The 72,089-nt window shown below is 36.5% G+C and overlaps 2 protein-coding genes and 1 pseudogene across 6 annotated transcripts; 1 reads left to right on the forward strand and 2 right to left on the reverse strand.

The window, feature by feature from the left end:
• Window positions 1-5,252: 5,252 nt before the first annotated feature.
• Window positions 5,253-6,448, reverse strand: LOC118348422 (annotated as a pseudogene).
• Window positions 6,449-12,559: 6,111 nt separating this feature from the next.
• On the forward strand, window positions 12,560-26,799 carry LOC109022272 (serine/threonine protein phosphatase 2A 59 kDa regulatory subunit B' gamma isoform-like). 5 transcript variants are annotated; one of them, XR_004801573.1, is made up of 6 exons: window positions 12,560-12,763; window positions 13,414-13,476; window positions 13,607-14,420; window positions 15,189-15,221; window positions 15,294-15,347; window positions 26,467-26,479. XR_004801573.1 is itself a non-coding variant. In XM_019005153.2 (6 exons), exons 3-6 carry the CDS (start codon window positions 13,683-13,685, stop codon window positions 26,495-26,497), a joined length of 843 nt encoding a protein of 280 aa, XP_018860698.1. In that variant the 5' UTR covers window positions 12,560-12,763; window positions 13,414-13,476; window positions 13,592-13,682; the 3' UTR covers window positions 26,498-26,799. The 5 variants fall into 5 exon arrangements, 3 of the variants coding, with proteins under 3 accessions (XP_018860698.1, XP_018860682.1, XP_035546262.1); XM_019005153.2 differs by having other exon boundaries at window positions 13,592-14,420; window positions 15,202-15,221; window positions 26,467-26,799; XM_019005137.2 differs by having other exon boundaries at window positions 15,202-15,221; window positions 26,467-26,799.
• Window positions 26,800-40,509: 13,710 nt separating this feature from the next.
• On the reverse strand, window positions 40,510-41,829 carry LOC109022262 (NDR1/HIN1-like protein 13). The gene has a single exon (XM_019005127.2). The coding sequence runs from the start codon at window positions 41,562-41,564 to the stop codon at window positions 40,737-40,739; it is 828 nt and encodes a 275-aa protein (XP_018860672.1). The 5' UTR covers window positions 41,565-41,829; the 3' UTR covers window positions 40,510-40,736.
• Window positions 41,830-72,089: the final 30,260 nt, after the last annotated feature.

Consider the following 72,089-nt stretch of genomic DNA (forward strand, 5'->3'; position numbering starts at 1 on the left):
TGGCAAAATTTCATCTTCTTCTCCACAAAGCCACAGATAGGGGTGTAAACTCAAACCAGAAAATCGGAAAATCGGACCGAACCGGATCGGTTTTACCGGTTTTGAACCGGTCCGGTCCGGAACCGGTTTTCAAAACGTAAAAACCAGCCGGTTCCGGTTTCAGAATATTTTGGACCGGACCGGTTGATTAAAAAAAATAAAAAATAATATTTTTATATATAAGTTTTATACAAAATATTTTATATATATTAAATATTAATATATATAAGGTTTATATATAATGTATAATTATAAATTTTTATGTGAAATTTTATATATAACATATATATTCATATATGAAATAATTTCTTATTATAATTTATAAATTATTACATAAAATGTTAATACTAAATCACTAAAAGTTTATAACTAATATTAATATATAACTTATAACTATACCAATAGTCTAATATTAATACTATTATATAGTCTAATATATTAATAAAAGTATAAAATAATTTTTTTTAAATCAAATTTTTTTTTTTTTTTTTTTTTTATAAACAAAAAAAAATCGAAAAACCGGACCGGACCAGAGTGGAAACCGGTAAAACTGGAAGTACCGGTTTAGGAGGGTAACCGGTGCGTAATCGGTTTTGAAAAATACAAAATCGGTACATACCGGTTCGGTCCTAGATTTTATCCAAAACCGGATCGGACCGGACCGGTTACACCCCTAGCCACAGACGACCACTCCCCCCTTCGTCTTCTCCACGAACCAACGAAGCCACAGCCACTCCCCAAGAGGCACTTCCACTGGTCGACTAAAGTTGGCAACGAAGTTTCAAGTATCAAATCTTCCTCAATTGCAATTTGTTTTTACTCTATGTGCCATGCCCATTGACGACTCCTCCGACGGGATGACCTCCACCACCATCAATGGAAAGCAACAAACTGGGTCTCTTTCCAAACAGATTCGAGTTTCTGCTACGATCTCTTTCCACCATCGACGTCGCAGTGCTCTTCTCCTCCACTTCCCATCGCCGGCATCTTCCACCATCGATAGAATAGGTAGGGAAAATAAAAAACTGAACAAAATCAAAATGGGTCTCTTTCCAAACAGATTCGAAGTAAAAATTCATCAAACTCGACTAAAAACTTCCAGAAATGCAAACCATGAAGAAGGAAATAAATATGTTACATTAGCAAAATCATAGGAACCACCTATAGATAAACATACCATCATCACCGAGCAACCAAATGCTACGAAATGAAATTAATTGTTGCTGAAATTGTCAATTCAATTTTCCAGTGAAAGCTGGAAACAAATACCTAGTTCTACAAGTTCTTCAGTTCAAAACAAATACCCAGAGAAAAAAAATTCTATCACTCACTCGAAATGACCTTTAGCTTCTTAGAGTCAAGAGTCACATGGGCTAAGAAACTGGCACAATTGCTTTTTCTTTAACAGGTGGGTGTGAAAAGTTTCTACTGCGTCTACTATGATGTTTTAATGGCTTCAAGAAATGAAATTAGGGCTCTGAGTTGCTTCAAATGGAGCTAGACGGTGAAGAAGATGAAGATGGAATGATTGGAGTAGGTCCCATGGCATTGTACGTGTACCAAAAGATAAAAGAGAGGGAAAGAGTGGTGGGTCCCTCCCTTTTTGGGTGGGTCTCTCTTTTTTTTTTTTTAATCCAAAAAATGAAATAAATAATAAAAAAACAACCAGTTGCATCGCGATTTCCATAGCCGGTTGTACCTAGCAGCATTGTTTCATAAAACACGACAAAAATAAAGATAGTATTTTCACAACAAAACACAACAAAAAATAAGATAGTATTTTCACACAAAACACAACAAAAACTACATTTTATCTTGAAACCCTTTTTTCCACAATTTGCACCCTTTTTTCCACCCGTTTTCGAGCTTCTACGTACCATAAAACCAATACTTGGGCTTCTTCTGCAACTTGAAGGCCGTTGCATTCTCTTGTCTGTTTTAATTTTGAGAAATTATATTTACAATTTTAAGTAGGGATTGTATGTACATGCCCTTTATTAAATAAAAAAAATATATCATTTTAAGATGAATATTTTTATAATTTTAAAAAATTTTAAAGATAAAATTACCTAGACTTGCATTGTAATATTTAAATGGAGACTGTACGTAATATTGCTCTTTTATAAATTTCCAAAAATAGTATTTATAAAAAGCAAAAAAGAGTTAAGACCAAGAAAATGACAAATTCAGTTTATATCCTGTACTGATAATATATACATGTTGTGAAGTAAATGAATAGGCAATATCAATTACAATGAATATATAACTTAATCTTCATTTATTTTTTTAACATGCCATGCCTAATAGAAGCTTAATTATGTTATAGTATACCAAAAAATAAAACACAGAGCAATATCTTAATTATTGTTGTAGCCACCATTGTCCCTTAAGTAGCACCTGTATTTGACAGATAATACTTTTCTTACAATTTTTTTTTTTTATTCCTAGTTATACCTACTGATGTGATATACTTTAATATCGATTAATATAATGAACGTTCGAAATCATTTAAAATGTGTCACATCAGTATGTATGACCAAAAATGTCAATCTGGGATAAGAACTAGAATTACTCTATTTGAGAGGATTGTAATCACCTTTATTGAACCACTGATACATCATCTAAGGTGGTATCACGTTAAGGGACTTTACAATGTATAACAACATGGCCTTCAAAGACAACACCATCCATAACAACATCAGCTTCAAAGACCTCATCAATGCATAGCAACATGGCCTCCAAAGACCACGCCATTTGTAGCAACTTCAAAGATCTCATCATTTGTACTAATATCATTTTCACAGACCTTACTATCAATGGGAAAACTTGATTCAGAGACCTCATCAACTACAAAAGCATCATCCTCAGCTACCCTATCAGTAACAGCATCAGAATAGATAAATTGGATATCACTTGTATTTTTGTCCATTATGTTTGGGGCATCAACCAAGACATGAACTCCACACTTCTTCACTCAGTAAATGCCCTTAAATCAAAGGAAAACTCGATTTTGTCTCCACTTATTAGCTCCATTATCTTGACAGAATTACAAAGGATCACATACTTGTTTCTTAAATAGACCATTGGAATAAAAACAAATTATCTGAATAGCTCACATGCAAGGGACTTGGTGCAGTTGAAAAAATCACCTGTTGGTAGCCTTTGGTTTTATTGTGAACTGCCATGTTGATTCGAGGCACTCGATACTGTTATCTTCTAACCACCACATATGGGACGGTTCTGTGCATATATAAATAGCAAAAATATATAATATACGAAAATCACCCTCTGAAAGCGAAGGTACATAATATGGAAGATCCCATTTCCTGATTGCTGAACCAATTTTGAATCTCACTAGTAGGGAACATAATCAAACGGTTACAAGGAGTATAGTTGGTCTGCATACACTGTATCAAACAAAAAAAGGGTTCAGAGAATTGTTGAGAGGGGAGAGAGAGAGAGAGAACCTCAAGAACACTCTCACTAAAATCAGATGATAGATTGTCGCACCCAACCAAGTTTAAACATTGAATATCAACCAGGTTGCAGCAGCCACCAAGGTAAAATACAGCTAACTCAGAAAATGAGGAAAATGAGAGTGTTTCTAATGATGAGCAGCCCCATGCAGATAATGTCTGTATATTTGCAGGGAGTCCCTAAATCGAGTAAAGAGACTTGTTCTGTTGTAAGAATAGAGATTGTAATTTAGAAAGGCCACTGATGCTTTTTGGTAGGATACGAAAATTGTTTTCTGATAAATTCAAGCCTTGGAGGGAAGAGAATCACCCAAGATCAAGGGGAATCTTATATTCCGACAAATTACAGTCCCTAAGAGCTAGTTTTCCAAAAGTGCCAAATCCAGAAACAGAAGCTCGTAACAAATTTATGGGATTCAAACTTCTTGGTGATAACCATGATGAGAAATGTGATAGCCAAGATCCTGAGAATTTTTCTTTGCATTCGGATAAGGATAAGCCTTCCAATTCATCAAAAAAATCAAGGACGATAGGAGTTGCTTAATGGTAGTTCCTTTTATAGAAAACTCTTTTAATGCAATCATATTCCACAAATTCTCTGGTAACTTTTCAAGCTGTAAGCAGCCATACAAGTTAAGAGTTTTAAGAGATTCTAATTTTGAAATGCTTTTTGGGAGATTCCTAAGGTTCTTGCATCCTTCCAAATTCAACAAAACAAGCCCTTCAAGATATCTTACAGAGTCATGAACCTCAATCAAGTTGATGCAACCTTCCAGAACTAGTATCTCTAGATGTGGGACTTGTGAGAAGCATGATGATTTGTAGAGATTTTTGGAATAGCTGAGGTTAAGGACTTTCAACTTGTTGAATACCTGGATTATGTATATAACAACTAAGATTTTTAGAATAACCAAGACTTTTGGTGTGTGTAAACAAAAAGATCTAGTGCTTCCGATTACTAACATCAAAAGAGGAATATAAGGTATAATAAAATTCGTTACCCTGTTCTCCTTCTAGACTTCTTCAAAATTACTATGCTGCAAGTTAAGCACAACAAGGTTCTCTAGATGAAAGTTTTGAGGTAGAATCTTCAATGGGCAATTATGCCAACATAGCCATCTTAGCTCTTTGGAAAGAAGCTCAAAGTGTCCTGTGAGATGCACATTATTGATCTAGAGCAACCTCAAATTCTTCATCTTTGCAAATGCATCAGTTTTCAGATGTATGTCGAGAAGTGAGGGTGGATTTAGCACGACACCCTCCACTACTTCAGATCCCTAGCAAAATAAGAAGTGGGATTAGCAACATATTCCTTCTCTTTCTAAGGCTAGAACATACTCGAATTGGAGTGGGCCTAAATATTTTGTTCATAACTTAACAGACAAAAACTTGAGAGATTTAGATATGAATAGAATTGCTTAAAACGTGATTGAATACTTCTTAATATTGTCAGATGAGCTTTCAATTAACTGATCTATAGAAGTTTTGGATTGACTTACATATGGTTAAAATATGTTCACACAATTATGCATGAAAGTCGACAAGATAGAACTCTTATGGAAGCCAAGAGATCATTTATATCATGTCTCTATATATATGTACACATGGTTATGCATAAATGTAAATGTCTTACCATATGTTCACTGTTTAGTACATTTAACACGTCCTCATGAAACCACAACCTACTACGTCTTCTTGGATCTTTAAATGAACTTTCTCAATTTCTCTTCCTATATCTCAAATCAAATCATGCATCCTCAGCTTATTATGGTAATCTATTATCATAACAGACCTCCAAGCAAGATTACTAATACCAATATCAGGAAAAAAACCACACCCACGGAGAATTTTGGCAACATATTTTGCGTCCATCCCTATAAAGAAGCATGCAATATCAAGGAATATGTCCATTGTTGTCTCATCTAATGAATCAAAACTTACTCGAAGTATTTTTTGAATGTGGTGGTCATACATTTTTTGTAATTTTTCCACTGTTCTTTTCCATTCGGTAATGCTTCTTCCCAAGAGAAAAGAACCAAAAACTTCAAGAGCTAATGGATGCCCTCGAGTAAACTTCACTACACTAATCGAAAGCTCATGGTAATCTTCCATTGGATGGGATATTCTTGACGGCATGCTAGCTAAAAAGTTCAAGAGAGTCTGTACAAGCCAATTTTTCCACTTTATATTTTTCATAGTTTCCTAATTGCTTTAGCAAATGTTCATCTTTAATCGTTGCAATGATTATACTTCCAGCACCAAGCTAGTCAGTGTTTCCAGCTAATGCATGTAGTTGATCCACATGATCCACGTCCTCAAGAGCAACAAGAACTTTTTTCCTAGCAAGGAGTTTCTCAATCCAATATATTCCTCTATCAACATTTTCAAATGACCAATCTCTGTTTTTCAAGATATCAATAAGAAGATATTTTTGTAACTTGACTAAACCATCAGACTGTCTTGAAGTTTCTTTAATGTCTCAAAGAAAACTGGGTTAATTACACTTTGACCCCTCCAACTATCACCAAATTCACAATGTGCCCCCGAAACTATTGATTGCATCAAAGTGGACCCTCTTACTTTTATAACGTCCCAATCCCCCCCTTCCGTCTACGATGAGAGTTAAATCAAACGGAAAACTCACCCACGTGCTTTTCACATGCTAATCCTTTAATGCAAAGACAAAATCACCCCTCACTCCATCGGTTTCCATTTCCCCAAACTGAACTTCATATTCAAAAATCCCCAAATCCATGGCCAAAACGACTCGTTTTATTAATGCCAAAAAATGGTTTTGTTTCAAAGTGAAGAACGTCTGTTTTGAAGCCATTAGGAGCGATAGAGAAATAAGTTGGGGTCAACTGCAAAGAAGGTGGGCAACGACGAACCCTAACAAAGCTGCCAACCACGGTGTGAGCTGCCGACCACGACATCGGTGTCCCCTTCGAGCTGTTAGTGACTCCATTGCAGAGGAGTTTTTTTGTAGAGCTCTCATTCAAATTGCTTTCTCCATCGCAGGTACCTCAGTGATTGTTAATATTGACAACAAATCTCCCGCCTTGATGTAGTTTAAGAATGCTATAAATGACTGTACGTTGTAAGGTGAAAAAATGATTCGAGTTTATTGTAGCACAAGAATGCTATAAATGATTGTACATTGTAACTCAACAATGTTCCAATTTAATTGCCATGATATTGATTCGATACCATGCTTAGATAATGTTCTAGTTTAGTTTGTTAAGATTCTTTTCTCCTTTTGTATAAAGCTGCAGTAGTCTGTAAAGAATAATATTGATTCAAGTCTATAGAGTAGAAATTTTTTGGCTCATCAACCTCTCTTTTAACTGTTTCATTTCTACACTCATAATCCTGACATATTTCAGCAGGTTGTGAAAGATGTCTACTGGTTCATCTAGTACAAGCTGGGGTGGTAAAGCACCACTAGATGACCCATTTTGCCGTTGCAATCTACGAGCACGTCTAAGAGTGTCAACTACTGATGATAATTACAAAAGGAAGTTCTGGAGATGCCCATATTGGACTCCTGGTTGTCAACATGGGAGTGGAGACAGGTTTTGTACATTTTTTTATTGGGTAGATGATGATCATTGCTCCACGTGCGGAGATGTGGTTGGCCAGCTACGAGATAGACTCCGGATACGGAGTCGTGAGTTCAAGATTGAGAAATCCGAATTGGAGGCTAACTTAGTGATGGAGAGGGAGCGTAGGGAGCATATCCAAGAGTTATGCAATAAGCTGAAGGAAAAATCTACGGAATTGGAGGCTAAGTTAGTGATGGAGAGGGAGCACATGAAACATATCCAACAGTTTTTGTATTAGGAGAAGGAAAAATCTAAATATTTGCACAAGAAATACAATAATTGCACATGGTGTGGTGTCATTGTAATTGTTCTAGTTGTTGCTGTTATCTACATGAAAATGTCTCATTATGCTGATAAAGGTCGTCGTTACTTGATGATAGCGTATGATTGGTTAATGTAATTTTTTGGATGCGTATTGACTGTGGTTGTTGTTTTGAATTTAATTGTTGTATTGAACATCACTTGTTGTATGTAATTTGGTTATGGAGTGAATTTTGTGACAACAACTTACTGTGTTGATAATGATTAATAATAATATCACCCTACATATCAAAATCCCTCAATTGGAACAGCAAGTCAATATTGCCAACAAATATTGTCACTCTAATAATGTCACCCTACTATAGACCATTACAACAAAAGTTTTCTAATAACAGTAATGTCATTAAGCCCTAACTACACCATTATAACAACAAGTCTCTGACAAGGGAGTTTGCACTGTTGGACTTGTTTGCCATGTTGCCTGTGAAAGCGACGAAGGTGGAGCGTTCCCAGTTTGCATAGATTGGGTTGTTGGCTGTGAAGGCTCTGACATTGGAGGTTGTGAAATGACCTAGTACCACATTTAAATGTAAATTAACATTCTCAACATTTTCAAGCAATATGTAAATGAATACCGTATAGTAAATAAGGAAGAAGTAGCCACTAACTTGTTCATCTGGAAATGAAGGAGCTTGAAATTCTGCTGCAGAAGTGGAGGAGGGTGTGCCTGCGTTCCCACGCGGACATTTTCTTTTGTTGTGACCAACTTGATTACATCTCGAACAGGTCATATGCACACCAGTTTTTCTCAACTTGTTTGCTCCTTGTCGATCGTCCTCATTTCTTCTTCGATGTTTCTTTGGCCTCCCGGGTTGTTTCCTAACCTCAGGAGCAGTAGGCTTCTCGTATGTGGTAGTGAGCCACTGATCCTCACTTGGCATAGGGTAAATTAAAGGCTCGTATGCTGCCCTCCACATCTCCACACTATAGTAATGATGCACATATCCCTTGGGATCTTGGTCAGAATACACAATACATGTGTATGCATGCGGGCATGGAATACCTGTGATGTCCCATCTCAAACATGAACAGGTCATCTTTTTCAAATCAACCACATATTGCCTACCAGCATTGTTAACTTCAAACTGACCACATCCTGCATACGTTGGAGTACAATAGATGGACAAATCATGCATAAGTTCAAGCTTTGCAACTATCCGAGGCGTGATTGTATTCTCCCATTTACTAATTGCTTCCCTTTTCAACTGATATCGTCCCATCAGTTTCTTCCATATGGTCTCCACCATAGTCACAATTGGCTTATCACGTGCTTGCAGAATATACGCGTTGAAACATTCACTAAGATTATTCACTACCAAGTCAGACTTTGAAAATGTGTTAGACCATGCTCTAGACCATTGTGATGGGTCTATAACCTTTAGGTAGTCATATGCAGGCTGACTAAGGGCTTTCAGTTCCTCCATAGCTCTCTCAAAGTCCCTCTTTGTGTATGCTGTAGCTGCCTGCCACAATTTCTCCTTTAAAGCCACACCCCTGTGGCCAGCATCTCGAAAATTGGCATATAAATGCCTGACACAAATACGGCTGTCATTGTAAGGCACCAACTCCTCCATTGCTGGTTTTAAACCCTACAAAAAATATTCAATGAGTGGCTCATTTAATAAGTTTTAGTTAATAGAATATATTGAAATATTTATAAAATTACCTTTTGTCTGTCACTGATAAATGTCCACCCACCTTCAGGTTGCTGTCCAAGATCGGATATAAGTGTTTCAATAAACCATCCCCAACTATCCTTTAACTCTGCCTCCACAATGGCCATTGCAATTGGGTACATGTTATCATTTGCATCCCTACCAACAGCACATAAGAGCTGCCCCTTAAATGGTCCTTTTAAGAAACAACCGTCCAAACCAATCAATGGTCTACAACCAGCCTTAAAACCCTCTCTACAGGCTGCCAATCCTACGTACATCCTTTGAAAAATAGGAGATAACTCAGGAGCTATTCGTTCCACCCTAACTAACAAACAACTACCTTGGTTCCTTTGTTTCAGGGTCTCACAATAGTCCCATACCTTGGCATACTGTTCTCTATGGCTGCCAAATATGGTAAACTGAGCCTTCGCTCGAGCACGATACAACTTCATTTTAGGAACTTCCACTCCCCACTTTCTCTTAATCTCATCAGCAAGTGCTTTGATAGGCACATTAGGTTGGCTTATAAACAGTGGCATCATCTTATCTGCAATCCAAGATGATGTGACAATGGGGTTCTTATAACTCCTACTACAATCATGTCTTGGGTTCATAGACTTTATCTGGAAAGTTTGTTGCCCTCTAATCCAAGACCCATAAACCCGGTAAGGACATTTAGGGGTATTGCAGACAACAGTAACCCTATCCCCATCATTCTTTGCAAATTTTATCGATTTACCTATATTTAGGTTCAACCTCCTTATTGTCTCTCTAAACTGTGCTGTAGATCCAAACTTCATTCCAACAGATATTTTTGGCTTCTCCAAGTCAACAGCTTGAAACTCGGGAAACTTAAAATCATGATATCCTTCGTCACCACTATGGACAGGAGATTGAAGGATGTCACTTGGTGTCATATCAGAACAATTACCTGCTAATTGTTAAAGCAAGCATTGTTTAGCAAGTTCTGAAAAATGAACACTAAAATAATAAACAAGAAAATAGAAGAGTATACCTATGTCATCCTCCTCTGGCCACCTTGGACCACTTTTGTCTTGATTCCTCCCTTCATCCTCCTCATCCTCAGCATCTGAGGAAGATTGTTGCTCTTTATCATCAACTGTCACTTGAGACTCAACACCTTTACTCCTTGGTTGTGCAGGCTTTGACCTCGATGTTCCCACTGTATTGACATCAATGTCATACAACTCATCCTCACTACTCAACACTTCTTTCCAAAATGGATCATTAAGTCCAAGGCGACGTGCTTCTGCTTCCTCCTCATCCTCACTCACATCCTCCTCGACATGATGATCATGCAAAGAAGACTGGTGCACTGAAGTTCGAGAATGAGACACAAGATACAAATGAGCCACTTGTTGATCCTGAAGCGCAGCCACCATAGACAGCACATCATGGTCAGATGTAAGCAATTTAAGACCATTGTGCATCCTCAAGCTAGGGTGTCTATAGTAGACTAGGTCACCTGGATGGTAACCATACTTGGCCATAATCGTCTGTATCTCAATCCATGATAGTTGATCCTCATCATATAGTTCATGGTACACATCAGTCTTACCCCCAACATATTCCCCATTCTACCGCCTATCAATTATCCCATCATGATGGACTTGAAATAACAAATTCCTCGTAGCCATCCTACAAAATATTGTCTATTAAATTAGTCATGGACCGTAGTCAATTATTAGACCAACCATAAAGTAAACAAAAATAAACTATTGGACCAAACGGATAAATTTGGTCATTTTCCTATGCAAGAGACCACCTCTGTGGTCCCTCTGTCACAACCCGACAATAAAGATAACAACAACACACTCATGTTATTGTGTTCTCAAACTGGGACAACTAATGCCACTCAACAATGCACTAGCGTCATATTAGGAAGCATACAACATTGGACCCACCTATGTGCAATATTGGAGGGGGACATAATAAAAAACAGTACACTTTGACATTCAAAATTACTCAGTTTTATACGAAAAATATACAAATTCAATGAAGACAAAGATGAAGTCATTTTGAGATGGACTCACATCTGCGACACCCACTGCGCGAAGAAGACAGATACCAACTCGATGAAGATGAACGAAAATATTTTATGAAGCCACTAAGATTGGTGCGAGGACGAACGAACACCAATGCGAACAACAATCGATCGATGGTCACTGGTTTCCGAGTTAGGGTTTTCGAATTTCGGATTTGGGGATTTTTGAATATGAAGTTCAGTTTGGGGAAATGGAAACCGATGGAGTGAGGGGTGATTTTGTCTTTGCATTGAAGGATTAGCATGTGAGAAGCACGTGGGTGAGTTTTCCGTTTGATTTAACTCTCATCGTAGATGGAAGGGGGGGATTGGGACGTTATAAAAGTAAGAGGGTCCACTTTGATGCAATCAATAGTTTCGGGGGCACATTGTGAATTTGGTGATAGTTGGAGGGGGCAAAGTGTAATTAACCCAAAAAAACTACTTCCTTCAAATCCATCACTTGGTTATAAACAGCTTTTGCTATGACTGTTTTACCTATTCCACTCATCCCATGGATGCTAACAATGCAAACATAATTTTTTTCCAGATGTAATAAGGCTTTCATCTACACAACACGAAAATCTATTTCTATCGACTGTTTGGCCACATTCAACTGATTAGGGTGTAATTGATGCAAAATTTCTTTGATGATCATATCGATGAACTTGGCTTCATACCTGCAGATTACAATTCAAATGGAAAATAAGATAGTAAGTCATTCTAAGCAATTAAGTAATCAAAGTTATTGAGAATATAAATTATATTTATTTATGTATAAGTTCTTGTCATACATCACACATGCAGACAGACCAAACTCATCACACTTGCTAAGATTTTGCAGCATGTAAAGTTTACAATTGGAGATACAGACATATAGATCGACGCCTATATCTGTGATTCAACAAACAAGTCTTACACAGTGAACATAAAGAAAATGGAGAATTAAAGGAAATAGAATCTTAGGGACTTGATGGGACATTCTTGTTTTTGTTTGCTTGCTCTTAAGATGAAGAACAATAAATTTCATTAAGATGGTAAAAAATAAAGGGAGTAGATATATGTCTTTGGTTGAATGGTCTCTCCACTCTGAAATTGTTGTGTCAAAAACAAGTCTTTTGAAGCACCATTTCAACATTCCTTTTAGCTCGTGCCCTCATAATTGATAAAAAAAAAGTGTGTGCATGTATATAAATGTGTATGTATGTATATATTTATGTATGTATATATATATATACGTGCACATACATACAATGTGCGCGCGCACATATCTTATTATATATATAAAAATACTATAAAACAAAATTTTTTTATTTTAACAGAATTTTGTTGTTCCCGTTAACTTTCCGTTAAATCCGTCTGGCCATCGAACTTCACTTGTGTCTGTTGCTGTGAAAGAAAATTTATGAGAAAGGAAAATAACGCTTCCAGCACCAATCCCTCCTCGTATTCATCGTTCTCGATTCGTCTTCCACATGAGAGTTTCCGTTATTTTTTTTTTTGAGAATGAGAGTTTCCGTTATTAAAGAGTTCACTTGCGACTCATTAATGGGGAAGGCAAGCTTGATCTTCCGGACAATCTCATCTCATCTAAACCTTCTGATCACTCCTGGACCTTCAAAGGTATTTCCCTGCTCTTCCACTCTACTCCGTTTTTCTTTTTCATTTGAATTTGTTCGAGATTTTCATTGGTTTCGATTGGTTTGTCTGATTCCGAAAATGCAAAATCTCGTGGCCGATGGTTCGCAAGATTTGGATTCGATGCGAGGTTGGGGGTTGTTGATCTGGAGCATCATAGTTTGTGGTGTACTACTTCATTTTCTTTTTTGAGCAATCAACCCCCGTCAATTAGGGTTTTCAACATAATCTGATGAGCTACACGAAGATATTGAGATTAGGGTTCGAGCTAGACGAAACCGCGGGTGGTGTTGGTGTCCCACCAGAGCTCGCCGTACCGACTGCGGTTGCCACGTGTGCACCTTGACGGCGAGACCAAGAAGGACGTGGGAGATGTTGGTGGTCCCGAATTTATGTTTAGAATTTCTCCAAAACTCTGGAGAAATAACAATTTTTTTGTGATGTATTTTAGAGCTCTGAGCGTTTTGGTTCAGTGCTCGGAGCATTCTATCTATTTTCGATTGAGCTCTGAGCTCTTACACACGTTTCAGGACAATAATTATAAGCTATTTCTTTCTCTATTGTTTGTTTCCAGTTGCACTTTGCAAATGGAAGCTTAACATAATAATTTTTTCATCTTGTTCATACTTTGCTAGGAGAAGCTTTTGAAGGGAATGAAGAGGACAAGGCACTTATGGGGCTGCTTGATGAGTCGAAAGGTATTATTGTTGAGTTGGATTTATTTCTTGCCAAAAGGATGAACTATTGAGTCCTATGCGCGTTACATGCCGTCATTTTGCCTCCTGTTTCTGCTCTGATGTAAAGAGTTGTTAGTTTTCATTATTGCAGATCAGGTGGCATCAGAAAGTAGCATACCTCTGTCACCCCAGTGGCTTTGAAGTATTATTTCAAAGGAATTACGAAGATGGTTGCTGCGAATTTGTTTCAAACATTTCCGTTTCCAAATCAGGATAGCAAGGTCCCAGAAATGTACGACCCAGAAGAGGAGGAACCGACCATGGAACCTGCTTGGCCTCATCTTCAGATTGTGTACGAGTTTTTATTGAGATTTGTGGCTTCACCGGAGACAGATGCCAAGCTTGCAAAAAGATATATTGATCATTCATTTGTGTTGAGATTGCTTGAGTTGTTTGATTTTGAGGATCAGAGAGAGAGGGATTACTTAAAAACAATTCTCCACCGCGTTTATGGTAAGTTCATGGTGCATCGGCCATTCATTAGGAAAGCTATCAATAATATCTTCTATCGGTTCATCTTTGAGACAGAGAAGCACAATGGGGTTGCTGAGTTGCTTGAAATATTGGGCAATATAATTAATGGGTTTGCTTTACCTTTGAAGGAGGAGCACAAGCTATTCCTTGTCCATGCTTTGATTCCCCTTCATAAGCCAAAGTGTGTATCTATGTACCACCAGCAACTGTCATATTGCATTACTCAATTTGTGGAAAAAGATGCCAAGTTGGCTGACACTATGATTCGAGGTCTTTTAAAGTATTGGCCCATAACTAATAGTTCAAAGGAGGTTATGTTCCTTGGTGAATTGGAGGAAGTTCTTGAAGTCACACAGGGAGCAGAGTTTCAACGCTGCATGGTCCCTCTATTCTGTCAAATTGGTCGCTGCCTCAACAGTTCACATTTTCAGGTACAGCTTGTGACTGTTATTTTGTATACTTCTCTCGCACACACATAATTGCTATTCTCATTTCTCACTGATAATTGGGTCCTCATTCTTCTTGGAAATTTAATTGTGTCACAATAAGATTGTGACTCTAAAATGTGGTTGTGAGGGTTATGGATTTTTTTATCTTTCACTATTTCACCTGGTGGGTTATTTGTATTAATGATATAGGCTTTGATGTTGATTATATGCTAAGCTGTTGAATTTGAAGATGGATAGTAAACAGGTTCTTTTGGCATATAATCTATGTTTATGAATTGTTAAAAGATCTTCATATGTTCTCTGTAGGAAAAGAACTAACTTGATCTTTTAATCTAGCATAACCCGATCTTTGTGAATGTCACAATTCGTTCTCTGATTTTCAGTACATAACCATATCTACATCTCACGGTATTCCTTAATGGAGTCCATCCTTCCCTCCAACCCATTTAACATTGTGACTTATGAGGGAAATTGTTTAGACTCATATTCTGTATTAATTCTTGAGAATAGTTTATCTGATTTCCACCAGGATGTCTCATAGCCTTTTTCCCCCAAAGCTGTGGTACTGGCTTTGTTGGAGAAATGACATTGAACTAAGTCCATTTCCAGATAATTTATCCTGAGAAGACATGTATCTAATATAGATCCATAGTTGATACTTTGCCAGAACCTCCTCCTCCCAACCGTCCTTTTTTTGAAATGTTTCCTTATGATGATATACCCAAATATGATTTGATTGAAATTCTCCAGTGGCTTTGATCAGGTGGCATCAGATCAGATCAGGTATTATTTCATGCTACTTTGAAGTTGCTTGTTAGTCGGTGTCATTACTAAGTTGTTGGTAATCTCTTTCAGTGTCTTTGGATTCCTACAATTGGTATTGGCGCTGGACCTTTTTGCAGCGGACAGGTTAGACCATCTATGGAGCTCTATAACTGATTAACTCTTTGCTGGTATTTATATTCTGGATATGTCTCTGTATGGGATTCATTTTGTTGTTGGATGGATAATAGGCTAATTGAGTAAGTTTGTTTTACAAGATGTAGTCTAAATATGGTCTTTTAGTATAGATATTGATATGTGTGTGTGTGTTTCTAGCTTGAATTTTCTGATTATTTCTGTTTAGAGTACAAAGCACTTGTGAGAAAGATATCAAATATGGTTTGGCTTGGCTTGAATAATGAAGAATAGAGAAGACTTTTTGTCCATCAACGCTTGTCGTTGGAGTTCTTGAGATAGCTCTAATTATCTCTACCTTATTTTTTCTTTTATATTTGCAATTATAGCTCATCAACTCAATATCTATTCCACCAATTCACCCAAACACCATCCCATACACATTCCTTGACCCAGGCTCATACCACACACCTTTCAGCGTCCTTTCTGTAGCTTTCATGGCATGAGCATGCAAATCGCATAGCATAATTAAAGCTTTTGTAGACTTTTCAAGTGGCTTACACGAAAGGACGGTAACATAGTATATATGTTGAAAATCATTTTGAGAAAAGCATAACATCTGAACGTCAAGGGTATGATCATCTAACTTTGATTCCCTAACCTCACTACTGAACACTTCTTAGTAACCTAAAACAAACATCAGTCATTGCTCTATTCTTGGGCATTTTTCTAATGTTTGGGTCCTATACATGCTTCTAAAGATAGTGTCAAATCTGATTTCCTATGTTAGACTTGTTTCTTTCTTTTTTTAATAAAAAAATTATTCTCTCATGATCACATTTAAATAATATGTCGACAATGCTACTCATACACTATGTGCTGTAATTCCAGCCTTGTGTTAACGGAGTTTATTTTGTTGCAAGTCCTAAGAGTGTATAACACTTGGATAATTTGAGTCGTTGGAAGGATGATTGTGTGTTCGGAACTATGGTCTTAAAGTCCTAAACAAGGGTTCCTTGAGAAGGTCCAAACAGCAACATCTTTGGATGGCTGTTGTACTGCAAACTTTTCTGCAGTGGCCAAAACTTGGCTATTCGATTGTTACATGCTCCAATTGAGACAGAGGAGTCACTTTCCTATAAATTTTTAAACCAATTTTCTATTTAAAGAATAAGAGAATAATGGAAAACTGGCAGAAATAGAGGTGCTTGTTTTGTCTGATCCACTAATAAAAGAAGTACGTAAATGGTGACACCGACTAGATTTATTGCTTTCATTTAAATTCATGAGAAAGTGAGGGTGGCACCATTTGAGATTAGAGGGAGAAAGTCGTGCATAAGAGGTTTTCAAATGCACCAATGTGAAAGAGTGATTTATCAACGTGGAAAAATAAAAAAAGTGGGAGAAAGGAATGCAAAAAATTATTTAAGTTGAAATTATGAGGAAACACGTGGTCGTTCAATAGAGAATTAAGGATATAATCCTAGATGGAGTTGAGTGGCAGAACTAGACCCTCTAGGATGGGTACGCGATGGAGGTCGACTCGAGCATGTTATAGCTTCTATTAATACTCTTTTCTTATAATATATTATGTGTAATTATTTATAAATTACATAAATATTACATCGTTATTTAATTAACCAAAACATTACGTCCTTATTAATAAAAAATTAGTTCTTAACAAAAAAAAATTAAATGTAGACTAAGCAAACGTGCATTGCATGTTGCTTTTACCTAGTATATATATATATATATGTATGCATAAATGAGAATATTTCAGAATTCTTGGATTATAAGGTATGTGTCCGTCCAAACAGCACATGCACGGATCGCATTGAGTAGTGAACTTCGATTTCCGTCCTGGACTTCACTTAAAGGGTTTTTTTGCAGCGATTGTTTTGGTTTCGGCAGCGAATTTGTGCGCAGGAAAAGGTTTTAATTTGTTGCGACGCTGTAATTTACGTCGGGATTCTTGTGGGGCGCCAAAACACGAAAATAAGTTTATTTCCCCCCAAGCTTTTTCCCCCCACTTGTTCTTCTCCACTTCGACGAAACCCAGAAATAGAAAACCACTTCACCAAATACAATCCCGGCGCTTCCACGACCTCCTGTTTATGCCGACGGTCACTCCTGTTTGCGACAGACGGAATGCCACTTGTAGGCCTCACAGCGTCAACTCCTCTGTTCACCTTCGGTGTCCCATTTTTCCAGACCCTTCTCCCCCTATACTTTGATGTTCCTCCATGGACAGCCCACCTGCAAATCCACGTTCCTCGTACCCCAGTTTGCCCACGGACTTCTGACTTTCCCGGCGGTATCGCTTCATTTTCGAGTCGTTTCCTGCCTCTAGAAAATCAGGGCATAGTGCCTCCATATTGGGCTTCATTTTGCGAACGATTTGTGCTGATTTGCAGGGTAATTTTGGGGTCTAATTTTTCTATCAGAGACACCTAGCTTCATGCATTTCTTGTAGTGCTTCAATCCCTTCATGTTTGTTTGTACAATAATTTTTTGTCACTGTCATTCTGATTCCCATGTTCTTCCTTGAGGTTTAATTTTTGTATATCTTCCTTTTGTGTACGTGGTGGTCTAAGCTGTGGATATTAGCATGAAAGGCATAATTCGTGGGTGATATTCTCGCAAAAACAGAGCCTTTTTCTGTTATCGTTTATGGCCCTTTTTGGTACCTTCTAATATGTAATTAAGTGATTTCTGTGAAGAATGTTGCTTTGTTTGAATGTGCATTTCTTAGAGTTTTTGTGGGAATTGTTTTGCTGATCATGAATTATTTGTACGGCTAGTTTTTCTTTTGTATCCATATAGAATAAATGCAATTTTTGATTGCACTTCGATTTTCTGTTTTTGATATATACAAATACTTAGATCCATCCCTCTCATTTCTGTATGATATATCCACACATTTATTTCTATCTGAGATAGAAATTTTTTTAATAAAAATATTATAAAAAGTGATTGAAAGAAAGATCAAATGAAGCATTTGTTTTTATTTCCATTTATATGTATGTTTTACCTCAAAATGGGTGTCCTATGTCTCTAATATCTATCTATGATCTCAGCTTTCTCCATCATGCGTACACCATACCAGACTCTACTTTGAATGAAATTTACAAGTGAAAATCATGCCCTTCATTTGGATGTGATCTTCACCCAAATGAATTTACATGTTCGATCGTTAATGCATAAACAATTGTTTTCTGAACAGTCCACTTTTCTATTACTGTCCTGATCCGTGATGGCATGTCATTTGGACTGTGTTTCATTTCTATATTTGTGAAATTCAAGATTTGCATCATAAAGTGCTAACGTTTCGAGTCTTTGTCCCGTTGAATGTCTAAATGCTCGTTTGGTGTGAGAGGTTTGTGCCCACTTTTTAAAAATATATATATATATATATATATTATATGCATAGGGCAAGATTTTGGCATTGAGTATGATTTTTCCTATCTAAGCAGAGTTGGCGTTGAGGCATGAACAGTGTAATTAAACATCATCAGTACGTATTAAGTATTGTAAATTAATCATGTTTAGTCATGATCCTAGTTGCAGAAAATATTAGGGATCAATGATCATTGTACTAGAGAATCTTATTAATCTTGATTTGAAGTATGTGTCTAATAAGTTTTGATTCTTGAATTAATATCTAAAGTATGTTAGATATAGTCTCACGTCGTCTTTTTGAAAATAAATGTAGCGAATTTGGGATTCACATGAAAATATCAAGAAAATGATGAGTCCTATATATATTTTTTTAAAGAGACTTCATAATGCTTGTATACATAGAGACTATATATAACATTACTCATATCTAAATAAATGAAGTATTTTCATACTTCCCTTAGGAGAAATATTACTTGCTAATTTGCTTCTCTTTAACTAGCATGTAACAATTATTGTTGTGTAGCAGTATCAAATTAAACAAAGTTAAGTATCATAAAATCTATTCATGATAAAGATTCTCTAAATTCTCGTTATATATAAGCTGTCTCATGTATTCAGCTTAATTTTCATCATTCGGTATACATATTGTAAAATTCTTTCCACCATTCTTTGACTAACCAAAGGAAGTGTTGTTGAAATTTATGTTATAATCCACAGAAGATTTTCGAGCTTATTGGCATTCTCAAGCTAATAACCACAATGAATTGATATGTAACACCCCATTCCCGTAGGCTAGGTGTGTCACGTATTTTTTTTCATGAAAAATAAACCCGGCAAGCGATTCTCTAATTTCACAATTGAAAAATAAACTGAAATGATTTATTATGAAATAAAAGGTCTAATAAAAATGTCTTCCCAAAAACATTAAAGAAATAACTGAATAAATTCGTCATAAGAGACACATTTTATTTTAAAAAGTCTGAACAAAACTAAAATGCTCCTTCTACTCCTGGCCTGCCTGCTCGTAATCATCATTTTCACCTGGGTAATTAAAAACATGAAAATAAACTAAAATGAGTCGATGACTCAGTAAGAAATCTATCATAACGAAAACATAAAATTTTCATAAGAACTTTTATGCTGAACTTAAAATTTATGACTGTTCATGCTAATGCTTATGCTATGTATGACTGAATTTTCTGAACTAACTGACTGATTTATCTTACTTATCTGACTGGCCAACACACTTAACCCTGTGTGCAAGGTTGTGCACCAGCTCCACATCCCGCTGCAGCAAGGGGAACTGCTGATAGTATTCTAGCATACTATGGTGGACCACGACTGAGTTCGTGGCTTGCACACCACCCTGAAACTGGACTGCATTGGTACCATGCATCTGAATGGCCATCTTATTAACTGATCTGAACTTATCTTACACTTGAAATTAAGATGGCTTACGTGTCTTATACACATGAGATGCATGACATATTACATACATAAATCATAATTTCTGAATTTAAGCATGATGCGGAATGACATGATTGTATGCTATGCTGGATGACATGCTTGCATATGACATGAGCGGTTCATAAATAATGGCTATCGAAGAACTGGCTTGAATAATACATACATATAAACTAACTGGGATGATCTTAATTTATGATCAAATTTACTTGCCTCGATGCGTTTCTTCTTGAATAATACTTCGTAACTTGAGACCTATATTCAATAAATAACTATCACTAAATTGTTTGGAACTAAAATAAATGCTAATATCTTACTTAACTAAATTCGGAATTCTAAAACATAGTCAAACCAATATTTGTTTAACACTAAAATCAATAATTCATAGTATTTAAATTACTTAAAATACTAATTTATAATTTAGTAGAAATACTTGAGCTATTTTTAAATAATTCACAAAAACTTAAATTCTTAAACTAAGTTTCATTTCTTAACGTAATTATTAAATCTTATAAGAAACTTAATAAATTCCATTAAATTCTTAACATAGAAATTTTATTAAGATCTTACTAAATTGACAAAAGAAATATTAACTCAAATATTAGACTTAAAATTATACTTTAAAACATCTTTCCAATTCTTTAAACATTTATTAAAAAGAACCTTTAACTAAATATATTTATTTAATAAACTCAACTAGTAATATTAAACTCAATATAAATCACTAAAACAATTATTGAAATAAAATGAGATCAAGTCTAAAATATAAGCTCAAATAAATATCACTATAATCTGTAAAAAGGGTTAAAAACTCTGGCCCATAAGTATAATACTATACTACATGAGCCCAAACAGGAAACTAAACCCAAATCCATCCCAACCTCATACGGCCTAAAGGACTAGGGCCCAAGGCCCATCAAAACCCACGGGTTCCCTCTAGAACCCGATATTACGGCTAACAACAGAAAAGAAAAAAAGAGTTTGAGAGAGGGAGAAGGGTCGCGATGGAGAAGCTCACCGAGAGGGCTGAGGGCGACGGTGGTGCTGGGTTGCAGGGAGTGACCGGCGACGCGACAAGGGGAGTCTCTATGGTGGTGCGGCACCGAGTGAGAGAGAGAGAGAGTTTAGAGAGAGGAACTACTAAACCAAAACCAAAAGAGAGAGAAAGAAAGCTGTGGCGGCTGAGGCCTTACCGGAGAAATGAGTGGCTCGGCGGGGGTTGAGGGTCGGCGGTTTCTGTGGCGTCGAGGAGAGGTTTGGCGCCTACTGAGATGGCTACCGAGGAGAAGGGCGATGGCACTGGTTCGGCAACAGGGGTTTATCGCAGCTCACAGGTTTGTCTTCTCATGTACGGGTAAGCACGTTTTATAATGGTAGATGATAGAGAATTAGAGAAACCCTAGAAGAGCATAGACGTGCACGTGCAAGAGAGTGGAGACGTGCAAGTATAGGAGATACTCGGCAACAGAGTAGGATTTTCCACTAGGATGCTAGCGAAAATCACTGAGAAGTATACGGGTTAGATGGTTTGCAGTTTTCAAACAGAGGCTAACAATGAGATGAGGTTCGGAGATTAGAATAAAAATTTAAACTCTAAATTTCAAAACAAAAATCGTAGCGAACGTAATCTGATACACTTTAGAAATTCTTATTAAAATAAAACTCTAACAAATCATAAATAGCAACTATAATAGAAAATATAGAGATAAATTAAATATAAATTCTGATAAAACTATACTCAAATAAATATAAATTCTAAAATAAAAAGTTTACTAGGAAAAATTACTAATATACCCTAAAACCAAAACTGGTATGTCACATATGACCCACTTTTAATTACCTAGTACATGGTTTTTGCACCATTGAACTTTTATAATTTTAACTCTTGGTGTTCAATAGTAACAATGATAACATCAGACATTATGGGTCACCTAAAACTCGTGTAACTTAGATTTGAATTTCAAATTTCCTAATCTAAATATAACCTGTGGGTTTCCAGTAATGTTTTCCAGTAGTGTGTGATAGAAAATTTCTTGGGTTACAATATAACATAACATCAGAAGAAAAAGAGAAAGAAAAAGAATGCATGCAATATAAGTTGTGCCAATTAATTAAAGAATGTTCCTTTCTCCATCTCATGACTGGTGTTTTATTAAAGGCGATCTTCCTAATATTGATAGTGATTGGCATAAAGTGGCCAATTAATTAGATGTGCATCTTGTTTAATGTGCTAAGTACTGAATTGTTTTGCATTTGTTTTCTATTATTTGTTTTTAGTCTTTTTGTGATATATATATATATATATTTCTTTTGATCATTGGAATGTGTGGGGTAATTTAAATGTGAATGTACAGTTTTTTATAGTTTCCTTTGTCCACACTCTTGTACCTCATTTGGTTCCAACATTGGCCTGGATATTTTGGCTATTTTGCATGTTCCTCACTAGATTTTCTATTTGCTGCACTATTTGGGTGAATTACTTGCTTCTTACAGTTATATATACATATATTATATATATGGGTCTCTAATGTGAAGTATAGCTTGGGTACAGTTCATCTCTATTTTAATTTATCTATTTTTCCTTCATTATGCTTGTTTTCTGTTTTCGAACTGTTGCATGCCAACAAAATCAGCTATCCACGTTTTCTTCACGAGTTCTTATATATATGTATTTTCATTTTTCAAATTTTATACATACAAAAAACAAAACAATAAAGTTAATTATTTAAACAAAACCGTGCTTTGTCCACCTACTTTGATGTGCTTTAGAAGTGGTTCCGTTCATAATGCTTAGGTTCTTTCTTGAACTTCACATATCAGTATTGTTGAGTACCAGCGTAATCCACCCAAACAGTAAGCAATAGAATTCATGTTGCAATCGAACCTGTTCTTGGTCATTTGGACTAGAGCTATGGGAATCTAAGTCAGTGTCATTTGCAAGTTCCACCCAAATGTGAATATTCATAACACCAATTTGAATAATACATAGTAAATTAATAATCTCAAAAGATTGTGAAAAAAATGCAATATCGCTTTAGTTTTGCTACTGGTACATTGAAAACATTGAACAAAAAATACATGTCTATATATACAATCTTCTTCCTTCTTTTATTTAAATCACAACCTAGAGTCCTTCTCCTCTCAGAGCCTGTCAATCTATGGTGCATCAAGTGCAGGGAGGGTTACTCTACAAAGCTTTTTGTTTGTAGACTAATTTCTAGCTGTGCAGTTGTGAAACCTACCCCTTTGTAATGAAGGAATTTTGCATGTATATCTGCAGTTTGTGGTCCACATGTAATGTCCGTGGCTCGAACATTACATGTGGACCCAGCGGCTGAACACAATACAATCATCACCTTTCACAAATAAAATGTCTCTTAGCTAATTACTTCCCACCCAGTTCAGAATTTATTGTAAAAAATAGATATTTTGCCAATACATCTTATAGTAATTAGTTGTTACTAAATTATAGATAATCTCAAGTTTCTAGTCTTAATTGTTTTTGGAGTGTACCTGTTCTGATAACACAGTTTTGGAAATTAATGTTTTGTGTTTCGGTAACATGAATTCCATCTGTATTGGGACTATTTCCTGGTGCAGTCACCAAGAGATTCAAAGCCTTGAATCTCCGTAGTTCTGAAGACATCCAAGAAACAATTTTAATTTTCTTGAAAAGTTGGCATATATGTGTGTGTGTGTGTGTGTGTGTGTCTTTTTGTGGGGCTAACACAAAAAGACTTCTTTAAGGAAAACACTAAATCTTGATGAAATTTTTAAAAAATTTGACTTCCCCAAGCATGACCCCAAAAATTTTTAAAGATTGATGATCATGTTTCCAGTTCTCATGAAGTGATAAAGAAGGGATCATGATAAACTGAAAAACTCAACATTTTTAAGTGCATGCTCACTAAATTAGTAATTAGCTAGCTAGGGCCTGCCTTTACATTAATCATGGAAGGGCAAATGCAACCTTCTTGTATATAGAAAAAGCCCCATTTACCCCACAACAGACTGCATGTACCTGCTCTGTGTAAAAAATACTAAGTCCATATTTTCTAAACATGTTCTCATATCCATTAAGCTGGCAACCCCATATTATTTTAATTTGTTGTAGAACAAATTAGGGGTAGATTAGCTAGCTAGACTTGCTTTTGATACTTGATCTCTTATATGCTCTGGGTTTGTATTAGTTTAGGGTCTTGTACCATAACTTATTTATATGTAATTTTCAGAATTTAAAGCTAGCAGAAATTACCAAAATACATTAAATATGTCTTGATTCTCCATCAATGAATATGTTAAACACATGCTAGCTCATCATGTTGTTGTTGTCTTTTTTGTTTGCTAGCTTTAGTTGCATTAACATTGCTGGTATATAAAGCAGTACTGATCAAATTAACTTGACTACATGTAATCATGTAGATCATGAATAATAGCTAGGGCGCCGTTTTCATCTAAATACTATTGATTGTTTTAGTACGTATATATATATATATATATATATATATATATATATATATATATATATATGGACCTAAAATGAAGACAAAGGATGATTTCCGTATTCATTATATATATATATATAGATAATTTCTGTGATTAATTCAGGACTATGATTGCATGCCAATCGAATATTTAATGTATGGCTTATATAATACATTAAATCATCGAAGTTTAGGTTGCCTTTTGTGTATGACATAATCATTGGAAATGTGTGGCTTCAACAAGTGTGTTAATGTGATATCAAACTCTAGTTTAGAATGATAACAGTTGCTTAATTCTCGGTTAGCTTCAAATAAGTAGAAGATTAGACTTCAAATTACTGTACCAATTCCACTAAAATATTTGATGGAAGGCAGTGACCAAGGTACATAAAGATGCATTAAACTATGTGAATTATTGGGCATCGACCAAATCTTGATAAAGTTTGTAAAAGTCAGAGAGCAAAAATAAGACAATTAAAAATCTCTTGACTTTATAGTAATCAAACCCTCATTCAAATGGTTTTGGGCACATCCAAAAACTAACAGCTCCCCTTGACCAAACTTTCCTTTTTGTCTTTCGAATGCATTCCACTTGCCCATTACATGTTTATCTATTAGAACTTACCTATTTGTTTTTTCTTCCTTAATGGCCCTAGTTAGTAAAAGCAGTAGCGTTATTAATATTAATATTATTAATCTTATTATGATTATTATTATTATAATTATTATCATCATCATTAGTGAATTTATTATTTTCTGATAAATGGTGTTTTACACTTTATTTATACCGACCAATCTATTGAACAATTACGGACGGTCATTTCGCTGAACATGCATTGGGATTTTGTAATGTTTTACTAGCTAGATCCTGAAGTGATTTCAGAGAAGATTATTGTGTAGGTCAGAGTTCAACATGGCCTCCATTCACCCTTCACCCAAAAAAATTAGGAAAAGAAAAAGGAAAAACAAGAACAAAATACTTACGGAGGTATGGAGATCTCTGGATATTCTAAAAACTGATGCATGCATTTATATTTACCCCAACCAAGCCAACTGATACTTCATAACATCACTATCGGTCAAACTTGTTTCTTGGGTTTTGCTAATTTAACCTTATAGGTGGCTAGCTCCAGAATGCATGGTAGCTAGCCCAGAATGAATGCACATTTAACCAGCTTATAGGTAGGTCTATAATATAACCTTCCATGTCCCTAGTGTATGCTATAGTGTTTTCAGATTCCCTTCCAAGAGCTGGTTGCCCTGCGATGATCTTAATGAAAATTCATCAAGTTCTCAATGAATAATCCCCAGAATTCATTAGTGACATTATGAATAAATCATCTTGGAAAGTTTTAGTTCCCAGCGATTTTGATCATAAGTAGAGATGCTCTATACATGCGAATAATACCCATGCAAGTTTCTTTTGCATAAAGATGAGAGAATATAACTTGGTATCTGTTAAAATGTAATTGAATTTTATAAGCCAATTCAATTACATTAATAAAATTCAATTACATTATATGTGCTTATTATTAATCCTAAGCTACTTAGTACTGATATTTGCATTTATTTTTTCTACTATCCATAGCTTTAAAAACATTGAAGTAGCATATGGCTTGCTTGTAATATTATATCACAAGTTTGGTTTGGGCTGAGATTCTGGAAGATTAATATAAAGAAAGGTTTTAAATAATATGGATACATAAAATTTCTGCATGTGTTCGTGTGCAACTTATGAAAAACAATCTATTGGAGATTTCCAACTTGGATTTTTCTTTGCCCAGTGAATGTAGAAGACAGTGTATATATACTTGATAACCTTGTTCCGGATAGCTGGATCTTTGCCGCTCAATCACCAGGTTATCGCAAATCAACGATGTGCGAAGTTGCGGAGGAACTCCACCCACCAATGTTTCATGGCAATTTTAACTGCTCCCATTTGTATTGTGGATGCTTCTACTTTATGCTTGTAAGAGACATTAGCTGCTCCCATTTTGTAGTACTTCACTGCCTTCCATTAATGCACCATATGCTAGTGTATAGTAACCTTAAAGGGGCTGATGTACTTGAATGGATGATTGAATTTATATATATGCTATCATGGTTACAAGTATTGGATTAAAGTTAATTTGGTTTATCCTACGATGTATGGTAGTACTATTTGGTAATATTATAAGTGAGTTGGATTAGGAAATTAGGTACCCAAGAAAATGGTGCATTCTGCATACTGGCTCGGATGCAGGAATAATAGGCTTTTCCTGGCGATTTTAACCGCTGGGAAAAATATTAAATATGAAATGTATTTTTTGCGGCGAGCACAAATTGCTGGCAATAATCTATTGCAGCGAATATAATTCGCCACAAATTTATGATCAAAGGGCATTGGATTATTCTTGGTGAATTAAAAACGCCGCTTAAAGTAGTTGCGGTGAACAAAATTCGGTGCAAATATTCTATTGTAGCGAATATAATTCGCTGCAAATTTATGAACAAAGGGCATTGGATTATTCTTGGTGAATTAAAAACGTTGCTTAAAGTTGTTGCGGCGAACAAAATTCGGTGCAAATATTCTATTGCAGCGAATTTTGTTCGCCACAAAAGTATGAACAAATTAGGGGATTTCATTATTCTCGGCGAATTGAACTCGCCGCTTAAATTAGTTGCGGCGATTTCAATTTGTCGAGAATAATCTTAAATACGATGATTTTTGAACACACTGGAAATAATAAACGCTATTTGCGGTGATATTTTGTGTATTTGTTACGATTTAAAACGTTGTAAATACTTTTTTCCAACGATTTAATTGTTGAATTCGAAAGTTATTTGCGGCGTAGTTTCACATTATGAGCAGCGAAAAAAATCGTTTCAAATAATCAATTTTCCTGACGATTTTTTCAACTCGCTGGTTTAAGTTTTAAGTGAGTAGACAATTGCAACGAACGTGCAGTGCAGTAGAAATCGCCGAGAATGAGCTTTTGCAGTGAATTTTGGGGTTATTTGTTTTAGCACAGGGAAAGACCTTGTTTCTTGTAGTGGCATCACTGGCATGCACGGAACGTTTAAAAAACTATAGTTAGAGATACGGATGCCACATTAATCACTATATTTTGGCAAGTGTTAAACTGATGGGAAGACGAATGATAAACAGATTCTTTGAAAAATACGTTTAGTATTTCATCAATATAAATTGAATAATTAAAATTTTTGAACTTTTTAAAATAAATGATCATTTAAACTGATAAAAATAGATAAATTTTTAATTAAAAATTGCTAAATCTACAAAAAGTCTTACAAAAGTTAATTCATAAATTAGCTTGAATTAATGTGGTAAGTCAAATCTTTTTTATAACAAAAAAATTTTTACAATCAATTTTTTTAAATCCTATTTCTAAACCAAGTATTTCTCTTTATTTAATTATTTAATTTACATTCTACCTGTCCACAACCAAAACATAGGGCTAATATTTGGCTTTGGTACAACACAAGCTATCCACACTCTCCTCATTGAATAACTTTCACAAGCTCTTCAAGGCACCACTTGGAAGAAGTATGGCTTTGAGAAAAAAACCATTGATTTGCGAATCGAATTGAGTTAGTTTGGTAGAGATGTTTTCCTGTCTTTATAGCATATCATCATCTTGAAAGGGGAGAATTCTGACTCACATCAAGGAAAAATAGAGGGAATCGATGAAGGTCTCGGAGTATCTTCATCTCTAAACCTCAAGAAAATGTCGTAATTCGAGTAATGTTAAGGGCAAATTTCAAATGCACTAGTCTTGTGCAAGCCTTTTATAAAATGAAATAGATTCCACCAAGAATGGTGAAATATATTTTTTTACAAACGACATGCATAAAATTTATACATTTGATATTTGTATATATCATTATTCTATTAAAATAGAAATAGACATTTGATATTTGTATATATCATTATTCTATTAAAATAGAAAAGACTCAACTGAAAAGGAGACAAACCTTGCAAGCTAATAGATCAAGCAAACTGAGGAGGGAAATAGTTAATAAACATCTAGCAAGGCAAGAATATTTCAAGACAAATTACAGCAAATAATGTTGGATTACATATCCAAAATAGTTCATTTTGATGAAAATGATGTAAATTTTGAAGCGGGTGTATGTGGCTAGCTTATAAAAACAAGGTCGTCGACTTCTGGCTCCAGCATCCACTTCAAGCTCCATCTCGTAGTGGTAGTTTGCCCTCTTGTTGGGCCATAGGTTTAGCAGAAGCTACAAATGAGTAAAGAAACCAAAGCCAGAGAGGTTCTTAGAACTACAGGAGGGAGGGAGAGAGAGAGAGAGAGAGAGAGAGAGAGAGAGAGAGAGAGAGAGAGGTTTTTCTCTTATTATTTTTTTTTTTTTTAATGGGCAAGATAAACATTATATTGAAACTGAAATATAATACAAACCCAGAGAGAGGGGGACTCCAACAAATACCCCAAACAAGATAATACATAGCAATAAAATAAAAACAAAGTGAGATATGGATACAAGAAGCTGATCCATGTTTTCTGGCTTGGTGCCAAGAAATAGTAACCACTCGGTGATTTTTTGTCATTGGATTGTTGTTGAGTGGTAAAATCTCGATTGAGGTAAATGCTATAGAACACCAAACCAAAGTTGTCGGGGACGAGAACAAAGACTGCGAAGGAGCTAGGCAACAACGTGGTTCACGCCTACAGTGGTGGCACGTGAGGGACACGAGTTAGTTAAAAAATTGATTTGATCGAATGGGAAGGTGGAGTGTGAATTGGAAACCTCTTAGGATGACACGTGTTGTAGTGTTGCAATTATTATATCAATCATGTCATTTGTGAATTTACTTTTGTGATATCTATTTGTGGATAAATCATGTCTATATTTTTTTATTGGCACCATATGTGTGAAAAAAACATCTCGACTAATCCCAAGGATGCATAGGTTTTTGGCAAGGAGTTTCCTGCAAGTACACTTTAAGATAATTCAAAGAGAAAAATCCCTTAATATGTTGTTCCAGTGGATCATTTTCCTTTACATTTACTGATATGATATACTTCAATACCAACGATGTGTTTGATATGTAAACAACAAGACTGGCAAATTATACTTTACAAATAGATTTTTCTTTCCATAGCTGTTAGTGCTTATTTCTATTGAGTTTTTAGTATCCTTAAAACAAATGGAGCCATCCCATTTATCAAATTCACTACAAGAAAAACAGTCTTTCTCAGTGCTAAAAAATACCAAAAATAACCCTTAAAATTGCTGGATTTGATATTTCTCGATGATTTTTACTGCCCCAAATGTTTGTTGTAATTGTCTGCTCAATTATAAGTTAAACCAGCGAATTGCAAAAACCGCCGCAAATATTAACTCAAACGCCGCAAATGCCCATTCGATTTGCCCATTGAATCGTTGGGAAAACATATTTGCGGCGAATTTTGGGTGTCGCAAATATTAAATAAATCGCTACAAATGAAACAATCTATTCCAACGGTCTAAGTAAATCGCTGGTAAAACTTTTTTCTGATGCTTTCTTATCGTCAAAAACTATCAAAATCGACTCAAAAAATAAGTATTTCTGACGATTTAAATTTATTGTCGGCAGAATATATTCCTAGCATGCAAAAATCGCTGGAATTAAGTATTTGTAGCGACATTGTGTTGCCGCAAATGCTTTAAATTTATTTCCGGTGAGTATAAAGGGTTTTCACAACATTAAAAAAAAAAAAAAAAAAACACGCCAACAAAATTTTACCTTACAAATTAGTTTATAGTTCTTTTGACATTCTCAAAAAAGATCTCTACTCCTAATATGACCATATAATGATCTCCTTAACTAAAATGAAAGGACTATAGTATATGCTTAAGAATAAAAAAACTAAAATAAAAAAATCCAGATAAACCAAGCTTGAGAATGAAAATCGAATAAAATGTCACAAAAGTAAGCCTCCAAGTGAGCTTATTGCATATATACCCACTTATTGCATACCCATTTAAAGTCCCACATTTCCAACTTATTACATCCAATCCATGGCTCTGCACATCCCTTGCATCTTCTCAATACAACTCCATTTAATATCTAATTCTCAAAGTAAGCCTCCAAGTGAGCTTTCATGCTTCACTTTATAGTTCATTACAAAGATCCAAGAACTTCATCATTTCATCCAAACGCCCATTTTAAATTTAACATCAATCCAAGCTACACAATTTAATTCAAATTCAATGTAAAAAGCCCTTCCTCCATTCCTACACAAAAGCTAGCCCAAAAATACTACACAGTACATATTCATTCAAGACCTTCCATTGAACAAACATAACTTATTAACTTCAAACTAACTTTAATTACTAAATATCACATATATACATTACATGGAAACAGTTTCCAAACGAGATAATCTGTCCAACTACTATGCTTCATTATCTCATAAAACATCAATCCATAAGCCATAAAACTAAACACATTCTGTCCGACACGTGCAATACATACCTACTACACCACCTCCTTTAATACTCATTCACATTCAACAACTAATTGATTCCATTCCTTGTAATAAAAATAAAGAAAAAGGGAAGGAAGTGGTACCATGAGGGAGAAGGCTAGAGGATGGTCTGTCCAAGCCAAAACCAAGAAAGGGAAAATGATAGAACTTGAGCTGGTGGCGTCTTGGAGGAATTCCTAGCTGAATCTCATGTGTGTTGCTGCTATGACCTAGAGCTTAAAAGAGAGAAATCAGCTTATATTAAAGGAGAAAGAGATGACTCGATTACTGAAGTATCAGGACATAAATTTCGTACTCATCCACCACTCTGCTCATGCAAGAGCTCTCCTGTATATTACACAGGATCCAACAATGAGCTTCGTAACAATTTACCAGCAGATCCATAATGAGCTAAGCACATGCAGTTTATCAAAGGGATTTATAATATATATACCTAGGAGGCCCAATATAGGTGAACCAAACCCAAAAAATGTAAATCTTTGTCCTAGTAATAGGAAAAATACTTCCATTAAAATGTTCTACAAGCTCACGAAGGTCATCTCTCTGACTAGCAACCTTCCTTCCTGTCAAATTCCTCAAATGAAGAACAAGATCAAGTGAATAACACAACCTCATCTACCTTTTTTCTTTTTTTTGATAGGTAAAGAAGAAAAGGGCAAAAAAAAAAAAAAAAAGAGATTATTAGAAATATTATTTACATAAATATGTCATCAAGGAGAAGCAAATGATTTAAACCTTGGTGATGCTTTAAATTAGTGGAGCTGGTAGAATCAGAAAAAGTCGTTCTAAAATTATGATATCACCAAATATTTCTGGCTTGAAGGCATCTTCCCCTTCATTTTTTATTTCAACATACACAAAGGTGTAACTGCAAGAAACAAATTGACACACTAAGAAACTTGATAAACTAATGTAGTCTCAACAAATATACTAGGGGTGAACACCAAATCAAAATGCATAGTAATTCTAGGCAATATCTTCTTTTTATAAGTAATTCTATTCAATATCTTCAATACATGATATGAGAGAAAATTGTAATGCTTGTATGGAAATAAACATCATAGATATATTTTCCATTTTGACTTTAAAGGCTCTTTTGCCTTCTTATTGAGACTTTAAGCATCCTCAAAAGCAAATGATTAAAAATCGCAGCGTATAGAAAACTTAATAATTAATATGCAAGATGGGAGAGGTCAACTTATCAAAAGAAATACGATGGGACTTCGAGAAAGTGTATGTATATATATATATATATATATATATATACTTTTGTTTGATAAGAAAAGAATAATAATATTTCATTAAGTGGCAAGGAACTAAGAATCATGTTTGTTCACAGATATGAATTGATAGAACTCATACAAAATTTGAGAATAATGTTTAACCAAAAGAAACTAAACTTAAGCATTTATGCATCGATCAGACTCAATTTGTTTTAAAGTTGAAGAATCCCAACCTCCAAAATTGCTACAGTTACTCACCCTTCAATGGCGGCACATATTCCCATATCTGAGGTTTAGCATCCTTATCCTTGCATATCTGGATGCAAAAGTAACATGGTTGCAATAGCCAATCACATTACAAAATAATCACCCTTAAAAAAATCATCGTTACAGGATTCTTACTTGGAGAACTACAACGTCATCTGTTGCTAAAAGGGTAATCAAACCATAGTCAGAATGAGCTCCAGCTCCATATATTCCCTTTGAGGGATCAGAAACTTGACCTAAAAAAACCCTTCCATAGATTAGCAACTGCACAACAAGGCCGGGTTCAACATTTTCTTCAAGAACAGAACTTAGATTCAACCTTCGTAGTGTAATAAGCGCAAGGTTGCAATTGGCTCGCCAAGCATTTGTGGCCTGTCAAAGAAATCAACCTCCAGATCAAGTGTAAGAGCTATTATCCTGGCAACTGCTCTTGAAACCTTTCTGAATGAACATAAGGAATCAATTCAAAAGGCAAGAATGAAATAGATAGTTCATAACTCATACTATCTGAATCCTTGAACGCCAGCCATTCTAGAGAAAACTGATCCACCCTAAATTAAACAGTTAAGAATGGGTTCACAGTGTTTAAAACCCACATATGTGTGGTTAACAAAATCACATAAACACACAATAATTTAGGATTGCTAGGCACACACTGTCATCCACACAATGCCTATAGCAATTGGTAATTAAAAGTCAGACCCTCATCTTCATGTTCAAAACAAAAGCTATTTACATTTTGGATAGTTATAAAACCCTGAATGCTGTAATTTGGGCCCACCATAATTTGTGTAGCAACATGCTCACTAACAAAAGGTTACTCTCATCCCCATTAGACATTACTCTTATCTTCAGTTCCATTAGCATTAAACTAAATAGACTCAAAAAAACCCCATTTCAAGTCTTTTTAATCAAGAGCCTCTGTATTAGCATAAAGTTCAACCAAATGCACTCCAACAATGTACACCTATCTTCAAAACTTATTGCGAGGTCGTACATCACAATCTGAAAAATCCCCCAAGGCATTCACAAACTGAAAATAGCACAAAACGTAGGAAAAATCCCCAAAACCCACAGACTGTACAAATGAAATTCATTTCACAAAAATTTCATGGGAGTGGAAATTAACTTGAAGTGAATGTGGGCGTGTTCGTGAGAAGCAGAGAAGAAGAAGGGCCTTATGTTATGTGGGATTTGGGTTGAAGCTTTGTGGAATCTGCAGTGAGGCATCGAAGGAATAGCTGTTCATGAGTAACAGCTTTAACGGTTAGTCAATACGGTGCGTTGAGTATTAAATAAAACGTTGCGTTAAAAGGGGTTTGAGTTTTAATGAAACGATTCGTTTGGACTTGTGATAGCTTATAGAAATAAGTTTAGACGGCGTCGTTTTGTTTTTCTTCTTTAATTGGGAAGCTTTTCCCGAGTTGTCTGTTAGTTCTGTTATAGCTTTCTATAAAAGGGGGGGGGGATTGTGTAATCGGGTAGATAATTTTTCTTCTATAAACAGTCATTGTAAGGAGCTTGGAGATTGCTCGAAAATCTCTCTCATTCAGTTCTATAACAGTGTGATTCATTCTTCCATTACGAGAGTTCAATTACTTGAGTTGTGGCATTCTATTGTTCTGAGTAATTGTATGAAACTAGATAACAGGTTTGTGAATGCGAAGGAGGAAGAGGAAGGCACATAACAATTGGTATCAGCAGTAGGCGATCCTTACATCAGAGGTTTCTATGGCAGAAGGAACGCGTGGTGCATTGAAAGGTTAGCAGGAGGCATCTCAGAAACAACATGAAGCAGTCCAATTATAGCTTCAACATCATCAACACTCTATCACAGGGATAACAGAAAGGTTAGATCAACTTTCTAATATGTTGAGATCTGTTGTGGAAACTGTGAATGACATATCTCATTATGATAGGGAGGTATCTCGAGATAGAGATCTGCCTCCTAGGAATCATGAGGGAAGATGTGGTTTTCAGAAAGGAATTAGGTTGGATTTTCCTCATTTTAATGGTCTTGATCCTGCGGGATGGATCTTTAAAACTAATCAATACTTTGATTGCTTTCAAGTACATTTTCATCAGAAGTTAATGGTGGCATCACATCATATGGAAGGTGAGGCATTGGTATGGTACCATAATGCCTTGGATTCGGGTCAATTTAACTCTTGGGAGACCTTGGTGGTGGCTATGCAAACTAGGTTTGGACCATCAGCATTTGATGATCCAATGGAGGCCTTAATGCGACTAAAACAGACTAGTTCTGTTGGTCTGTATACCACACAATTTGAGGCACTATCTAACAGGTTAAAAGGCTTATCTGATAGACATAAAATGAGCTGTTATATTAGTGGCTTGAAAGATGACATTAGAATCCTTGTTAAAATATTTAATCCAATGAATTTAGGAGCTGCCCTTGGCTTGGCCAAGTTACAAGAAGAGTATGTGTTGTCTTCAAGGAGACCTTGGAGACCAAATCCTCATTTTGCTGAGAAATGGCCAGTTAATCAGAATGCACTTAAAGATATTGGTGAGGAAGGCAGCAAGAATGCCCTTCCCTGGAAGAAAGTGAATGCTTCTCACATGGATGAGAAGAGAGGGAAGGGTTTATGGTTTCATTGTGAAGAAAAATGGAATCCGAATCATGTTTGTAAAAAGACTAAGGTTTACTTCATTCAAGCTGATGTTGATGACTTAAACCAGTCTGATAGTGAAGGGCCTTTGTGTATAGAAGATGTAGAACCTGATCCTATAGCTGCTGATACCTTAGAAGTGTCTGTTAATGCTATTTCTAGTTCTATTGGTGCTAATGCTATGAGATTACATGGATGTGTAGGTTCTTGTGTTGTTGAAATTTTAGTAGACTCGGGGAGCACACATAATTTTGTGGATCCTTTAGTGATCCAGGGTGCTAAAGTGAGGGTACGCCATGCCTCTAGTTTGCAAGTCAGAGTGGCCAATGGTGAAAAATGTTTGAGTCAAGGTTGTGGAATGGAGACATTTAAGATTCAAGAGTCAAGATTTTCTATGCCTTTCCATGTTCTGGCATTGGGAGGATGTGATGTTGTCCTCGGGGTTCAATGGTTGAAGACCTTGGGTTCTATTACTTAGAATTTTGTTGATATGTCAATGCAATTTGAGTGGGATGGTCAATTGGTACACTTACAAGGGTTAAATTGTGCCAGGATACATATGATGTTTGGTATGTCAGGATTTAAGTCCCATTTTGTGAATAAACAAGGCTGATTGTTACAGCTGATGCCTGTTGAGCAGCACAATGAGGAAGTTTGTGTAGAAGGACCCATGGCTGACTTACTCAAGGACTTCACTGATGTTTTTGCTGAACCTGTTGGTTTGCCTCCAAGAAGAGCTTTTGATCATCCAATCATCCTCAAGGAGGGTGCTTCTCCTATTTCAGTTCGACCATACAGGTATCCTCATTATCAAAAATCTGAGATTGAAAAAATTGTCAATGATTTGCTGCATTCAGGTGTGGTCAGGCCTAGCCAAAGTCTATTTTCTTCTCCTGTACTATTGGTCAAGAAAGCTGATGGAACTTGGCGTATGTGCATCGACTATAGGGCCCTAAACCAGGAAACTATCAAAGATAAGTTCCCAATTCCTGTTATAGATGAATTGCTGGATGAATTGTTTGGGGCTAGATTTTTTTCCAAGTTGGATTTAAGAGCTGGATACCACCAGATTCGAGTGAGGGAAGGAGATATTCCAAAAACAGCTTTTAGAACTCATGAGGGCCATTATGAGTTCTTAGTGATGCCCTTTGGTCTCACTAATGCCCCTGCTACATTCCAAGGTTTAATGAACCATATTTTCAAGCCTTTCTTGAGAAGGCTTGTCTTGGTTTTTTTTTTATGATATTCTCATATATAGTAAGGATATGGCTGAGCATTTATTGCATGTGAAGACTGTTTTAAGTACATTAAGACAACATACTCTTTATGCCAAGATGTCTAAGTGCAAGTTTGGTGTACAAGAGGTTGAGTATTTGGGCCATATAATATCTGGGAATGGGGTATAAACAGATCCAGCAAAGACTGCAGCTATGGTGAATTGGCCTGTTCCTACAACCTTGAAGTCTTTGAGAGGTTTTTTAGGATTAACAGGCTACTATAGGAAATTTATAAGAGCCTATGGGTCTATAGCAGCTCCCTTAACAGATTTGTTGAAGAAAAATTCTTTTTGTTGGAGTGATAAGGCTGTTGTTGCTTTCGAATTGTTGAAAACAGCTATTAGCAACCCTCCTGTGTTGAGGTTGCCTAATTTCACAAAGGTTTTCACCATTGAGTGTGATGCTTCTGATATGGGTCTTGGGGCAGTCTTGATGCAAGAGTCTCAACCCATAGCTTTTTATAGCAAAGCTTTGAAAGGGAAAGCCTTGTTATTATCAACATATGAGAAAGAACTGTTGGCTTTAGTCTTGGTTGTTCAGAGATGGAGACCCTATCTGTTGGGCCATCCCTTTAAGATCAAGATTGACCAACAAGCTCTAAAGTTTTTGGTTGAACAAAAAATTGGTACTGAGGCACAACATAAATGGGTTTCCAAACTCATTGGTTATGATTTCACATTGGATTATAAGAAGGGCAAGGAAAATTTGGTTGCTGATGCCCTTTCAAGGAAAGATGAGCAGGAACAAGCTGTGATGGCTATGATTTCTTTTCCCACTCCTTTGTGGATTGAAGAACTCAAGCAGAGTTATTCTTCATGTCCTGATTATATTGGTTTGGTTCCTAAATTGCAGCAAGGTCAACAAGGGCCAAAACATTTTTCTGTTCAACAAGGATTGCTACTCAGAAAAGGGAAATTGGTGGTTGTTCCCTCTTCATCTATTTTGCCCAAGATATTGCAATATATTCATGACAACTCACAAGCTGGTCATGTGGGTTATCACAAGACTCTTCAAAGGGCACGAAGGGATTTTTGGTGGCTAGGCATGAGGAAGGATGTGAGGAAATTAGTCAAGGAATGTGAAATCTGTCAAGTCAATAAAATTGAGAATGTGAAGTATCCTGGGTTGTTACAACCTTTACCTGTTCCTGACTCTCCATGGCTTGATATCTCCATGGATTTCATTGAGGGTTTACCCCTTTCTAATGGCCTTTCTGTAGTGCTGTCTGTAGTGGACAGGTTGACTAAATTTGGTCATTTCTTTCCTCTCTCCCATCCTTACACAGCTGTTAAAGTAGCTCATGCTTTTTTTGATAGGGTTTTTAAGTTACATGGTCTACCTAGATCTATAGTTTCTGACCGAGATGCTGTTTTTACAAGCTCTTTTTGGAAGCAATTGTTTCACTTGCAAGGTGTTTCCTTGGACTTTACCTCTTCATACCATCCTCAATCTGATGGGCAAACAGAAGCATTAAATAAATGCTTGGAAGGTTATTTGAGATGTTACTGTAGTCAACAACCAAGAGTGTGGTCTTCATGGTTAGTTATGGTTGAGTGGTGTTATAACACTACTCTACACTCTTCTATTCAAATGACTCCTTTCGAGGCTCTTTATGGTTATGGTCCACCTAAACTTCTTTCTTATGTGCCTGGAATTTCTTCCAATCATGCTGTTAATCAGTAGTTGAGAACAAGGGATGAACTGCTCAGTTTATTGAAGGATAATATGGCAAAGGCCCAACACAGGATGAAGTTTTTTGCTGATAAAGGGAGAACATAAAGATCTTTTCAGGTTGGTGATTGGTTTTTCTTAAGACTGCAGCCTTATAGACAAAAGACTGGAGGTATGCGTCACAACATGAAATTAGCTCCAAGGTTTTATGGGCCATTTCAAATTCTGCAAAAGGTGGGATCAGTAGCTTATAAACTTGATTTACCATCATCTTCAAAAATCCACCCTGTTTTCCATGTTTCTTGTTTAAAAAAGAAAGTGGGACAACATGTCATTCCTTTGCCAACCTTGCCTCCAACTGATTTTAGTGGTCTTTTGCAACCTGAGCCAAGAGAGATCCTTGACCGCAGACTACAGCAGAAGGGTAACAAAGTTGTGACTGAAGTGTTGGTGAGTTGGGTGGGGGCTGCTCCTGAGGACTCTTCTTGGGAATGTTTGTGGAAATTGAGACAACTGTATCCACATTTGGTGGGTACGGTTTTATAAATGTTATGTGGGATTTGGATTGAAGGCCTTGTGGGCAAGTCCTTTGAGAGGGGGAGAATGTTATGTGGGATTTGGGTTGAAGCTTTGTGGAATTTGTAGTGAGGCATCGAAGGAATAGCTGTTCAGGAGTAATGGCTAGTCAATACGGTGCGTTGAGTATTAAATAAAACGTTGCGTTACAAAGGGGTTTGAGTTTTAATGAAACGATTCGTTTGGACTTGTGATAGCTTATAGAAATAAGCTTAGATGGCGTCGTTTTGTTTTTCTTCTTTAATTGGGAAGTTTTTCCCGAGTTGTCTGTTAATTCCGTTATAGCTTTCTATAAAAGGGGGGGGGGGATTGTGTAATTGGGTAGATCATTTTTCTTCTATAAACAGTCATTGTAAGGAGCTTGGAGATTGCTCGAAAATCTCTCTCATTCAGTTCTATAACAGTGTGATTCATTCTTCCATTACGAGAGTTCAATTACTTGAGTTGTGGCATTCTATTGTTTTGAGTAATTGTATGAAACTAGATAACAAGTTCATGAATGCGAAGGAGGAAGAGGAAGGCACATAACACCTTACCACCGATCGGCAACTCAGAACTCCAAGAACTCCCACAAACGCGCGCAGTACCAAACCCACAAGAAATCTACAGTGGAGAGAGAGACATGGTCTATTGTGAAGGCCCTGGGGTTCGAAGTCAGAGGGTAGAACGAGAGAGAGAGAGAGATGGAGAGAACATACCCAGAAGGACGATGAGCACCGTGCGAGAGAGGAAGAGGGATTGGGGAGAGACAGGGCAGAACTGAGGGAAATAAACAAGGGGAAAACGCGCGGGATAATATCATTTTATTCATTTATTCCGGCACTTTCATATTGCCGCAAAATCTCAAAACATCAGTCCATTTCGACAGCTTATTTGCGGCGACTATAAATCGCCGGTAATAGTCAACATAAATTAAACAAAAGTAGAATGACTGTCTTTTACTTTTTAGTTAAAAAATGGTTGCAAAAGAGCACTTTCACATTTCCGGCGAACAACGAACCGTCGCAACATGTTTTTTTTATATTGCGGCAAATTTTTTCGTCACAAAAAGTAAAAATCGCTATAAAAATTGCTTTATTATTTGCAGCGAATTTGTCAGTCACAAAAAGTAGAAAAAATCACTGTAAAAGACCATTTTCCAACTTGATGTGAAGAGACCATGACGATGTAAAAAATCACTACAAATAAAGACTTTTTGCGACAATTTTATTTCTAACAGACAAAAATTGCTGCAAAAGGCCTTATTTCTTGTAGTGTAATTGCTATAGTCTTATAAAATAAAATGCTCAATTTTATCACCAACTATGAATGAATAATTTATAAGCATGGAATTATGATTTATACCTTCTATCTATTAATCTCATTAATATCCATAAATCATAAATTATATAACTTGTAAACTAAGTTAAAGCAATGCCCAATGTTAATATAATTTTTCAAAATAAAAAATATTATGTAAAATAAAACAATATTTCAAAATTTCACTCTGGTTGAATTATTATGACATTAATCTTGAATTAACCTTAAAAATATTTCATAATATAATTATTCTATTATCAAGCCAGTGAGTAGAGCACACTATCCACATCACTTAAATGATAATATTTTATTTATAAGATTTAAATTTTAAAATTTATCCTTTAAATCATATTATATAACGTCAGTCAGTCATATGTGGTATAAGAGAATTAGAATTTCATTAATCTTCAGAATATGCCAATACAACTTCAAAATTGGAAAAGAAATTCTATTTATATTGATGAACAATTATGTATAAACAGCTAAAAAACAATTACAAACCTTAGAAAGAAAATAAAAATTTAAGCAATGCATGTGTGTACCAGGCCACAACCTAACTGTGGACCAAATCAACAAAAACACTATATTGAACGCGTCTCTCCGTCCTTTTTCTACCAAAGATCCACACCATAGTCACATTCATTGGAAATGATCTTCGCGTTCGCCGTTAGCTTATCCACCGTTAAGTCACAGTCCACCTTAACGGTAATCGTCCACGTCTTAACGGACCCCACCTTGATCTTAACGGGCGCTCTTATTTTCAACTCTAACGGTATGTTACCTCGCGTCTGCGCCTCCACCAACGAGCTCTTCACCCTGCTCGATAACTCGATCCGGGTCCCTTTTAGCGCCGTCCGGAAGACCGTCACGTTGTTCGACGGCTGGTAAAATGCCGGCAATGCGCCGTTGCAAAGTTTAACGTCCGTATAGTAGATCTCGACGGAGCTGTCCTTCTGGTAGTGGATTCCGATCTTGTCGTTGGGGTTATCGGCTCTGACGGTGACATCGAGCTCAGGCGAGACCGTGAGGATCGAAGAAGACGATGTCGCCGTCGTCAGGTTGAGGCCCCTGATGGCGATTGCGTTGACCGAGTAGTTCGGCGATTCGGGCTTGACGACGAGGTAGAAGATGCCTGCGGCGACGGCGACGAGGACCAGGACGATAGCAGTGAGTGCGAGGAACCAGCAAAGGCAGAGGCAGCAGGGTGGACGGCGGTTTCCGCTGCCAGCGAGGTTCTTGTAGCGGCGAGCGTTCTCGGGTGGAGGGACACGGTAGACCTGGTCCTTGGGGACGTGGATCACATAGGTTCCGGGCTGAGGCACTGGTTTCTCGGAATACGTAGGGGCGGGTTTGAGCGCAGTCTCAGAGCTGTCGGAGAAGGTTTCGTCTGGTGCAGGTGCCGGTGGGGGCGAGTCATGCGGGTGGACTCGTTTGGCCATTTGGTGAGTTGGGAAGATTGTGGAACTCGATGGGAGTGGATATTGAACAGATTGGTATGCACCTGATCTGTATCCGAAGTTGATTCCCCTGTTTCTTCTTCGTAGCTTGGAATGGTGCTGCGCGAGAGAGAATGTGGGCTGTGGCAGCTGAGAGTTGATAGAGGAGGAAGGGGGAGTGGGTATTATTTAGAACTTAGAAGTTAAAGGGTTCTTTCTTCATTAGAAGGAGGGTGGGCGAGGGGCGTGTGGACTGAGTAAAGAAGAAAGTATGTTGGGTATACAGTTCATGCTGAGATGTCGAATTAAATAAGAATAATGCTACTCTCACCACTCCCGGTCCCGCTCCCGGTCCCGCTATATTTTTTTTTATTTTTTTAATATATTTTTTTTTACTTAATGATTAAGTAAGTGTTTTTTAATGATATTATAATTTTTTTATTTTTTTAAAAAATATTTTATAGTGTTAAAAAAAATACATGTATAAAAAAGTAAAATAAAAAAATACTACATTTTACACTGAGCGAGACTGAGAGCGGGAGAGGGAGCGGGGGCTGTAGCACGGTTCATTAAATAAAGGGTGCAAGCAGTGATACCTTTTATATATACCGCGTGCATATCCTTTTATCTCGAAGTTGGCACGCGGTTTTTAAAATAAAAATAATATTAAAAAATATATTTTAATAATATTTTAATTTTAACTCATCTTATCTTATCTCTAAAAATAAACGAGTAGTTTTAGATCGCTCATTTTATCTTATTTACGTAGAATCACTACTTGGTATTACGTGATTTAGAGGAATACTATTTCATCATCTATTTTTTCATCGTTCTATTATATGGCATTAGATGATTTGATACTATTTATTATATTTCACTTCTGAACATTTCATCTTATGCCACATATAGGATGATGATGAGAAAATAGATGATGAATATATTTTTTTTAAAACTTTAGATTCCTTTTATATGTTCTATGTTTGTATTTTTAATAAACCACGTATCATGTCAATGAAACAACAGAATCGCTACAAGCAAGTTACTTTGCGCAGGATGTTGGGGAGGATGCTATGTCAGCTTCTTTTTTTTTTTTTTTTTTTTTTTTTTTTTTTTTTTAAAAAATAAAATTTGAAAAAAGCATAACAAATACATGAAAAAGAAACACACGAGGGAAAGAAGCAATTCTCATTCTCCATCCCACGCTAGCACGTTCAACGCCAACATTTCATTGTCGCACCTCATAGGTCATCGTCGGCGTTATCTCTGGCCGTTTTGAACACTTCATCTCTACTAGTTTTCATCATCATCTGTGGTAAGTGGGTTCATTTCCCCCATATTTATAAAAGTCTATTTTCATAAATTTGTTGTTTAATCTTTAGAATGTTGATAAATTTATGGAATGTTGGGGAGATTTTTTTTTTGAAATAGAAAACACTGTTGGAGGGCTCCTCTTGTTGGGGAGAAATTTTTTTGAAATAGAAGTTTCCTTGCCATTTTGAAATAGAAAACACTGTTAGTTGCCCAAAGTAGTATGCCATTGTCCTGGTGCTTTTCATTTGCATCTATGTTGCGGGATTTGCATGGTCTTGGGTCCCCTTGGCTGGTTGGTGCCTAGTGAAATTTTTCCTCTTGAAATTCGATTTGCTGCTCAGAGTGTGCAAACCCAATATCATGTTATAAAATGATTTTTAATGTTATAAAATGATTTTTAATGTCATAAAATTATTTTTAAAATGATTTTTAATATTATAAAATGATAACCATTCTCTAGATAAATGGAGAAAGGGAAGGAGCACGCATCTCCTATAACACCTCCTACTACAGATCCATCAACAATTCCTACAACCCAAGTATTTATCAAGTTCATTTGATTGTTCGAATAATGTCTATATTGATATTACTACATCTTTGTTTCATAATAATTATTGGTTTCCATGTTAGGTGCTACCAATACCATTTATGATGGTTTCTCAAACTATATGCATGACTGCCATCCACCAATGCCACATCCGTGGTTACCACCATTTGTCCCTCGTCCTGATGCCAATCTATTTACATGGACTACTCAGGTGATAAGTTTGTTCCTTAAGTTGTTCCCTTAATTTTCACAATTTTTCTAATCGATTTAAAACATGGATTTGTTTTGTGGGTTTAAACTACAGAAAAATCTAATACCCCAATTTCACCCATCAGTTAACCCGTCAATTGGTTTACACTTCGTAAGTTCAAGCAATGTTGAAGAGAAACTGAGTGCCACATCTGACTCTAGGGAGGTTGAAAGTTTGTCTACGTCCACTGTTCCTGATACTGTTGAATCCAAACATAAAGATGAGTCTGGAACACAGAATATAGTGCATACTAAGGTGAGCGATATCATTGAGGAGCCAAAGTTGGGGATGATGTTTAAATCCGAAGAAAAATTACTTTTGTATTATAAGAAATATGGGAAACAATGGAGTTTCGGGGTAAGTACTCTGAGTAGTAAGAGGTTCAAGGATGAGACTCTCAGATATATCACACTTGATTGTGCTCGTGGAGGGAAGGCACATAATCGGACGTCAAATGTTGCCAGGCCACGTCCAACATAAAAAACAGAATGTAAGGCAAAGATAAATGTTTCGTTTGTTGATAGGATGTTGAAAGTGTTGAGTGTAAACAATGAGTACAACCATGACCTAAGTCCATAGAAATCAAGGTTCTTTTGCTGCAATAGAGAAGTGAGCGAGTCTGTAAAGAGAGTTTTAGATACAAATTATCCGGCGAAGATCTGAATGAATAATAGTTTTGCCTCTCTTGTGCAAGGTGCGGGTGGGTATGAACATTTTTCATTCTTAGAAAAAGACTGTCGTAATTATATTGACAAGACACGTCACATTTGAGTTGGGAAATGTGGCGTTGGAGCCCTCCGTGAGTATTTTGCTAGGATGCAATACAAACATGATGCATTTTTGCTCTAATGGCTTTGGATGATGATGGCATGTTGATAAATGTTTTTTGGGTAGACGCACGAAATAGGGCAGCCTACAAATATTTTGGCGATGTCGTTACATTCGACACCACATATTTAACAAACAGGTATGTGATGTCTTTTGCACTGTTTGTGGGTGTAAACCATCATGGCCAATAAATCTTTTTGGGGGCATGATTGATTTCTAGTGAGGATATTGAAACGTTTACATGGTTGTTTGAGATTTGGTTGAATTGTATGGATGGTAATGTCTCGAAGGCTATTATCATGGATCAAGATAGAGCAATAAAAAATGCCATTGCTGCTGTCTTTCAAAATAGCCGACATAGATTTTGCTTATGACATATACTAAAAAAAGTACCTTAGAAGTTGGGTTCCCATAGTGCATATAAAACATGGTTGAAAAGTCAATTGCTCAAGTGTGTGTATGACTCACAGACCATTGAGGAGTTTGAGAAATGTTGGGACATGTTACTTACGATTTACAACTTGCAGGAGAATGTCTGGTTGTAATCTTTATACACTGAGCGTACCAATTGGGCACCGGTATTTCTTAAATTTTTTTTTTTGGGCTGAAATGAGTACAACCCATGAAGCAAGAGCAGGAATGCTTTCTAAGATGGATATGTTTGTGCTAGGACAAACTTAAAAGAGTTTGTTGATCAGTTCAATAATGCATTGAGGAAGAAGATTGAGAATGAGAATGGGGCAGACTTCCAGTCATTCAACTCCAGAATCCCAGTTGTAACTGTTTCTCCATTTGAGAAGATATTTCAGGAGTTGTACACAAAATCTAAATTTAGAGAAGTTCAATAAGAAGTAGTGGGGATTGTTGGTTGTCTTCCAATTCTATAACAAAAGAATGGTGTAATTGCAACGTACCATGTAGAAGATGAAATCCATGTTGATGGTTTCATCAAAGAGGTTACCCATTCTGTGTACTTTAATGAGGCTAAGTGTGAGGTGAAGTGTTCATGCAAATTGTTTGAGATGAGAGGTATATTGTGTAGACATGTATTTGCCACTCTGAAGGTTAATCGAGTTCGTACGCTGCCTGAGAAGTACATACTGGATCGATGAAGAAAGGACATAAAAGAAAGTACACCCTAATAAGTAGTAGTTATGACATAGCTGATGCGGGGCCAGACGTGAATAGATATTCATGTATAATGAAGATATGTGGTGACGTTGCAAGTAATGCAGCTTCATGTGATGAAGATGCTCAGGATATGATTGACAAGTTGCATGCAATGAACGAGGTCTATCTCAGAAACAAGTCGCCAATCCAAATTTGTTCCAACGTTGCAATTCTAACAATAGATACAACTACATGTACGAGTTCGAAAAAAGTACTTAGTCCCCTTGTTGTGTGAGGCAAAGGCAGACTAGCATCTCTAAGGAGAGCTTCCATAATGGAGAATATGTGCAAACCCAAGACGAGAAAGGCTACGCAAAAGGAAAAAGGTAGACAGGTAATTAATCCTTAACTGTTTTTGCTATACTGCCTTACGTTGTTTTTTAAATGTAATATGGTTTTATTTTTTATTTGTCGCCACATGGAGGAGATATTGAAGTTGTTGACACAGGTAGGAATTTGTTTGGTGAAACATTGGTTGGGACTTAAGAGAGTGTTCCTATTCAGGTTTACAAACTCTTCATATTTAAATTATATTATATTTTATTTGTATTTAAAAAAATATTCTGTGTACTCAAGTTACTTTCATCTATTTTTTTGTTATTTAGCCGTGTGGAAACATTCCCGAGATTTTTTACTCTAGTGGAATCCAGTTTGGCAAACTAGTGGTTGTGACTCAAGAAAATGTACTTAATGATTCCGTTTTGTGTCGTCTCTAGATGTATCTTGGAGTGGATGGAACATAGCTGGATAATAAGGATGGAACATAGCCAGTTGTTGGAGATTTTACTTTGTGATTTCGAGATGTATTAAGTATATTTTGAAGATGTATTGTGATTGTAAACAATATGTAAACTCGTTTGCAATATATAGCTGATGGTAGTAATCACACATCCTGTTGTCTTTTATATTATAGTAGTGTATTTTGGGGAAGCTAAACTAAATGTAATAGAAGGAAGATTATGACTCTTCAATTTGTACAATATGCCCAAATCAAGTATTAATTTGTGGGTAGTTCGATGAGGAAAGTACTCCATTTTTCCCACTTAATGCATTTAAATCAACCTGTATCCAGTGACACAACAACATTCCAAATAGTTTCATAATACATAACGTTCCAAATAGTTTTATAATACACAACATTCCAAACAGTTCCATAATACACAACATTCTAAATAGTTCCATAATACACAACATTCTAAATATGACTCTGCAGTTTAATGACTTCTGACTTCACTGGCTTTTAACTCCACTTTAATGGCTTCTACAAGCATCTCATTCCTTGAAGCCTCAACTTGTATCATGGCTTCTGTTAACTGACTATACAAGCCCTCTTCCGCAACCTTTGGCTCGGAAATTGAAGACATCATTCTTTTAGCAGAATTATTTTCTGAACTAGTGCTTGTAATTGTTGGAGAAAATTAATTCTGGAGATTGCGAGGTGATGGATGGATTGCATTATTCCTACTGCAGTGAAATGACTTAGAGTAGAACCATGAAATTTCTACAGAACCATGAAAAGGTGACATGAAGGCATTCTAAAACTGAAAACAATGAATAATCAAGAAAAAGTCTGATTAAATAATCAAGATAAGTACAACCATCAATTTGGAAAAAGCAATAGCAGGTAGCAAATATCAATCCGCGAACTTGGGAGACAACGTGTTGCCTGGAAGAGTCAAGAACACACAGAGAAAATACTTAAACAAGAAGTTGCAGGTGCTCATGTATCAATCAATGTAATTGGCCTATTTGATGTGGAGTAAATCTTTTTATAAAACCATCTTCAGCTGTTAAATAATCAAGCATTAAATGTTGCCAGTAGCCCATCATTACGTTCTTCACCATCTAAGCAAATCGCTACCCAAAATTAAAAAAAAAGAAAAGAATTCTTAGCTAAAGCAGAGAACATTCATGGGAAAAAATATTGACAAAGAACAATCTAGATTTTGAATTTATAGCACTAAAGCCAATAAAAAAATGTGCACAATTGCCTAGTTCCTCGTTGGTTCTTTGTCCAGTGTTGTAAGACCCATTGAAAATACTAGAATTAAAAAGTCATGGTGCCGGAGCATCAGACCAGTAACCGACACAAAACTACATATCAGGTATCACCAAATAGAAAACATCAAGGCCTGATTAGCAATAATAAAAGGAAAAAAAATGCCCCAAATATAGAAAAAAGCTAGCTCCTACGTATAATCGTTCAACCAAAGCAACTTTTCCAAAAGCATTAACCAAAAAGAAATGTGAAACATTAAATTCAAAGCTACCTTCACTTTGAGAAGCACGAGCAGCTTCAAATCCCTTTTTTGTAGACACTCGAATATCATCTTGTTAGAATCCTTAGAATCTCGGGTCGCGACATGGATGAGGGAGATGGAGGGGCTTAGGGTTAAGAAACTGGGAAGGGAAAAATCAGAGAGATGGAGAAGGGAGACGGAGGGGGAGCAGGTTTCAAAATTGGGAAGGAAAAAAAATTCTAAAATGCACCGTACTAGTTTTCACGTAGACTCCGCGTTTGTTCATGCGCATCCCTTGCACAACTCTCTTACATAGAGAGTTTTCCATGAAACAAAGTGAACTGTATAATTGGAGATAGTACCATTTCTCATAAAATTATGATAGATTATTAAACAATACAACTAATATAAAATTAGATCTGACTTTGTAATTTCACTCGTATATATTGTACGAGTCTAATTATACAACAACCTTTATTGTATCTCTCCGGCCATCAAGTGACGTGGCATGTGCACCTCATTTCCATGTCATTTTTTTTAACATGAAATTGTTTGCTAAACAGGGTATTTATCTATTTCTATTTCGGACAGTAAACTCATTCCATCCTTCGGAGTTTATCTTTGCTCTCAACCAAGGCCATCGTCGTCCCTAGTCAGAGATCCGTCATCCACAGCTTTACAACGCGGTCCCTTTTTCTCGATCTGAACATATCCATGACTATGCTTCTTAATTACCTGCAATTCTATTGTGGAACCTCAGTTTGTTGTGAATAAGTGTTAGATTTTGGTCTGCCTCTGCGAATAATTTTTTAGAGCTTGCCCGAATCCATGTTCAAGCGAGTTCAATCACTTAAACATAATTAATTTTATCTTGGTTTGTTTGTGATTTTCTTAGAACATGCCTGACGGAAAACAAAAGCAATAGAAATAGGAATAGTGAATGTAGAAAGGAGAGAGAGGGGGCAGTGGAAGTTGTTAAGATATAAAATAAATAATAAAATTTCTCATTTCTCATCAGTTTAAGCTTTTAGGATAAGAGTGATTTCATATGATATTAGAGCAGAGGTTTTAAGTTTAAACTCTAACTCTTCACTTTATCTTATTTAATTAAATATTTCAGTGTTGGGTTACCCATTGAGAGAGAGTCTGATCCACACGTGAGAAAGAGTGTTAATATATAAAATAAATAATAAAATTTATATTTTTTCATCAGTTTAATAGTTTGGGATAAGGGATGATTTCAAAGAAGTGGCAAGTAAAAGGAAAAAAATAAAAAAGGTGTTACAGTCACAAATCGATCCAACAAGAGTAAATATATAAATTGGCATGAGCATATTTTATAATAAAAATAATTTTATAATCTAATGTCCTATATTAAGTTACGCTGGTTTGTTGATTTATTCTGTACAATATCGGCTAATGCATTTCTCAAAAAAATAAAAAAATAAAGAAAAGCATTTGCTGACAGCAGTAGAAACTAAAATGGGCATATTCCTTATTTGCCGCAAATGCTTTCAATAAAAGAATCGGAAACCATCTTGTTGTATTTTTTCTCCAAGAAAAAGTCAAGGTCGGAGGTTTGTTCTTGCACAGCCTGGGGTTTTACACAAAACAAAAAGAACAAAACAGAAGCTGAAACAATTTGCTTTTTAATTAATTAGATCTATAGTGCTCGCAGACGCTCAACATCAACTACAATTATTTTTTTAAACCAAACTATAAAAAGAAATTAAAGACAAATAATATCTGCCAACTTTTTCCAGTCCGTAAGAAGAAACAAAATGGGTACATTTTTCTATTTGCTGCAAATGCTTTCATCCGGCCAACCATTTTCATGTATTTCATATTTATATCCAAGAAAAAGTCAACCTTTAATTTTTTTTATTATCAAAAGCCAGGAGGGGATCATGCTTGAGAAATCTGTTTGTTCTTGATGTTGCAGTGACTGACCCTGCACTGTTTCTTATGACAATGCCAATACCAATAAGACCTCTCTCCTTGTCTGTAGCAATATCCCAATTGACCTTCATGATGTGTGCAGGTGGAGGTACCCATTCTTGTTACTGTCTACTCCTTTCATTCCCTTCTGGTCATTCTTGTTTTTTCCGTCATGTAACTCCTTCAACACTGCTTGAGATTGCAAAAATACTTCATTAGGATGATGAAAATTTGTTTAAAAAATGAACTTATTCTTTCTCTGCCAAATCCTTTTTGCCACTAGTGAAATTTACTCCACGATGTCAATCTCAAATTCAGAGCAAAAAGCCTCAAACAGTTCTAGAAAATTAGTCTTCCACATAGCACATTTCTGAATTTGTTTAGAGTAAAGGCACCAGACATCTTTTGCTGCTGGGCATAACCATAAAGCATGAACAACTAACTCTTCAACAAAACATATGGGACATTTAGGATTATCAACAATCCTTCTTTTAAAAGGATTTAGCTTAGTGGGCAAGCCCTCTAAACATGCTCTCCACACAAAGATTCTATCTGCATGAGGTATATTTAATTTCCATAGCACAGACCAGAGTTTTTTCCTGTCATTAGAAACTGACGGTTGACCTTTGGACACAATCTTGAGTTCTTTTTAAAAATAGTAAGCACTTCTAACATTAAACTGACCATTTGTTGTCCCATTTGAGATCATCTTATATGGATTATTTGTGCAACTAATAGGGATTTTTAAAATGCTCTCAGCATCCCCTATTGAAAATAACCTTGCAATTAGACCATTCCTCCACTGGTTTGTCTCTGGATCAATCAGTTCTTGAACAATAGCCTGGTCCTCACCAACATTGGCAGTACCTTGTGCTTTCATAGTGCTAGACCCTGGGATCCACTTGTCATACCATAATTTTATATCTCGACCATTTCCAACCCTCCAATAGGTGCCCTTCTCTATCAGTCCTCTAGCAGCCATGATACTTCTCCAAATGTAGGAAGGCTTGCTTCCCAATTTGGTTTGAAAAAATTGGACTTTGGAAAAGTACTTCTATTTCAACACTTGAGAGGCTAGGGAGTTAGGATCTTGCAGTAATCTCCACCCTTGCTTGGCAAGCATTGCCAAGTTAAAATCCTTCAATTCTCTGAAGCCCAAGCCACCAACAGCCTTAGATCTGCCCATATTTTCCCATGGAATCTAGTGAATTTTTCTCACCTGCTCCTGTTGATGGGAACCAAAGTGGGCTTAGTCTTAAAGATCCTTTGCAAGTTTCAGATGGGCCAATCACAAGATCAAGAGCCAAGAAGATCAAGGATACAATGCAAGAATTGGTACAATCCACTTGGGATGAAACTTGCAAGGGCCCAACATTCAAGATGGGCTTGAAAGAAGGAGAACCAATTTTGATCCACTTCATACAAGCTGTGGAAGACATTACTTAGAGTTATTGTTTGAGCCTATTGTTATGGAAGGCTTTCAATTTGTTAAATGATTTATTTTATTAGTTTAGAATAAGTGGGCTTGAGGATGCTTAGCCTACATATGCCTTATTTTTTATGAACTAGGGTTTTTGGGAATGTCTTGTATTTTGGCCAAAGGCATATTTGGAAAGTTACTTTTTAGGAACTAGGGTTTCATGAATTTACTGTAGCATTACTGTAGTCGCGACTACTGTAGACGGGCACTGTTCATCCAGGGTCATTTTGGGTAAAAGGGGTTTTATTTTGTCTAGGGTTTTGATTAGGTTTGGGATTAAATACTCTTTGTAGCCTCATTTGAAGGGTTAGATAATATTGAATTTTATTTGAGTTGAGTTTACTCCTCTTGTTCTTGATTGAACTCTTGAACTTATTAAATGTAAATCACAACCTTTGTCGGTTCCTCCTCGTAATCTGGGTTCTTGAGACGGGTTCTTCAACGGGTTTAGATTTTAATATAATCTAGGTTCTTGAAACGAGTTCTCTTCGGGTCTAAATTCTTCATCAATTGACTTGATTTTGGCTTTCTTGGGTTGTTTTCAAATTGATTGTTGGTTCAAGGGATTTCATTCCCACGGGTTCATATCACCTATTGCCCCCACAAAAAATGTTGCATCACTTTGTTAATCTCCTTCAATAATGAATAAGAAAGCTTAAACACTGACATACTGTAAGTGGGTAGTGCCTGTACAACAGCTTTTAAGAGAATTTCCTTAGCTGCTTGAGAAAGAGATTTGACTTTAAAATTAGTAATCCTTTGTTTGACTTTGTCCAATATACTACCAAAAGCCTTTGCACGAGCTCTTCCATCCATGGCAGGGAGACCCAAGTATCATTCATGAGACAGACTTGATCTCATTCTGTTCTGGCAATCTCCAACACCATATCTTGAGTGTCTTTGGGTGTATTTCTGCTGAACTGTATTGATGTCTTCTCCTTATTGAGTCTTTGACTTGAGGCTTGTTCATATGTATTCAATAAATAAATTAGCCTGCTCCATTGAAGAGAGTTGGTTCTGCAAAAAAGCAAACTATCATCTGCAAAAATGAGGTAATTAATGTGTAGTTTGCCTCTATTTAAAGGGACTCCATTAATAGCTCCTGAGTGTTCAACATGATTCAACAGTGAGGATACAACTTCAGCACAAATGAGGAAAAGGTAAGGTGATAATGGGTCACCTTGCCTAATAATCCCTCTAGTTGGTTTGAAATATGGTTGAGGGATACAATTAATCAAGATAGAGTAAGAGACAAATTCCACCCCCTTCATGACCAACTCGATCCACTGCTAAGCAAAACCCATTTTCCTCATGACAGCTCTAAAAAAAGCCCATTCAACACGATCATATGCTTTACTCATGTCAAGCTTCAAGGCCATGTAACCAGTTTTGCCATATAACTTGTTGTTCATAGTATGTAAGGCCTCATAGGCAACAATTATGTTGTCAGAAATAAGTCTACTAGGCACAAAAACAGAGATTGAGTTGGGGAGATAACATCAGGGAGGATTCTCTTCAGTCTATTAGCAACTGTTTTTGATATTATTTTATAGAGGACATTACAAAGACTAATAGGCCTGAAGGCAGGGGGAAACCATCGGGACCAGGTGAACTCAAGGAGTTCATGTGAAACACAGCCTCCTTTACTTCCTCAAATGTAAATTTTCTAGTCAGCATGCCATTCATTTCTTTAGTAACCACAACTTTCATGTTTTTTAGACACTCATCAATCCCACTTGCACCATCTGTAGAGAAAAGCTCAGAAAAGGATTTTTGAAATTGAGCACCAATGGCAACAGAACTTGTCAAAGTCTCCTTGACATCATTAAGGATTTTTTGTATGGAGTTTGTTTTTCTTCTTAGGTTTGCACACTGATGAAGGTATTTAGTGTTCTTGTTGCCTTCCTGAAGCCATCTTTGTCTTGCTCTTTGCTTCCACTTCAAATTTTCCTCTTCAGGAAGCCCCTCCACCTTTTTGCTAAGGCTTTTGATTCTGTCACCCCCCTCACCATTTCCTGAAGTCTCGATAGCTGAGACAACTTTGAGTTGATGACTCTCTTAGTATTCCCAAAATTTGCCTTACTCCAAGCCTTCAGTTTATCTTGACATCTTTGTAACCCTTCTGTTGCCAATGCTAACTTATGAGGGGCCAACATTGGTTTTCACCATTCCTCCTTAACTAATTGTAAGCAGTCCTCTCTAAGTACCAACCTTGCTTTATACCGGAAATGTTTCTCACTTCTATGCATATAAGGCATCTGCTTGGCCATATAAATCACAATGGGCCTATGATCTGAGCTTTGAGCTATCTCGTGAGACACTGAGTGTGAAGGGAATAATTATTGCCACCTATCATTTCCAAAGCCTCTGTCTAGTCTTTCTTTAGTGAACTATTGTCCCTCTCTATTGTTTCTCCAGGTGAATTTGTCTCCCATGTCACCTAAGTCACTTAACTCACAATCCTCCACTGCAAGTCTGAATGCCTCCATTTGAGAGTGAGGCCTCATGGCAGCCCCATACTTCTCTTCTTGCAATAACACCTCATTAAAATCTCCCACACATAGCCGAGCCAAACCAATAGGGGGTTGCGCAGCTCTCAGTAACTGCCAACTCTCGTTTCTCCTTGCTGTTTGAAAATGTCCATAAAAACCAGTTAAGATCCAATCCTCACCTGCTAGAGAATCAATAATCCTTAAGGAAATATGGTGCCTAGTGTAAGATTCAAGAGCAACCTCATATTCACTTTCTCCAATGAAAAGCAACACCTCCACTGAGGCCTTTGCTTTCAATCACAAAGCTACAGTCAAAACCAATTCTGCTCCTTACCGCTTCCACCTTCTCTCTATTTCATTTAGTCTCTATTAAGAAAATAAAACTTAGGCTCTTATTTTTCACCAAATGGTGAAGTTCTCTAACTATCTAGGGGTTCCCAATCCTCTGGCAGTTCCAACTTAGACAATTCATTGCTGTTGGTGGAGCTGCCAAGCAGCCGCCACATTTCTTGTTTGTGGTAAACTCTCTCCAGCTAAGCTTACATTTTTAGCCTTTTTAGAAATGCCATTAGACTCATCCTCAATGTCAATGAAATTACTACTCCTTTTAAGATGACCTACACTTGCTGACCTTATCGGATGATCAACAGATTGGAAAAACTTGTCACGGGCCCTCCTTTTCCAACTAGCAGTTTTTTTAGTATCAACTAGAACCTAAAGTTGGTCTTTAATAGAATGATCTAAAGAACTCACTTGCTCAGAGATGGACCATTCCTTATTGTGAGTGAGAGAAATATCGATAGCTTCCTGAAAATCTTGCTTAGTTTTAATTTCCATCAATTCTGCTTCCCCTGATATAGCTCCTCCAAATTTGGTCATAGTTGCCTTTTCTGCAGTGCTATCCTATAAGGAAAATTGCATATCCTCAGCTTCTGACTTGGCCTCCTCAATTCCCGCTTGTTTTTTATTCAAATCTTCAGCTGAGATAGGAAAATGTCCATAATTACCTTGATCCTTTTTTTGATTGGCATTCTCCATAATAGTGGCCTGAATAGACTCCTGCAAATTAGAGCCCTCACTAGCACTTTCCTTTTCAATCTCCTTGCCTGAAAATTCCTTTTGTTGGTGGTGGTGAGGCTACTGACTCTGACTGCCACCATACTTTTGATGAGGATCACCACCTGACTTTGGAGGATTGGCACGTAGCCATGGACCATACTGAGTGTTTCCCTCTACAGAAGCCTGCTGTCTCAGGTTAGCCATAGAGCAGCCTTGTTTCCCATGTTTGATTACTCCACAATGGAAGCAAAATAATGGCAGTCTCTCATATTTGAAGGGAAACCATATTTGTCTACCATCAACTGATAAAGGAAGGTTTATATCCATTGCCACCTTAATTCACATAAACTGGCCCATCCCAAACCACTGTTATCTACCTCTACATTCAGAACCTCCCCCAATCCTTGACCAATCTAACTTCCCACCTCTTTTGTCATGCTAGCAAGGGGCATGTTGTGAATCTGGACCCAAAAAACCTTTGTTGAGAATGGAATCTCCTTAGGGGGAGTGGTCCCATCAAATTCTTGCATACAAACTAACATCTTGTCTAAAGACTACGGTCTATCCAACATCACTTTTATCTTGTCCCTTTCAACCTGGAATTCCAAGTGCATTTGATTTTCTCCCACTTCCTTGAACCTTATCCTCCGTTCTGGTTTCCAAACTGCAGACATAGTTGTTTTGAAAACCTCCATGTTCACAATCTTTTCAGCAATCACTTGGGCAAGAAGACAAGATAGCACTGCAAACATAGTTGCCTTTTCTGTAGTGCTATCAGATAAGGAAAATTGCACATCCTCAGCTTCTGACTTGGCCTCCTCAATTCCTGCTTGTATTTTATTCAAATCTTCAGCTGAGATAGGAAACTGTCCATAATTACCTTGATCCTTTTGTTGATTGGCATTCTCCATAATAGTGGCATGAATAGACTCCTGCAAATCAGGGCCCTCACTAGCACTTTCCTTTTCCATCTCCTTGCCTGAAAATTCTTTATGTCAGTGGTGGTGAGGCTACTGACTCTGACTACCACCATAGTTTCGATGAGGATCACCACCTGACTTTGGAGGATTGGCACGTAGCCATGGACCATACTGTGTTTTTCCCTCTGCAGAAGCCTGTTGTCTCAGTTTAGCCATAGAGCAGCCTTTTTTCCCATGTTTGATTACTCCACAATGGAAGCAAAATAATGGCAGTCTCTCATATTTGAAGGGAAACCATATTTGTCTACCATCAATTGATAAAGGAAGGTTTATATCCATTGCCACCTAATTCGCATAAACTGGCCCATCCCAAACCACTGCTATCCACCTCTACGTTTAGAACCTCCCCCAATCACTGACCAATCTAACTTCCCACCTCTTTTTTCATGCTAGCGAGGGGCATGTTGTGAATCTGGACCCAAAATACCTTTGTTGAGAATGGAATCTCCTTAGGGGGAGTGGTCCCATCAAATTCTTGCATACAAACTAACATCCTGTCTAAAGACCCGGTCTACCCAACATCATTTTTATCTTGTCCCTTTCCAACTAGAATTCCAAGTGCATTTGATTTTCTCCCACTTCCTTGAACCTTATCCACCTTTCTGGTTTCCAAACTGCAGACATAGTTGTTTTGAAAGCCTCCCTATTCACGATCTTTTCAGCAATCACTTGCGCAAGAAGACAAGATCTGCCTTTTGACGTGAACTCTTGCATGGTTTTTGAAGATAATAGAACAACTTTCTTCTCTTTTTCAGTGAGGCTAAAAGAGACCCACATCTTCTGAAATTCACTCTCCATGTCACCCTCTACAAACAGAGTCTAGAAGATAAAGTCTAGGAGATGAACTCTATGGAAATGGGATTAACACCACTACAAATGAATCTACGATCTCTCTAAAGTTGTCTTCTGCTCGGGGGGTTTGGGTTCTCTAGTACATTAATGGGTATAGTTGGTATAGGCTCTTCTCAATCAAGAGGGATCTTTTTATGGCATTCTCCCTTCCACCTTGATCTGTAGGTTCCTCCTTAGCTAAGGCTGTGTTTGGGTAGTGAGATCACTTCACTACTATTCAATATTTTATTCTTACTTTTCACTACTTTTTACTAGTATTCACCACTATTTGATATTTTATCATTATTTCTTTATCACTTTTTCACTACTATTCCCAGATCATCTCACTATCAAAGCGTAGCTAAATCCTCAAGCCCGATGTACTAGTACTTAGTTTTTGGAGAGACAAGTGCCACTCATTTTAAATAGCATCATCGTTACAACTTTCCCAAATTTACACATAAATTATAATAAACAATTCAAAAATTTCAAATTCTAAAACAATAATAATATTAAAAAATAATATTCTAACAATATTTTATTCAACTTTTAACTTTCATCTAAAATCATCTTATGTCATTTCACTGTCTAAACCGCACTTGAAAGTACAAAAGGGTTTGCAAATAGGAGAGAAATGAGTCAAATGACGCTGTAACAAGCAAATTCACTGCTGGTAAGTTGGGTCCACTGGAAGTCATCTGGAGATGAGTTGTGAAAATTAGTAAGTAATTATCCCCTAATTTTATATATTCTTTAGTAATAATAATTAATAATAGATAATTCAGGAAGCGACTTGGGAAAGAGAGGATGTGATGAGGACTAACTACCCTAATTTGTTTGTATCTTAGATTTGGGTTTTTGTAATAAATTTTTGTGTATGACTGATTGTACTTTGGTTTGTCTTATACAAATTCTTGTTTGTTTTGATTGATCTCTTAGAGACGCTGTATGCACCTACCATACCAGAACATGTCACGAACTAGAGAAACCCCAAGTATGTTTGTGTCCTCAGCAGCACAAATTAGAGGAAGATGAGAATGTAGTTGTAGAAACCGACATGAAAGAAGAGATTGAATGATGGCTGCTCACTAGCGACAGATGGAAAAGTTTGAGCATCATCGCACCCATGTGATGGATGTGGATTTATGAGGGAATATTTTTCTAAGACGGGCATTATCACATGAAGAGCGACAACCTCCACACGACCCGTTAGATGGAAGGATGCCAATAGAATACACTAGCTCGGACTTAATCAAGAAGCAAAGCCTAGTTGCGCTATTGAAAACTGCGCGAATAGATATATGCCTTTTGAGATCTCGGACACGTTTACCAATTGTATTCGTTTATGTGAAGAGGGTCAACCTATTGAAGACACTGAGCTCAAAATAGAGAATAAGTTGAATGAGATGCATGTGAACATGTATTTTGACTATGATATAGAGGCGATATTTTATTTTTCGCAAGATTCAGTGACAGAAGAGGAAAACGACATACCACCCCCATCATTGTCTGAAGATTCTACGGCAGCTAGTGCTCGAGGTAGGATCAAGGTTATACTTGATGCAGATTATGTTATTGGTAATTACGGTGCAGATTTTGAGGACGAAATCTATTTTTAAGGGGGGGAGGATGTGACAACCTAGACATTGCCAAGTCCTTGTTCATATTTTTATTTGGATACTATTTTAGTTATTGGATAAGTGCTAGGTGTTAGAGGAATGCCTTGAGGTATGTTCTATTTTGTTTGGACCTTGGAGTTCTAAGCTTAAAGAGCCCCACAAAAGAAAGAAGAGGAAAAAGCCCACAAAGGCCCATGTGGATTTCGGCCAACTAGGATGGAATTAGGATTTTGGAAGCCCAAAGTTGATTTCTAAGGATGGTGGAGGTGCCACATGGCATAAGAGGAGCATTTTGTTCTTTTCTAGAGACTCATCATTTGGAACCTAGGAAAGTAGCAAGTGTGACACTTGTCCAACATGCATAATGTTCTAGAAGGAGTGAGTGGAAGAAACAAGGGATGGGGTAATCGGATTAGGGCTTACATGCCCACATGCAAGGCCCCATTTCTATAGTTTACACTTGTCAAGCATGAAGAGAAACCTTTGGAGTTCCAAGAGGATCTTACTTGGGAAGAGAGAAAGGCATGTTCTTGAAAAAGCTTTTTGGAGGAGCAAGAGAGAGAGGGAGGTGACGACAACTACATGGGGAGACTTAAGGGACACCATGAGAAGACAAAAGATCACTTGGGAAGGTCTAGGGTGATATGAACCTGCATGAATGAAATCCTTTGAACCCATAATCAATTTGAAAACTCACCCAATAAAGCCAAAATCAAGTCAATGGATGGAGAATCTAGACCCGATGTGAACTCATTTCAATAACCTAGATTATATTAAAATCTATACCCATTGAATAACCCGTCTCAATAACCCAGATTACAAGCAGGAACGCCGTAAATGTTGTGATTTACCTTTGATAAGTTCAAAAGTTCAATCAAGAACAAGAGAAGATAAACTCAACTCACAATGAATAAATTCAATAAATTTCATAAGACTTGTTAAAATGAGGCTACAAAGAGTATTTAAACTAAAACCTAATTAAAACCCTAGCCAAAATAATGTCTCATCTTCCAAAAATACTCATGAGTGAATAGTGTCGCGGCTACAGTACATCGCTACAGTCCTTATGAAACCCTAGTTCAACAAAATAATAAATTTTCCAACATAATAAACTAATAATAAACTCAATTATTCTAAACTAATAAAATAAGTCTTTTAAATGAATTAAACAAGTTGAAAGCCTTCATGTGCCCAAAGCCAAGTCATGTTGTTGCCTTTCCTATAGCTTATCAAATGAATCTTCATCCTTTAAGCCCATCTTTAATGTTGGGCTCTTGCTAAACTCGTCCCAAGTGGATTGCATCAATTCTTATAATTGGCCCATCTGGAACTTGCAATATATCTTTAAGACTAGGCCCACCTCGGTTCTCATCATTCCCCTTCTCCTCAAAAGGATTCGACCTCGAATCTCCACTTGGATCAAAGGGAAAGAGGTTAGTAACATTGAAAAAAACAGAAACATGATACTTATATGAAAGATCCACTTTATATGCATTTTCATTAACTTTCTCAAGCATTTGAAAATGTCCATCCATGCTACTCCTATTATCAACAAGCAAAAGCATCAAAGGTAAATGAGTAAGTAGATTAAAATCATAAACAATTTCAAACGGAGAATGTGAAGTAGTAGTATGCATGGTCCTAATATATGCAAACTCTATAAATGGAAAGCAATCCTCCCAAGTTTTTAAATTCTTATTAAAAACAGTGCGTAAAAGCTAAGTTAAAGTCATATTAACTTCTTCAGTCTGACTATTAGTCTGTAGATGAAAAGTAGTGGAAAAAAAGAGCGTTGTACTACCTAATTTCGCCCACAATACCTTCCAAAAGTAGCTAAGGAATTTAACATCTCTATCAGAAACAATACTCGTAAGTACACCATGGAGTCACACTATCTCCCTGAAAAACATGTCAGTTTTGTTTGTGGCATCATCTGTTTTATGGCATGGAATGAAATGTTCCGTCTTACTAAATCTATCCACAACCACAAAAATAAAATTTCTACCCCTTTTTGTACTAGGCAACCCCAAAACAAAATCTATAGATATGTCTACCCATAGCTCACTAGGAACGAGAAATGGTATATACAACTCATGTGGCAAAAACCCTAAATTTGGCCTTTCTATATGTAATGCATCAGCCACAAAATGCAATTGACATCTCTCTTCATCTTAAACCAAAAGAAATGTTCATACAAAATGTTGAAAGTTTTCTTGACATCAAAATGACCACTCCAATTATATGCAAACTCAATGAAAGGCAAATGATAGTCCCGCAAACATTCATGCAACAAGTCAATGTATGGCAAATGATACTCTCACAAACGTTCATGTGACACGTCTAAAATCTTCTTTACACCAAAATAATCACTCTAATTATATGCAAACTCAATGAAAGGAAAATGATACTCCTGCAAATGTTCATGCAACAAGTCAATAAATGGCAAATAATACTCCCACAAATGTTCATGCAACACGTCTAAAATCCTTTTTACACCATAATGACCCAACAAACCACATCTATGTACTAGCATCTCACGCATAACACTAGGAGGCTCACAAAATTTATTCTCTCCAAACAAATACCAATATAGTTTATAGCACTTACCAAACAACGCCATCTCACACGTTCCATACACAATAGCAAAGTCATCATCATTAGCATGCAATTCCTCATCATATTCAAATCTCAATAATTTTGCATATAAAATGAAGACAAGGACAAAGCTTCTTGGTAAAGCATCAACCACAAAATTTTCCTTACTTTGTCTGTACTTGATTATATGAGGAAATGTCTCAATGAATTACACCCACTTGGCATGCATTCTATTCAACTTACATTGTCCCTTCAAGTGCGTTAAGGACTCATGTTCTTCAATGAAAAGTCGGGTAGGAATTGTCGCACCCGACACAAAATCAATGCAGTGCTATATTTACCTAATAGGTGGCAATCCACTAAACACACCGATTGGAAACATGACCTCATATCCCTGCAACAAAGCGACAACAACACTAGGCAAAGATACGTCAAGTTTGTTAGTATTAAGACTCGCCTTAGTATAAAAACTCAATTTTCTCTTTATTTTTCTCTCACTTTCTTCATTCTCTCTTTTCTTTCCACTTTCTTTTTCTTTTTTACTCTCTTTTTCCTTTACACACTTTTTTTTTTCTTTTCACTCTTTTTTTTTTCTTTCATCTTTTTTTTCTACTCTCGATTTCACAATTATTTTTTAACTCATTCTCTCTTTTTCTTGAGGTCTCAGTCTCAGTCTCTTCTTTTTTCTCTCTCATTTTTCTCTCTTTCTCCATTTTGACCTTACTATTTCCCTTTTTTTTCAATCTCACATTCATTCTTGCTTTTCAGCTCAATCTCACTTTCACTCTTGCTTTTTAGCTCAATCTCTTTTTCACTCTTTTGGTTTTGATCACTCTCATTTTCACTCTTTCTTTTTTGAGCAACCTCACTTTTCAGTTTCAATTGGTCCCCATGGACTTGTGTTGGAGTTAAAGGAACAAATTTGATTGTTTTTCCATCATTTTCAAATATGTACATGTTCCTTAACCCATCATGGATCACCTTCCTATCAAACTACCACAGTTTTCCCAACAAAATATGGCCAGCATGCATAGGTACTACATCACAAAGGACCATATCCTGGTATTTCCCAATTGAAAAAGAAACTAGCACTTGCTTATTTACCCTAACCTCCCTACAATCACTCAATTATTGCAACATGTATGGTCTAGGGTATTTTAAGGTATGTAAATTCAATTTCTCAACTAAAGTAGTGCTAGCCAAATTAATACAACTCCTCAAATCAATGATCATACTACATACCTTGTTGTTGATGTGGTATCTAGTATGAAAAATGTTCTCGCTCTGCTGCTCTATATCGTCCATCTTAATATGTGTATTGAGTGCATGCCTGGTAATAAGAGAATCATCATACCCTTCATTCTCATAAGTATTTTCAACACTAGACTCACGTCGTCTCCTATCTCTTATGCCTTGTAGATTTCTAATTACCTCATCTTGATGATCCATCCTATCCCTCATTTCACCCAACACCAATTTCAACCACTCAAACTGTTGTTGCATGACTTGCAACACAAAGGATGAGTTATCTGCCATTCCCTTTGGTGATGACACTACAACATTTACCCTTTTTTGCGTCCAATATATTTGTAGCGCCATGTATGTTTGACACAACAACAAGCAGTTGACCATTTTAGTGTGGCGATCATAAAAATGTCACGATAACTAATTAATTGCGCCGAATGTGCTGTCGTCGCATTAAGTTTGGACCTATTAACATTTTTACCGCATTGGGGTGATATATCATGGCGATCTTGGGTTGACACAATAGCTCTGCAGCTAGGTAATATGCTTGCAGCGAATTTCTTCATTGTTAAAGGTAATTTTGTCAATTTTATTGCTTTGTTTCTTCTCCCCAACCCGATACCCTACAATTTCCCATTAGCCTATGTATACATCTCACAAACTGCCCTGAAGGCCCTTTCTAACACGCTTCGTCACCTCCTCGTGGTAGCCCCTTTGTCCCCCCATCTCTCTCTCTCTCTCTGCTTTTGCATCACAAGAGTGCCGATCTAGTGGATTGGTTAGGCTCTCTCACTCCAATCGAAGCCAAATTTGAAGGGAGGCCCACAATCACGCACACACCATCAAAAATCAGGTATGTGGTAAATGCAGATGCACTTCTGTGATTCTCCTCTATCCCTCTCTCTCTCTCTCCTCACTGACCTTCAATCGGTCTATCTCACCCCCGTCTACCGGGCTCTATACCCCTATCATATGGTTTCTTTTGTACTCTTGTGTGTTTTGTTTGGTTAGTGATGGGATAATTAGTTGATGCCAACAATTTCCGATTATGAGATCCACAAGATTTTTTCTTTTCAATAAGCTCTGATGTTTTGGTGCATCTCCATCAGTTAGTGGGAGGGTTAATATTTTGCATGTATTTGAGTATCAATTGTGATAATCAAATTGGGTTAAAGACCGTATGAAATTTCATGGTTAATATATTTTAATGGTAGATGTCAGACCATTTCAATTGGGATAGTCAAAGACCTCATGAAGTTTCAACCACTCACATTACTTTTTGATCTGTGTCATTTCCCTAATATCTCTCATCTAAAAATGCATCTGTTTCTTTGTAGAAGTTTTCACCATTGCCCCAATCTTCTCCACTGCAATATGCACTAAATGTTAGGTTTTATTTCCATGAACTATTATTTGGGCCACGATCCATCCCTATTTCATCATGATTTTTATTTTGAAAAGTAATAATTGATTGCATGGTGTGTCTGTATGTGTGTATATATATATATATATATATATATATATATATATATATATACACACACTAGTAGTGGCTGAACATGCAAAAATTCAGAACATAAAAGTCCTGGAAGCAGATAATAGTACAAATTGATTAAAAAAAGTATCCATTACATAAAACATAAATGTATTGGTACTAAAGCATTAATAGTTGAGACCATAGCAAATTACTTCATTTCAGTATACTGTGCAGTTAGATTTCCATGCATATTATGGAGCAATCATCTGTTCATCCAAGTATGTTTTAACTACAAAAAATAGAAAAATTTCAAAATGAGCATAACTGTTTGAATAACAAAACAGAGCTCCTCCAAATAGGAAAAGCTCAAAATGAGCACGTCTCCACTTTTTCTTTTGTTGACCATAAAACTGTGAAACCTAATCCAAATTATTAGATTCAGTATTCACAATTTCACAGAAGGTTTAACTTTAGGAACTCCTCTCCTGATGGCACAACTCCCCAGCAACTTAAAGAATCTGTTGCTATTTTCTTGAACAAATATCCACCCTTGAACATTAGACCATCAAGAATCTTGAAAAGGGTGTCGATCTTATGAGCACATTTAAATTTAATAAAAACTCCATACAAAGTTTGTATACAAACATATATGTAAGAGAAACTGAGACTTCGAAAAGATGAGTTAAAAAAGAAAGAAATTCTTCATATTACTCAAGTTCACTTGTGCTCGTCAATCTTGGTGTTGTGATGGAATTTTCCTTGAGCTTAACTCCCCCACCCGGTGGGAATGATATGCCAAATACATGATTAATGGTACATGTACCAAATTCATTAATCCAAAAAAAAAAAGAAAAGATTTCTAACTACAATGAACACACCACATAAACTTCTCAACAATTAAAATTATAAACCCAATTTGCTTTCTCCTACAAAGTAACCCTTTTTTTCCTTTAAAAGGCTACAAAAGCAACATGTCTTTTATCTAGTTAGAACCCAATTTCCTTTGCTCCTCTTTCACTTCTTTTTCAATCCAATGACAGTCCAAACCTCTAGATCTCTTCATGGTTTTCTTCTTCTCTTCCATGGAAGCTGCAAGTCAAAGAAGCCACACAAAATCACACAAATAGCAGGCAACAGAAAATCAAAACAGACATCACAGAAAATTGAAACATATAGCAGCAAAAACTATAATAGACAGCAGCTACTTCTTTTCTCTCACAGGTTCTTCAACTTTTCAACCCTTTTCCTTTGGTATCGTAATGATATATAGCTATACAACATCCAACAATAATTGCTAATGGATGTAGCAACACCAAGTATTTGGGCGTGTTGGAGTACTATTATTACTTCAAACCTTAAATTAGTTATAGTGAAACAGGTTTTTAAAAGAGAAAATAACAAAATCAAGTATTGCCTGAACCATTCACAAGCAAAAAAGTTAAATCGATGGTGGTCATCTAAGGGCAGAAATGCAAGAAATTATCCAGCACTAAAGGGAATAGCTTATGGCAACGGTTTGATATATGAGTTACATCTATAGGTAGTCCAGGTTTTTTAGAGAAGATCATTTCATTTCTTCTTGTACACGAACATATGATTGCTCTACTGGTAGTCCAGGTTCTGATTGCTCTACTAATAAACTAATGGGTGTATATACCAAACTTGCATAATCTATTAACATAAATTAAAGGAAAGGATACGACATGAGAACCATATTCCTGACATCTCATTTTGTCCTACCTCACAAAATAAGACAAAGATAAGCTGGGGCTCCCTCTCTCTCTCTCTCAACTTTTTCGAAGAAAAAGATAGGGTCAACACCTTTGAGCTTTCTCAAACAGAACAACACTATACACCTTATGGCTCTCATGATTTTATTCTTAAGCTACAAACCTGACAAAACAAATATTTGTTCTAACAAATGATTTTACTCACAATGGCCTTAAAGGTGTTCAAAAAGCCATTGTGTTGCGTGGATTTGAGTTTTGGTGAAATCCATGAATCGAGATGGCCGACCATCAAAACCCATTGACCCCTATTAAGAGAATCTCCCACAAACGTAAGCCTTTTCTTCCTTATCCTCTCTAGCATCATCTTGATGAAATGAATTCGAGTAATCACTATATTTCTTTATTATTCATTCACAGCTTGTGCCCTCAGTTATGCTAGATTTCTGCCACACAAAGAACACATACATCTTAACATAAATGCATCATTTTAATAGGAAACTGGTTCACTTTACCAGCAAAATGTATTGTAACCCATACCTATTTTCTTTACTAGAAAGGGGAGTAATTACGAGGAAACTAGATCAGCATTATTTCCCATTTGACTCGTGCTTTTCGACCATGATATATAGGCCATGCTTTCATTGTTAAGACAACATATGACTTACAATTAACTAATATTGACTGGATTGGCATAGACCAAAAAAAAAAAATCAAGAAAATAGACAAAAACATTTCGGATTGAAAATAGACAAAAAAAAAAAAAAAATCGGATTACAGAACTCCGTGGGCATGGGATGTGCTGTTTGCCAGAGGGACGTGGACGTTGTGGAAGCTAGGCCGCTACCACTGCGATGCCGATGCTGCTGCCTCTGCCGCTGGAGAGTGGAGACTGGAGGAGGGCTGCAGACGCTGGATAGTGGAGAGTGGAGTGGGAGCTGGGCCGCTGTCGCTGATGCCACTATCGCTGGAGAGTGGAGATTGAGAGGAGGGCTGCGTCGCTGCGGACGCTGGAGGGGATGGGAGGAGTGCTGAAGGAGTGAGGGGCCGCTCGAAATGAGAAGAGACTGAGAGGAGGGTTGTTTAAACCCAAGGCACAAACAGTGTTGTTTGGCTTATGCCAAACGCGTCGTTCTCTCTCTCTCTTTTTTTTTTATAAACTGCATAAGAAAAACGATGTCGTTTCACCTATTTAAGTAAAACGGCGTCATTTTAGAATGGATTATATATATATGAAAAAAAAAATAGGTTTAAAGCGTCGACCGGTTCAACAGTTTTCTTCTGGTTCGAATCGATACCGAACCGGCTGACGCCAGTCTTGATAAAATTCCACCGCCCACCGACCGGTTCTCTGGCAGTTTTGGCTAGTTCCTAGCTCGGCCTGCCGGTCTGAGTCGGTTTCGATCTATTCTTCGGTTTCTTGTACAGCCTTACTTCTTCAGATCCCTCTCTCTCTCTCTCTCTCTCTCTGTGCAACTTGCCCCAATGTCCTCTCTCACTCTTACTCTCACGCTGAAACCTTAGCCTCCTCTGCCTTTATCACCTCTGTTGCTCTGTCGTCTCTCTCTCTCTCTCTCTCTCTCGCGTCATCAGGGTCCCATTCCGCGACTAGGTGGGAGAAATTTAGATATTTTCTGTCATGGGTTTGAGTTTTGGACTATTAAGTGCCGAAACCCTAACCTTCCTTTGCCGAGTGCCAAAACCCTAATACTCTTAGATCTAAGACGTGGTTTTGCGTTGTTTTTGCTTTTTTGTTCTAGATCTACTCTTAGATCTAATACCATAATTTGCATTATATTTTCTATTTATTTGTAGACCTTGGAATCCTTGATGTGCTCTGATATCTGGATTGTTTTTTTCTTTGACTCGTGGAGATCTGGTATATGACTTTGATGTTCTTAGAAAATCAGTTTCTTGCATTATTTCGTGGAGATATGCTTTTCAAACAAAAAACATAGTTTAAGAACATAATAATATGGGGTTTTTTTAGGGTTTTCAGTGCTAGCATTTTTCTGGTTGAATAAAGTATCTCCTTCACATGGGTGCTTGTTCTGTTTTTTGAATTTACAAGTGTTGGATTGATATTTAGATCTTATGCTGGGTTTGCCACACTTCTGGTTGTGTATTGCAATTAGAAACATCACATGTTTGATAAAATGGTAGTTTTTATGTAAATAAAACAAATCATTTGAGATTAAGTAGACAACTATGCTTGTAAATAGATATTAGCAGACAATGTATATCTAATGTGTTCCCTTTGCCAACTAAGCATAGCAAGAAAGAAGGGTGAGGAGTGGCATGTGTTGGGGCTTCTCATACTTGACTTTCTTGCCTTATTGTTATTTGGGTTAATTTGATATGATGTTCATGGAGTGCTACCATCAATGCTACTATCAAACTCTATATGTAATAATGACAAGTGCTTAACATACTTCTTCCAATATGATCTTATTCTATCCTCAAGTTAGCTTAAACTGAAAATCTTTGATTACTTATCCAAAAAAAAAAGTGATAGTGTAATTCTGGTGTTGTTGCTAATTTAAAAATAAGTGGTAACATGCCTAGATTCAATATCACTTCTACTAACTGAAAATCAGTTGGTTGTCATGAAGCTCCCAATTAAATGTCACCATGCATTGAGCAAGTGATTTTTGAGGTATGCATGCATGTTTAGGCCGATTGATTTGCTACAAACAGGGGTCTGTTTGGTTCTATCCATCCACCAGTCATTAATTAGTTGATTGCTAGCTGCATTCTAGAAAGATTAATTATAGATCATCCCTAATTTCTTGCATACACACAGTAATATTGTGGAATATTATGAGTAATTTTGGACTATATATTTTTTCTCTAACATGAAGTTATGAACAAGTCAACAACAAAGCTGACAATGAGATAGCATATTTTTGTTTGTGTTTTTTTTTTCTTTTTTGCTCAAAGGTAAACACATGAAGGTAGAAGATCTCATATTGCTTAAGCCTTTTGCTTTGTTTTTCTCTTTGGGAGTCTTTTCAGAGTGGATTGAGATGGAGTTTGTGGGATGTTGTGGGGGTTACAAGCTATTTATTTAACTGATTTCTATGTCTTTTGCTTTGTATATATATATATATATATATATATATATATATATATATTTTAATGTGCAAGGGGATGCCATGGCATGCCTCTGGTTTCTAGAAGCTCGACATATTTTGGAATTGTAATAGAAGCTCGACTAGCAAGGAGAGCAGTGAAGGAGATCTGGCACCAAGTATTCTAGAAGCTCTTCCTAATTAAACTGATGATGATCAATCATGGCTTGTAATTTTGTGTTTTGTAATATAATGTATAAAGTATCAAATAATGTAATATGTAGTAATTAGTTGCATTATATGTTGCATGCATTTTATATGATAAATATTGAGTTTCTTTTTTTTAGATGCATTTAGTTAAAAAGATAATTAGTTGTTTTATATATAAAAATATGTTTTTCACAATTTTTTCTTGAAAAAATTGTAATAGAATATAGGCTTCTAGATTTAAAAAAAAAAAATGCTTTTCAGCATTATCCTTTTCATAAAACAATTTAATAATATAGCCTTTGTAGTAAAAAAAAAAAAAAAACAATTTAATAACATTGGAAGAAATCTGACGTTGTAAAACACTTGACTCCTTGCTTTGTGGATGTTGATGAGGCTAATGTGAAATCGAATCAGAGTTCTTTCCAATCCAAGGAGACTAGTACGATGCAAGATTGTCAAATAGATTCTATGTTGGGAAGGCATACAAGTATAAATATGGTAAGAAAAAGTGAAGTACTTTCCTTTGATAGGGTAACGCTGCGTACGTACATATAATCAGTACTAATTTGGTCATAACATTATATTTATGGATGTCAAAATCATGCATTAGACTCCAATTCATTTTTTTTTTTTTTTACTGCGTCACTACAACAGAATGTGTGTTTTGTGACAGAGGAAACTGTCACAAAAAAATGGCAAACCGTCACTAAACATATTTGGTGACGGTTTGAAACCGTCACCATGACCGTCACGTAAAGTGCGTCACAGAAAACATTTGGTGACGGTTTACTGTTCAACCGTCACAAAAAATATTTTTAGTGACGGTTGGAAGTGTTCCGTTCGGTACAACGTTCGAACGTTCCTTTTTTGTGACGGTTATGAACTGTCACAGAAAATCACGTTCGGATGTAAAATCAAACGTTCGGACGTTATACCCGACCGATTGGCGTTCGAATGAGAGAAGTTGACGTTTGTTGGATATCGTTCGAACGTATCATATTTACGTTCTAATGTCAATGCGTCCGAACGTTAATTACAATAAACGTTCGAATATTTGTTCGAACGTATACGTAAATGTTCAAACGTAGCGCGTTTAATGTTCGGACGTTATTTCGAATGTAAACGAAGGAGCGTCCGAATGCAAGTTCTTTGTTCGAACGTTAGTCGGTTTAACGTTCGAACGATTCAATTGTATTTACGTTCGAACGTTTGTTATAGTGTGAACCAACGTTCGAACGATTTTTATTTACATTCGAACGTACAGATCAGAAATTCTATTTTAATAAAATTTAAAAACAAAATACCAATTGTATCATATTACATACCCAATTAACAAGTAACAATGTCTTATAAAAGTACAAAATTAGATATTAAAACTAGTCAGAAATATTGATAAAATTTATTTCTTCTTTTTCCCTCGCCCACGGGGATTCTGTTGCAACGACATAACACGCTCCATTTGCACCATCATCTCTCGTTGCACTTGCTCTTGCACTTCACTGCGTATTCTTTCCTCCTGGTCTCTCTGTTGGTCCTGCAAACGCGTCTCTAAATGAGACTGTCGTTCTAAGAGAGACTCTAACTCTTGCTGTCTCGACCTCATATACTCATTCTCACGCCGTGCAGCTTCTAAATCTGCTGTAAGATTATTAATTTGTGAAGCCGATGAGGTTGAGGAGGATGAACATTTATGCTTGATAGATCGTCCCAAACCTCTTGCCATACTAGACTGCGGCCCGAGCACTTGGGTGAATATGTCTATGTCACTAGGAGAGGATTCCGCAGAAGTCGACTGCATCTCCAACATTTTGCTCTGCAATTTAAAAGGTAATGATCGTAAATAATTAGTAACGTATTAAAAGAAATAGAAATAAGAAATAAACTATTAAAATGTTCTATAAAAAATTTATTTAACAAAATTAACACTGCTTACATAATTATCTGCAGCGACAGGATCCATCCACTCACTATGCTCATTAGTGTGAGCAGCAGCATAGATATGAATGAGGGAAAAGTTTTCAGGATCATCACGTTTCTAACAAAGCGACAATATTAGCAATTTTAAAAAGATAATGTTAGTACTTATCAGAAAGAATATCAGGAAAATAAATGAATTCTATAATTTTTTAATTACCATTTTTTCAGCAAGACGGTGGAATGACCTTGAACCGGCACGATGGTGGACAGTCAGAACGGATCTATTCTGTGCATTTGTAGAACTCAAGTGCTACAAAATATATTAAAAATGTTAATTGTAATATGTATACATATAATGTATAAAACGAATATGAATGTAAATAATTAAAAGATATAAATGTAAAATACCTGATAATCTGGAGATGCGAAAAGATCACAACACTTTCTCCAATCATCTAACTTCATCTGCTGAAAAGGAGACTGCGCAGCCTCTTCCAACGTCTCAAACTTCTTGAAGTGGTCATGACATCGTCATTTGTGACGTCGAAATAGTGTAGCCATCAACTCATTCACGGTTCTTAAATCCTCGCTACGGCCAAAGTCGAGGTCGAATTCATCCTAACAAGGGAATCAGGTAAAAAATATAATATATTAATCTAAGTGAAAAAAATGTACTGAAAAGTAAACTCACCAGCACACGACTTCGAATGTGCTCCTTAATCTCATTCGGAACATCTCACCATGAGCGCACATAAAATGGAGTATAAGCTCGAACTACTGTGCCAATATAGGAGGAAAGTGCTGCTGCACTATCATCCACTCCTCCAGTGGAATTATCAGGAATTGTGATCTTCAGTTTACTGTGCCTTCTATTTTTTTCAAGAGAGATTCCACGTGTATAGCCACGACCGCGACGTGCAGATGCATGAACTACATGATAATAATAGATATACTATAATTATAATTATATAGTTATTGAGAAAAAAGTATTAACTATATATATAATTATCAACGACAATATTTCCTTACTGATAGGTGTCGACTGGCTGTTGTTCTCTTATGTGTTAGCTTGATCTTCAGGAATGGATTCCTCGAGTGGGGAGTTCTCAATGGATTCAGGACTTGGACTTGGCGGAGGCACATTTTTTCGTTGTCGTTTTGGCGGCATTCTTTAAAATAATTAATTATATCAAAGAAAATTAATTAGAAGAAATTATGAAAATTTAAGATCTTTTATAGTCACCTATATAAATAAAATATTTAGTACTTTTATTCTTCAGATGAATTTTCCATGCTTGTTTCAGAATCTCCATCAATAACATCTTCATCATCATCATGCACCTCTTCTTCATCATCTTTATCCACCTCCTGCCCGGATTCTGATTCGTATTCATCTTCTGACTCGTCTTTTTCATCTTCCTCCAAACTGACTTGAATTGAATGATCATTTAATACAGACGGGTCGAGATGTACGGGTGGGACATCATCTCTACACAAGGGGAGCAACTCGAGTGCACCGAGGTCAACAAACAAGTTAATAC

Source organism: Juglans regia, chromosome 5 (assembly GCF_001411555.2).
Source record: "Juglans regia cultivar Chandler chromosome 5, Walnut 2.0, whole genome shotgun sequence".
NCBI lineage: Eukaryota > Viridiplantae > Streptophyta > Magnoliopsida > Fagales > Juglandaceae > Juglans > Juglans regia.

Coding starts and splice junctions, on each gene's coding strand:
- LOC109022272 (XM_019005153.2), top strand. CDS start 13,683: ATGGTTGCTGCGAATTTGTTTCAAACATTTCCGTTTCCAAATCAGGAT. Junction 15,222..15,293: donor GTGGCATCAGATCAGATCAG/GTATTATTTCAT, acceptor AATCTCTTTCAG/TGTCTTTGGATTCCTACAAT. Junction 15,348..26,466: donor GACCTTTTTGCAGCGGACAG/GTTAGACCATCT, acceptor TTCTTTGCCCAG/TGAATGTAGAAGACAGTGTA.
- LOC109022262 (XM_019005127.2), bottom strand. CDS start 41,564: ATGGCCAAACGAGTCCACCCGCATGACTCGCCCCCACCGGCACCTGCA.